A 72,089-nucleotide genomic window follows, 5' to 3' on the forward strand; every position below is an offset into this window, starting at 1 on the left:
CCAGAGACACTCAGAAGCAATGATATGAGTAATTATTCTGAACTGTCTGGGTGTGTCTTCTTCCAATACCGACACTGATTTTATTTGCTTGGCATTGCAAAGCTACCAGGAAGATGGGGAGGGGAAAGCACACTTTTCTTGCTTGGCCACGCTGGTAATCCTAGGCAGAAGCCAACATGCTCACTGAACCAAGGACATGTGGCTCTTTCACAAAGAACGGACATCCTTCTTGCCTTTGAGTGAGAGCAGAACTCACTTACTGGAGGAACAGATGCTCCTTTGCCTTTCCCTTTTGTGTGGAAACCCAGCACACACTCCTTCTGTCCCTTCTCAATGCCTGTGTTGGACTAGGACTGAGAATAAATCCAAGTGGCATAATGAGCAAACCGACTATGGGTTAAGGCGCTCATGTCTCCCCCTACAGCAAAAGCACTTGAAAGGGGCTGCATGTGATTCAGAAATCCAGAGAGGCTGGAAAGAAGCACTTTTGGAAGAAGAGTACAGTTTTCTTTGGCAACAGTTCTCCACAGCCAGGAATGGCAGGCAACAGCTGCCCATGGTATTGGATCCAAGGACCTAAGCCATGGGTGGCTGCCAGCAGACCCAAATATGCTATGCTCCCATTTATTCTGCAAATCATGAAAACTGCCTCACTAAGAGCAGTTCAAAGTGGGTTGGGAGAAAAAGAAAGGAGAGGGAGTGAACAAAAAGTTTATTTTTTTTTCCAGTTAGGAATATATTCGAGACGTCAGACTTTTGGGGACACTTTGACCTCATCTTTACTTTTGTAAATATCCTACCTCATTTTTTTCTCCTGATGTGTCCCACCTGTTAACATAGGCAAACTCTTTTGCTTAGACAAAGAATAGGAAGAAATGAAACTTCAGTCAAATTTTGTTTGGTTTTCATAATCCTTTTAAATTTGAAAAGATTTTCATGTGTACCATTAGTCAACGAAAGTTACAAATTACTATGAGATTTCAGCCTTGCTCCTGGCCACATTCTACTCACAGAAATGGCTTTTGTCTAGACATGATACTGAGTTTAGTAATTCTTCTTCAAGTATCCAGGGAATGATGGCTTAAGGCATGGTGCCCCCATCTCAGCACCTCTAACACGCGGGGCTGAACAAGCCTTTGTGTGTTGTGCTGCCTGGTGCACTGTTTGGTAACTATCCCCAGCTATTGCCAAATGTACCTTGGAGACAGGCAGGACTGTCTCCTCTCACACTCCCTTTCATAGCTCACGCTACCCCAAATCCACACTAATGTTGTTGAGCAACACTGATCTCGGGCTTTGAGAAAACCATGAATATATAAAAAGGAGATAATGAAGAAGATACCAATTTGAAAGCTCAAATTCTTTTCCTAGTATCTCAATCCTTGAAGAACATTTTAGTAGACACCCTTCATTGCCTATTTAATTGCTATTCCCTAATCCTGTTCTAATTACACAGTGGGCTGACCCACTGAGTGCTCACATGGTTGATTCCTCTCTCAAGCCCAGGAGAGATTGTCAGCCAGGATAATCCCATTTCTTTTTGCTAGTGGCTGCTTAGGGGATGGAAATCTTGTTGCCCCGTTCTGGACAAAGAGATACAAAATGACAAAAATAAAAATTAAAAATAATAAAGCAAGAGTTCCTTTCAAAAAAAATCCACTGTGATTTTGAACTTTGAATGTGATTGTATTGCTTGTAGGTTCAGCAGTCATATTATAATCACAGGAATAACTCAAAGAATGAGATGCTAACAACTAAGCAATGGGAAAGCAGACAGAATCACAGAGTTTCAGTTCTTGATGATGTTCTTTAAAAAAAAAATTTTTTTTTAAGGCAGATTTACAGACAGAAGGAGAGACAAAGATCCTCCATCCACTAGTTTGCACCTCCCAAGTGGTTACAGATGAATCTGAGCTGATCCAAAGCAAGGAGCCAGGAACCTCTTCTGGGCCTCCCATTTGAGCGCAGGGTCCTAAGGCTTTAGGTCATCCTCTACTGCTTTCCCAGGCCACAATCAGGGAGCTGGATGGGAAATGAAGCAGCCAGGACACGAACCAGCACCCACATGGGATCCTGGCACATACAAGGTGAGGATTTAGCCACTGAGCCATTGTGCTGGGCCCCTTGATGATGTTAATAAACTGATAAGCCAGTCATAAGATGCCCTCCTCTAGAACACCCATTAATTGAGATAATTAAACACTTTTGCTGCCTAAATCATTGATTAGCCAATTATGGTTTATGGGCCAAATCTACGAGCTAAGAAGTTTTTACATGTTAAAAAAAAAAAGTCGTTAGAAAAGATTATACAACACAGACTATAGCAGGGTCCTTCAGAAGAGTCACAGAAAATGGAATTTAAAAATAAGCTAATTTTGGTTAAAATTTTTAAAGTCCTTATCTAGTTTTTCATAATACATAGTTTCATGAAATGTTTGGATATCCCTCATGTGCACAGACCTCAAAATGTTCTGCAACAAAGTAATAAACTTATCTTTTAATTCCATTTTCACAAACTTTTGAAGTTGCCTCACAGGTGATCCATGAAACTTAAAAATATTTTCTCTGTGACTGGCTAATGTCCATTCTATCCGAATGCAAGTGCTAGGAGCTCCTTTTTATAGCTATAGAAACTGGAGCTTCAGTGGACCAATGGTGGGCTCAGATATTTCAAATGCAAATTTGTCATTTTATCAATTCATTGTAAAGTTAATTCCATGGTGCTATAATAATTTTACCTTTATTCATGTTGTTGGGTTTGTTTTATGGTTTCTCATTTAAGGGAATGAATAGTAACTATGTAGTAGAGATCATCATATCCAGATGTGAAGATATGATGCAGTATGCATCTCTGCTTCCAAATCCTAGATGGACTCCCAGGGAAACTGTTGGATATATCTTGACAATAGCATACTGGTCCATCTGCCATTGTCTGTACCCAAAATGTCAGGATACACTTAAATAACAGAATGATGGACTTATGCCTGTTTATGAAGGACTATACTACTATAATAATATGAGGAAAGAAGTTGGGGGGAAGGAACCTGGGGAGAGGGTAAGGGAAATCCCAGAGCCTATGGAACTGTACCGTAAAATTAAAAAATAAAATAGAGGGGAAAAAATGTTAAACCAAATTGAGACATCTAAAAGCATTTAACAAATTATATTTCTATTTCTAATACTTATAACATTTCTAGACTTGAGTTTACATATCAAAATAAACAAAAACTCTTCATGAGATATAATGTAGACAGAAGTTGTTGCACAGCAGTGTAAAACCACCACCTGCAATGCCAGTTCTGATTTGTGTCCTGGCTGCCCCACTTCTGATCCAGCTCCCTACGAATGGCCTTGGAAGGTACCTGAATGTGGCCCAACTGCTTGGGCCCCTATGACCCACATGGGAGACCTGGAAGAAGTTTTAGGGTCAGTCTTGGTCATTGCAGCCTTCTGGGAAATGAACTGATGGATCTCTCTTCTCTCTCCCTCTCTCTCTTTTTCCCTCTCTTTCTGCAATTCTAACTTTCAAATAAATAAATATTAAGAAAAAAAAAAACATAGTCAGTGTACACCTTCAGAGGGGGCCAGACTGTTCCACTATCGGGAACATCTTGACATTTCCGGCATTCGGAAATTAAGTTTGGACACTGTAAAGAGGAAAACATCACAGAAAAACATGACATAAACAAAATCACTGATTTGATAAATCACCTCCCCTACAAGCTGAAATAGCTCTTGCATTTCCTGCTGACTCACTGGGAGAGAATAAATCCTCAACAAAAAATATTCAAAGCCTTCCTCTTCCAACTTTATGTCTCCAGTTAATGCCGCTGCTTTCAGAGGGGCCAACATGAGCTGTAGCACCTTGGTAAAGGATTTAAATACTGACAAGAGCTGATGCATTACTGAGAAAGTCAGGTCCAGAAGGGGACACACAGAACCCACCATGGAGGTCTCATGAGTGGTATACAGAAGTCATAATAAACCACCAGTTGACCAAGGGACTATGACTAAGCACTGAATGATCAACAAGGCCAGGCTTTTCTTGGTTGAGTCAACCAACATTTCTTTGTTATTATATCGCAATGCCCATCTTTGTACCTTGTACACAGAGTTGGTCAATAAGTAACAAGAATCCACAGCCTAGACCCAATACTGGTTATGTTTCAGTGCTGGGTTGGTTTGTTGGCAGAGTTTGACCATGTCTGGGTTCAAGTTTAGCCATGTCTGTCAAGAAGCACATTTTTCCACTGGCTCAGTCATTGCAGAAGGCATTTGCACACAGTAGGGGGCTCTAAACACACTGGCTGGAGGACTGCTGGAGCTTTTTAGAAGGGGAGTCACTGTAACAGTGGGGACAGTGCTGCTCCTTTCTGAACTATGCCTTGGAGTTGTGAGTTCCCCCCTGGGCTGGGGTGGGATAAGGGGTTTTGCCTTGTCTGTCTTCTGGACAAGTAGCCAGACACACAAGGCTAACACAGTCACGGTCAGCAGGAAGAATACCAAGGGTATGATGACCATCAGAGGGTAACTACTCTCTCTTGGCTGAGTGGATGTTCCATGGCTGCCTCTGGTGGCAGCTGGTGGCCAACCGACCCTGGTGGGAGAAGCCTTGCCATGTGCATGGAGCTCTTCATCACTCTGTTGATCCCCAGGCTCTGTTGATCCCCGGCCATCTAGTGTGAGTTGGCTTCTCCAGAGAGTCTTTCTGTGCCATTGGACCTAAGGAAATCATGGAGTTTCCCTGGGAAAGAACTGAGGTCACAAGGCTATCTTCAGTGACTATTAAAGGAACATCAGGTGTAAAAGTTTGCAAGAGTAAGGGGTCAGGTGGCACAATGGTGAATGGGAAATAACCCATTGCTGGCTGTACATGGTCTGCCCTAAGTAAGAAAGTAAAGGAATCATTCAGCATAGTGACATCTGTTAGATTAGCATGTGGATCAAGAACCAAAAGCCCTTGGTCAATGTCCCTCTGAGTGAATAGAGTAGCATCTTCCATTACAGCACTGTGAGCCACCCTCCATACCAGTCTTCCATGGGCAGGGGACTCTGTCACTTCAAATCTTGGAACACTGTTCATCATGTTAGCGAGCCGCTGGCATCAAGGTCCTTTCTTCTCAGTTGATGAGCCATTTTGTTGGCAGTTGTCAGGTGGGATGTCGCCTGCGGTAAAGGCTGCACTTTGATGCCCAATGTTTGTCCAGTGAAGTTGCTTTCTAATGTAAACAGTGAAAACTTCAGCTGGTCCTTGGTGGCAGTGAGATTTGTCATATGGTAAGACAGTTTTCCTGAATCCAAATCCTCCTGTCCAAAGCTGGTGACTATCTGGTTTTCAATCAGCAAGTGCCCATATTGGAGTTGGAGGGGCTGTGTTATCCTATAAGTCATCTGGGTGCTTCTTCCATTGGTCATTGCTGACAAGTGAGTATTGGTAATGGGGACACTTGTGTGACCTTGTGGGAGAAATAGATCAGTGAGGTTGATAAGGATGTTGGAAATGGAAATGACATCCAAGTGGAAAAACTTACAAAGAGTACGATGTTCACCATCAGTTACACTGAAGTAGAATACTCCGGAGGATGGGCTTCCATCTTGGATGAACCACACCTGAGAGTTATTGATATCAGCTTGTGTAAAGTGGTAAACAGGTGAATCTGGGTGGTGAGCCACAGCCAAAAAGCAATTGGAAGGATTACGGATGACTGTATCTGATCTCATCTGGAGAATTGTCAAGATCTTTCAATTTCAGGTGTTCAGGGCCCATACCCAACGTACTGCCCTGCAGACCTTTCAGCTGAAGCCCTTTTGTCTTTAATTCTGGTCATTCACAGGAGAGATTGTGACGTTAAACAGCTCTTCAATAAAGTCGACCTCTGGCTTCGTAGTGGACTTGTTCTTTTGGTTTGGCCAAACAGCAAAGGTGAAATCATCAACCAGAGATTCAGAGTCATTGTGAAGGTATGTGATTCCAAATGTGTTCACTATATGTTGGGTTTTTCTTGGGTAAATGTTTCTTTCTCCAATCACAATGGTTTCATGGTGTGGAAGCGATGTAATCTGGAACCAGATTTAATAGGAAGAATGCTGAGGTTTGGACAATTTAAACAAAAGGTTGGAAGCATCTAACTTGGACTGGTCATGAAGATTTTACCTCTCTCCTTCACAGTAGTTCCTGTTAAAACACAAAGAACAAAGTGGCATTTCCTTAGGATTTTCTCTCATCTCTGTTTGTCTAGATAGTTTGTTCTAAACAATTTGATTGCTCTCGTACTTGAATTAGCTATGCCACTCAAGTCATAAAAAATGAAGTAAAGTTTAAATGCAAACACACCATTAAGTCACCATTTCAGAGAAGTGATTGAAATTTTAGATTTGCTTATAAACCATTCATTTCAAGGGTGGGCAATTGACCCAGTGGTTAAGATATCCACTAGGACAGCTGTATCCCACATTACAATGCCTGGATTTGAGTTCCAGGTTCTGCCCCTGATTCCAGCTTCTTCTAAATGTGCATCCTGAGGGGCAGTGGGTCATGGTGGTGGAGCTCCTATGATCCACATAGGAGGCCTCTTCACCTGGCCCAGTTCTGCTTTTGCAGACATTTGGGAGATAAACCCAAGAATGGAAGCTTGATCAACCTCATGTTCTCACTCTCTCCTTCTTCCCCTCCCCCATAAGTTAAATAAATAAATAATTTAACTTATGGTAATTTCTTAACTCATCTGCCATTGGAGTATTTTGCCATGGAAACAAGTGTAGTGTTCGATATCCCTTTCCTTTCAAGAACTTGTCATCCTTGCCATTTTCTTTTTCTGTCAAGCGTTTTCAAGCAAGGACTCCATGAAACCCCTACCAAAAAGCATAAACAAAATTCTTCAAGCAGAGTCGCCACCCAACACAACTATGAAACTTGTCAAAGGAAATGGAAGTCCAGAAAAAGAAGAAATGCAATGAGATGTTTTCTATAATTGTGCGTATTTCATGGCAAAAGTTCATATCAAGGCACTGACAATCAAATAAGAAAATATTTATTTATAAAGGGTCCCTACATTCTGGATAAGTCACTGGCAATGTCATGGAAGCACTACCTGTATTTGCAAGCAGATGGCTCTGCCGACTGGGCTCATTAATTTCATATGAAATGGTAACACGGAACTCCTCTGGGCCTAGCACTGCTGGTACAGAGGACACTGTGAATGTAAAAGAGTCTTGTGCATTCCAGGCTGTGTCCTCACGATCCACATGCTGATACAACATCTGCCCTTTGTTGACCTGCCAGACGAGAAGAAACATTAGCCCCTAGGATGATATGAGGAGGAACGTATTTCCCACCTGGAGGATATACCCATCTTTGCAGGGTTTACTCTACTTGTTGCTGCTCATATCTGCCTCTCTGGGAACTTCTTTTTTAAACCTCTGAGAGTCTACCACAAAGATGAGCTAGTCAGTAGCAATAGAAAAGCACATTAGTTTTGAGATGATGAATGCCCTAAGGTATTTAGATTAGAAAAAGTTTATGAGAAATTTTTGCTTACTAGTCAGTTTCAACTGTTATCAACTTACAACCAGTCTCATTTCATATGTACTCCTACTCACTGCTTAGATTATTTTGAATCAAATCACAGACTGAAACTTATCATTTCAACTGAAATTTATTCAATATGTACTGGTAAAAGATGATTTTTGTGAAAATATAATCATAATACTGCTATCACAGCTAAACATTTTAAGTAATTAGTTAAAATTAGCAAATACATATCTATTCAAATTTCTGTCATGATACACTACATGTCTCCCTCCCCTTTTTTTAAGCAATTGCTTTGTTGAGTCAAGATCCTGGAAAGTCTACATACCTCATTTCTTCTTCTCATAGGTGTCCCTTCATCTATGACATGTCCTTCTCTAGGTTTAATCTTGTGATTTATTTGTTGAAAAAATCGGGTTGCTTGTCTTATAGACTTTCCTACATTCTATGTTTGGCTGATTTGAATACTTCCAGTGTTTTTAAAGATTTATTTTATTTTTATTGTAAAGTCAGATATACAGAGAGGAGGAGAGACAGGAAGATCTTCTACCTGCTGATTCACTCCCCAAGTGGCCACAACAGATAGATGGAACTTTGCCAATCCGAAGCTAGCAGACAGGAGATTCTTACGAGTCTCCCACACAGGTGCAGGGTCCCATTGGGCCATCCTTGACTGCTTCCCCAGGCCACAAGCAGGGAGCTGGACTAGAAGCAGTGTTGCTGGGATTAGAACCAGCGCCAATATGGGATCCTGGTGGCACGTGCAAGGCAAAAACTTTAGCCACAAGGTTACTAAACCAGGCCATGGGGTAAGAATATTTCACAGGCTATATTATGTATTTCTTCTTGAATCTGATTGCAAACCAAATAATATTGGATGGCTTCTCTTCAGAGGCAAGGACCTAAGGAAGAGCAACAACACCGCTTTGCACTGCAGGAGCTTTGAGGAGTGCGGGTCTGTTAGAGGGTCAATTCTACAAAGAAATGGAGTGTAAGTACATGATTGACTAATCTGATATTGGAGAGTGTGAGAGAATTTCACCAGATGAATCTTGAATACCTACATTGTAAGACTAGGCAGCAGTTTGCTAAAAGTGCTCAGCTCGAAGTAAAGCACTGCAAAGAGGCCTATGAAAGACCAGTTATGCCTTGAAAGCAGACATCAGTGAATGGAGTCTTTTGTGCATGCAAGATGGGGTTAGCCTCTCCAGCTAAAGGTCCAAGATTGGGATCTGGCACCGTGGCGTAGCAGCATTGGCCCCCAATGTGGGTGTTAGCTCCTCCATTTACAATCCAGCTCTTTGCTTATAGACTGGGAGGGCAGCAGAGGATGGTTCAAAGCCTTGGACCTCTGCAGCCACGTAGGAGAGAGACCTGAAGGAGGCCTCTGTCTTTGGATTGGCTTAGCTCTGGCCATTGTGATCATCTGCAGAGTGAACCAGCAAATAGAACATTTCTCTCTATATTAAAAAAAAAATGTAGGACCTGGACCTATCTGGCTGTTTCAAGAAAGCACCAAGTCCTCATTGACCAGTTTTTTCCTGGGTATAGCTATGGATTTTGGTGCAGTTTCTTCTTCTTCTTCTTTTTTTTTCTTTTTATCCCAGAGTGAATCATGACATGAAAATACTAAGTAATAAGAAACATGTCTAATAAAATAAATATTTTCCCACAAAAATGGAGAGATTTGTAGGCTGGAATTTTGGTATATATTACAGAAGCTTATTTCTAATTCTTTGGTAAATAAATATTTCTTCACCACTCTATACTAGATATTTCAACAAATATTTGCTTAAAGAACAAATAAATTACTTTAAATTGCCTTTTAAAATTTAATTAAAATATGTATACATAAAGTCATGAGGCAATAACAATAAGGCAATTCAGGGTATTTCTTACCATTTATTTAATAAAAGTCCATAAACAGCACCTAACTTCTACTGATCCCTAAATATAAATTCCTGGCAAGACACTTTCTATAACTCACTTTATTTCATTATCTCATGGTCAGCGGCGAAAAGGGAGAGGGAGAGAGAGAGATGGAAATTTGGAATCCACTTGCCTTGTTCTCCTTGACAGAATGTCTTTGCCCAGGCTTCAAGTCTGTGGACAGGAAGGAGGTTAGCCAGCATAGAAAGGGAAAGCAAACTGACAACAAATACCTCTATGCTGAGTAGATACTCGTGTGGAAAGGAAACGACAAAAACCCAGACAATCTGAAAAAGTAAAACCTTAATCATAATTTAAAAAAAAAATCCTGAAACTGAACATGCAGAGGTACCAAGGACCTGCCCTCCAGAAAGATGAGCTCCAAGGAACGCTGCTCTCTCTGTGTCCTCCCTCCTTCCCTCCAGGACAGGTACCACCATGGCTGCAGAGAGCAGATGTGCAGAAGAAGCAAGATTGTCTAAAGAGATCTGAGGACCCTAGGGTGCCAAGGCTTGGAGAGAGTGCCCAGGTTCCAAGTGAAACAAAGTAGGGCTGGGTTCAATCTCAGGAATGAATCTCCTTAATAACATATGGAAAGGGCATTTTAGGAAACCTAAGTTCCTAATTAGGGAAATGGACAATTGAAAATCTGGTCCCAATAATTATCCAAGAGTTATTGGTTAATTATCCAATGTTTTATCTTCTACAGGTAGCTTGCTTTCAGATGAAACTGGGCCCATTCCTGATTTTCAAAATCAGAAGCAACATTCAGAGGACCATGTTAGCCCATTGGAGTAGACTGTACTATTGCTCCACATATTGTATGCCTCCTCCCTGGAAGATTATACCTCCCCACCCCCATTGGCATCATTGAACTCACTTGTAAAAGTTTCTTTGGTCAATGAAATGTGAGCACACATGCTGCATGGTACTGCTGAACACGAGCCTTAAGAGTCATCCTATGATTCTGCAAGAATCATATGCACATTTGCATATATATATATATATATATATAGATATGATATGATAAGCTGCAAGAAGTAAAACCACAGCCAAACTACAGCTTAGGTACAACTCCAGTAACAAATGGCAACTTCAAGTCCCTGAGGTTGGGAGTTTGTTACCATAACTTGATGAATCCTGGCAACTCTATCCACCAAAGTTCACTGAGACCATTTTGATCTAAGTCACTGGTAAGGAATGTCCACTGGCTGCCCACACAAGGCCCCGCAAAATCATCTGGTCCAGCCCTGCCAGGGCAACTACAAGCAGAGACTTGAAATTCAGTGCAGGGATAGCAGGCTAGGTTTTAAGTTGATAATTTTGTACAGCCAGTGAATGATGTTATAAATATCCAGATGGCCCTTGGCAGAAAGGAAGGCTACTTCCCCTTGATTTAAAGCTATTATATATTTGCAATCAAAAATAATGTAAAGAAAAAAGAACTTAGAGTTGGAGCTAAGGAATCTGTGTGACATCTCTGTGTGATACCACTCTAGTCAGTATTCAGCCTGACTCTGGGTATGTTTTGAGCCCGGTGGGTACATCTCAACTCCCCACACAATGTAGTTTTCATGTGAATCCCCCCTTTTTTTCCTTTTGGCTGGAGTCATCTGTGAACTACAGAATCTGTACTTCCTCTCTTCAGTTTTCTGGCCGCATGACCGTTCCCTGAAATGCAGCCCAAAGACGATTGTTAAGCAAAAGCCAAATTCAATCCTGCCACATCACACTGCAGAGAAATGGCTCAAAGGTTAATGGCAGACACACAATTTACTCTCGTGATTTCCTCTGAACTTGACTTCAGATTTTTTTAAATTTCTGAGCCATCTAAGGCCACAGCCAAGTCAACTTTCAGATCCACATACACAGCTTCAGACTTGAAAAAAGAAGTTGAATGGAAAACAAGAGAAATGGTTATATTCACGTAGTCTATTTGGAAACAGACTTCTAGAAAATGAAATCACGTGAAAAGAACACGTCTCGTCAGTCAGATTCCTGGCTAGAATGCCAAAAATAAATGTTAATGCATCTAAATAAGCTATGTAAAGATGGTGGTGGCAAAACACCACTGAAGACTGAAACAGATGTCTCTGGTTGCAGACTGAATGTACATGTACATTTACATATATACAGGTACATATAACTATACTATATTAATTAGCTAATATAGTTTCACGTGCTGATTATGAATGCATACACAGCCAGACCCTGCAGCACTGACTCCCACAATTATGCTTGAGATTTCTTTGTCATTCTTTAGTTTGCATCTTTTAGACACAGAGCTCACATCTGCTCAGTGTTTTCTGACAATCACATCTCATCTCATCTTGTGTGCCCTGCCATGTGCTGGTTGTAGGCCCCACACAACAGAAATGAGTGATGGCCTGGGCAAAGGGGCATGTCCACTCTGGCTAACAGCAGGAAGACAAATGAGAGGCCTGCCCTGCTCAGTAGCATGACCCTGAGACTCACCAGATGCTGCGTAAAAATGGAAGCATCCTCCATGAGGTTATCGGAGTTCATTCTCAGCAGCCTCCTGTGTGTAGGTAAACTGATGACCGTAAAAGTCACAGTTCTGTTTCCTGCACTATCTGCATCGTTGGTCACAGCTCTCAGATCTTGAAAAGAAAGGGGCTTGGTGGATCCTACGGGAAGATGAAAATGTTCATCTTAGGTCTAAAGCACCAGAAAACATTCAAATGAAATACTCTTGATCGAGCCCTCTGGGAATGCTTTGGGAACACCTGGTGATAAATGGGGAATGGTTGGTAGCTCTACCATGAAAGCAGATTTGGAGGATCTAAGGATCCCTGGGATGTCTATTCATGGGTCTGCTGCTTTACTGTGGCCCCATAGAAACCAGTTTTTGACCATACCCCTCAATCCCAGCCCTGGCCTAGGTGCTTTATGGTCCTTAGAGAAAGAAGGAGATTGTAGGGTGTGAATGGCCCCTGCCTTGGTTTGTTGGATGTGAAAATGTGGGAAGATTGTACAGCACTGAGGACACAGCAGGTGTAATCTGTCCCTAATGCCATGGAGCTATCCCGGCCTGATGGTCCCTGCTGATCCTCAGTGGAATGTCCATCAGATGATACCTGAGGTGGGCAGGGTGACGTTTCAGCAAATGTGACACATCTTTTCAGAATCCTCAGAGGAACATTGTAGAGAATGAAGGTCCATGCAAGTCCACAGGGAAGAACCTGTGACATGGGCTGGCTGAGGTGACCTCATTTGTGATCTAGGGCTAAAGAGGCTTATGGACAGCTGGAGGAAAGCAGTGCTTCTTAAATGCTCTGTGATAAAGTGTTCCTCCCTTCTCTACTGTAGACCAATAATTTTATAAAATGTAATAACCATGTCAGAGATGTCAAGTTGCTATAAAAATTTCTAACTTTCTAAACACTCCTTCTTGCTTTCCTTTCTTATCAGCTTATGGACTAGAAGGCCCATAGACCATACTGGAGGAGTCCAAGGTCAGAGGACACACCCATTTTCTGTTCACTGATTTGGGCAGCACACCCAACCTTGTAGGATGGCAAGTGTAACATAAGTACATAAGTGCATCATTCACCTGGCCCAGATTCTGAGTTCATCTCTCCAGTTGAAGTCTTTGCTAAACAGTGTTAAGCATTAGACTCTCCTGGAACCTTTGAGCAGGTACTTGATAAATTGTTCATAAACTTGAGTCAACCAACCAAGCTTTCTAGATAACATTCTTTTTCATTGTGTTTACATTGCTAAAATTTATCAAAATCAGAATTTTAATTATTTGATAGAAAAGACAACATGAGCAAAGAATACTGTCTTCATGATTTTCCAACCAAATCCATATTTTAAATGAAGGAGCTTTAGTCACTCAGTCAAGAAGGTCTTGTACATAGTTAAGCATCTATTATGAATAGAAAAACACAAAAAAACCCAAATAAGTTATAACTGATGCCTTCAAGAATATTAAACCCACATGGGCAAGTAGTAATGTGGATACAAATAATTGCAACAGAGTTAGAAAAGCATAAGAGTATTTGAAAGAGCTCTAGAAATCCAAAGTATGGAGCAAACAGAAAATTCTAAGAGACTATAATTCAGCATGGTCTCAGAGCTACACACTAGAAATGAAACTACTCCATGTCAAGAAAATAGCCAACACAAAGGCCTAGGTACTTGAACTACATGGCCCATGGGGAGACCGCCATAACTGGGTGTAGTGGGTAAGACACTGGTTGGGATGTTTACAGTTCTTATACAAGTGCCTGGGTTAAAGTCTCAGCTCTGCTCTGTTTCAGGCTTCCTGCTATTAGCATCCACTCTTATGCTGTGAGGTCCCCTCCACTCTTCCACATCATCGACTGCTTAACATGTGAAAGAAAAAACCTCCACAAATAGCAGGAAATGCGTACCCTAAAATGACACAGACACAGTCCCTGCCTGTGCTTTCAGATATCACAACACTAAGAAATATGCGTTTCCTTCCCCACCACTAAGAACAGATACTGAAGCTCAGAGAGGTTAAGAAATTTTCCTGATGGTCAAATGTAAGTCACACTGACTCAGAAGTATTTTTAAACCTAACACTGTATCACCGATGTCATCCTACTTTGAGCTTAAAGGGTAAAAGATGTTCAAGTAAAGAAATAATGTGATTAACCATTCAATAAATTACTCCTCACCTTCCAAACACAACCCTCTTTCGTGGCCTTCACTTCCATGGCCACACTGCCCTTCCTGGTAGCCTCACCCCTCCTCATCGCCATCCCCCCTGCCCAAATACAGACCATTTTTACTGGCATAGCTCAAGGTCTGTTCCGGCCAATAAACTCTCTCCAGCCATTCCAGTCTCAGGGAGGCTCCCCTCCTCTGAAACTCAAACAGCTGTGCTGTTTGCCCAGGCTATCGCCCTCACACTTAACCTAACATGTTTTGGACAGTGGCTGTGTTCTGGAGATCAAATCTCTTATTGCCTTCATTGAGAAGTGAACCAAGTATACAGCTGCCATGGTGGCCATGTTCTCATGATCAACTTGTGCTTTATATTAAAATAGAGAGAGCCAGCCCTGGAACACTGACTACCAATAAGGGAGGGTTGCAGCTTGATGCGAGCACAGGATTAGGAACAGAGTGCTCACCATACTGAGGCATACCAGAAAGTACCATAATCAACGGGACCAGGGGACCCAACAGATCCATCCCAACTCTAAAAGCATGTCCTAGCTGCTCCACTTCCCATCCAGTTCCCTGCTAATGCACCTGGGAAAGCCACAGAAGATGGCCCAAGTGCTTGCGCCCCATTCCTATGTGTGAGTCCTGGAGGGAGTTCCAGGCTCCTGGCATCAGACTGGCCCAGCCCAGCCCAGCCTTCTGGGGGAGTAAACCAGTAGATGGAAAATATCCCACATCCCTCTTTCTCTCCAATTCTGGCTTTCAAGTAAATAAATAAGTGACAAAATTAAGAAAATAAAATGGGAAATCATTGCATAGTATGGTTCTCCTTGTTTCTTCAAGGAGTCTAAGGAGATAGTAGGGAAAAAACACACCTGGGTCACAAAAGGCAGCACCAGAGACTCCTGCTGGCTGTCCCTGGCCAGCACACGCTATATTGAAGTAGAGGGGAGGGAAATTAGAGGCAGGCTGAGGAAAGTCCCAGCCTCACTGCAGAGAAAAAAATTCTTTGGGTACTTCTGCAATGCTGTTGGAATCATTACACTGTGAAAGATGCTCCTTGGTAGCAGTAAGAAAGAATTTTCTTGATAAACAGGAAAACACTGAAATGCAAGCCCTTGCTTGAGTTAGAACCTTACCTGGGAAGACACGCAGTCCTCTGTTGCCAAGTTCAAACCATCGGTAACTTGAAAACTGAAGCTTCCTGGCATTGCTCCTTCAAAAGAAATTATGTTCCGGTCAATTTAGTTCTGCAAAAGCGATCCATTTTTACCCTCTTTCTCACCTGCACCCTCTCAGCTTGAGTATGTGCTAAATGATGGGGCTTAAAATGTTTGTAGACAAATGGAATTAAATGTGAATGCCATTTTTTTCCGTGAGCATATTGAGGTCCACTCACATAGTCACAGAGCTCATCAATTCAGTTATTGCCAAAGACACAAAGCTAGAACAGCATCCACGAAGGTCCCAAATGCAGGTCTTCCCCATCCTGTGGCACAATAAAACAAAGCCAAGATGTAATCTCCAGGAAAAGTTAAGAGGATTTTCAAATAGAATCATGACTTGTGTTTCATTATTTTGTAACCAATTATACCAGTAAAATAATGCATGACTGTAATGCATACAGACATACACGTGATGTAATGACTTCTGAAATACTGGTAATGGTGATTTGATAATACTGAGAACCAAAAGTGGGAGGAAGGGTCTTATGAGATGGCTCAGCTGACCAAACCTCCCCGTTTAAGCACCAGAATCCCATATGGGTGCTAGTTCGTGTCCTGGCTGTTCCACTTCTCATCCAGCTCCTTGCTTATGGGTTGGGAGAGTAGACAAGGATGGCCCAAGTCCTATGGACCCTGCACCCATGTGGGAGACCCAGAGAAGCTCCTGGCTCCTAATTTTGGACAAGCTCAACTCCAGCCATTGAGGTCATTTGGAGAGTAAACTAGCAGATGGGAGACCTTTCTCTCTGTCATTTCTTCCAAATAAATAAGTAAAAAAATATTCAGTAAAAGTGTGGGAGGAAGTTTATAATACCTGGTCCCCAAATAGGTACCTGAATTTGTCATTATTCATTCTTCTTAAGCTGACTGAATTTTACAAAGCTGGAAAGATCACATTTGTTCTTGTTAAATTTCTGCAATGACGGAATTCTGCTCCCACACCTCTGTCCAGGGACTAGGGATATCAGTGAGGGTTTAAATTAACTTACTGCAGAGCTGCAATTGACACATAGCCCTGATGGATCCAATCCCTGGAGGACTTTACCAATCTGACTGTCCAAACCCTGAGCAGGATTGGCAAACTGAGTGCCAGGATTCACATGCCCAGTACGCTTTGAAAATGCCCATCCAAGTGGTAAATGCAGAGCCCCCCAGCTCTTTGCATCACACAAGCGGTAGAAGTGCATCTTGGTTACCTTCAGGGACATTGCTAAGGAACAAAAGAGGCATAGTCAGACCCTGCAATTATGCGCGTGTATCCCCTCAATAGCAGGATCTAATAAAGGGTAGGTTGATGGTGTAATAGTGCCTCATGTCCTTATTATCTAAGCAAAATTTTTGATTCCTTCCTCACAAAAACAAACAAAAGAAAAAAAAACCACAGTTTACAGACTGTCAAACATCTCCTGCTATACTCCAAAGCCATCATTAGAGAGAGAGAGAGAGAAATCCGAGTCCTCTTAATTCAGAACAGTGCTCCAAAAGCAAATGTTACTTTTCATTTGCTTGTTTTTCTAGAAGGAACGCTTTGAACATCGTATTTAATGAAACATGAAATTAAGGAGAGAATGTAGTCTGTCATTAGGCACTTGCAATATTTTATGAATCCGGAAACAAAATGGAAATGTAATCAAAAGGAATTAAAACAAATAAAGAATATCATAATGGGTGTGCCCTGACAAATTATTACCAAAGATAAAGGTGGAAACACAAAAACAGGCTTGACCTATGTTTTTCCATTGTATAATCTCCAGTGTTTCCTGGCAGCACTTTCAGAAGTGGTGACCTTAAATAAATCACTTGGCCTCACACATCTTGATCTTCCCAATCTTCATAGGTTGTTATGTGGAATAGCGAATTACACTAATGGCAGAGCACTTTGAAAATATAAAATACTAAAAGAGCCTCATTAGAACTGAGGCTTTGTGGCCAATGATCGACAGATGCATCAAGGGAGAACCAGCTGGTTTCGGCCACTAGTTCATCTGCAGCTGGGCTCCAGCCACAAGGAGGGTTATTAGCTTACCTCCATGTCCATTTAGAAAATGAAAAGGCATGCTGAGCTTGCCTTTAGCTCCACTTCCTGCTTCCCTGGGACAAATTATTTTCTCTCACTCGCCAAGAGCAAATATTGACCTGGGAGTTGATAAATAAATCAGCTCAGAGAGCTAACTTCTGATTTAATCCTTTATGGCAAACAGTACCTCCAGTTCCTCAACCTGCTCTGCCTGTCCACAATGGCAGCTGATGGGGACAGCTCAGCCTAGGGGTCAAGTTGACTCCATTTCTCAGAGCCTCGGCTTCTACATGTCAAAAACCTGGGGTCGTTCCTCCTGGTGGCTCCCAGGATTTCTGAGGGTGAAGAGAAATGCATGAGGTGACTGTACCTCCTGGAATATCATGAGTGGTCAGCCACTGATTCCCTGGCATGGTTGATGGTATAAGTTTAGATATTTGGAAAATATGAACATTCTTTTGTAAAAACAAACAAGAAAAATTTCCAGGTCTCCACTTGGATTTTTACTTTCTACTATTGAAACTCACATATAATTGGCCCAAACACCCTTTCAACTCAGTATCTTGAAAGGAGTGCTATTTTATTAATTAGCACATCTGCACACACTTTAAAAATGCAAATGCACATAAGTAGGCTATACCGTGCAGGCTAGTAATAAGGTTCTGATACATACGGGGGTGAGATTTAGGACCTGTTCTAATCAAACCAGGGGTCAGAGCTGCAGCAGAGAACACTGGAGGAAAACATCCACAAAGCAAATGATCTTCAGATTCGCTGCAGTCACTGTACAATCAGGTCACTCCTGCTTCAGAAGGGAGAGGATGTTCCCCTTTCATTTTCTGCATATTCTCTACTATGATTTCAAAGAAGGCATTTAAAAATAACTGAAAAAAATATGACGCTTAGCTTCCTGATCATGCCCTCCCAGGCCGGGTTCCCTCCCAATCCCACTGCAGGCTGGGAGAGGCCTGCTTCCCCTTTGTGTGCTGACATAGCAGCCTGGAAACAAAGCCAAGCCACCGACTGCAGATTTCCAGGGACTGTTGGGCTCTACTGATTTACTGATGGACAGGAGAAAGAAAAAAAATGCCTCCCAGTGCAGGATCTCGCAGAACTATACTGTTGTCATTTATCCATTTGTGTATTCAGACTCTGACAAAAGTTTGTTCAGTAATATGTCCCCCAACATCTGAAACATGACCTGGTATGTTACAGCTACTCAATACTATTTCATTGTGTCAACATATTTTTATTTATTAAGCATTTACTAAGTCCTAGACAGGTTCCAGACACAAGGGTGAACCAAATAAATTCTGTCCTTCTAAGGTGCTTTTTCCCAAGCAGGGAAGACAGGTCACAGGAAAGTCAGCCTATACTAAGTTGGGTCGTAAAGTGACAGAAGGAGAATGACAGAGAAGCGATGTTAGCGGGTGGTAGGGAAAATGCTCTTGGGGAAGTTTTTTGGGGGAAGCAAACCTTTCATGAAAACATAACAAAACCACCAAAGACTTGGCAGTTAGTTAGTCACTACTACTAACCTGAGACACAACACTTGTGTTAAAAAACTACCAAGTTTGGGAAGTTGGTAGATGGCCTAGGGTTTTCTGTTGGTTGTATCAGGCATGACTACCACATGAACCGCTGGTTGACACGTGTTTTTAGCTCTATGGTTTTTTTCTCTGTGACATACCAGTGTGAACAAACACCAATTGGCCAGCATTGATTTAAGCCTGGGTAAAGTTCTGGATGCTTTGGTCGGGAAAAAACTTGAGAGCCAAATGCCCGTTGCTGGGTGGAGTAGCCCAATAGGTCAGGTCTTGCGGCCAGGAGTCCCCATCTTCTGCACGAAGGTCCCCACTGGTAATCTCAGTGACAGAATTGGCCCACACCTTAAAAAGAGCAGCCCCGTAAGGTTTTAAGGATCTATTCCAGCCGGGTACATGGAGAGCTGTGGCATCTCAGTCCCTTGCACCAAGATTTAAAAACTAAACCAACTCAGCAGTTTCTAAAGCATGAAATGTCTTAATCCAAAAGACATACAACATTAAATGCCAGACAAAATATAAGGCATGTTACAGAACTCGCTTAATTTATAGGTTTATGAAGTTTTCATTTTTTTAAATAATAATTATGATTACTTACCCAAAATAATAGTTTAAAGGGCATATGCATTCAGATGAAGTGTAGCAATAAGAATTGATAGCTACTAAGCATCTTTTGTGTGTCAGGTGTGTGCTAAATACTCCCGATGAAACCTCAGATAACACAGAACCTACTCAGGAGGAATGATTCAAGGGTTTCTGTCCATGGCTATGGGGAGCAAGTGATTTCATCAGCTTTTAAGTAGTTAAGGGGAGCGGGGAACCCTACTTTTTGTTATTGTTATTTCCCCCTATATCTTGAAGGCAATCAATTTGGGGCTCCTATGGCCTTTACTATTTTGATGCTTTCGTAGCTTTCATCTATAATTGTATCTGGATAACATTCCGTTTTTGCAATTGCATTTAAAATCTGCTTACACTGGGGCCAGTGCAGTGGCTCAACAGGCTAATCCTCCCCCTTGCAATGCCAAGCACTAGCTTGTGTCCTGACTGCTCCACTTCCCTTTAAAACAAGTCTTTGGGCCCTTGGACGAAGCTCCTGGCTTCAGATCAGCTTAGCTTAGCTTCAGCCATTGAGGCCATTTGGGGAGTAAATCAGTGAATGGAAAGACCTCTCTTCATCGCTCTTCCTCTCTGTAAATCTGCCTTTCAAATAAAACTAGATAAATCTTTAAAAAATCATAAGCTTTGATTACATTGCCTAAACACCTTCATTTGACAGTTCATCACCAGTTCGTCCCATCAAAGAACCAATTTCTTTTGCAGCCTACATTCCAGTAGGAAAGAACAGACACAAAGAAGAAAAAACAGGCGTATTAAAGAAATAAGTCACATAGCAGTGTAGCAAAGTCACAGCATGGTGGGGAAAAAAATGTCAAAAGTAAAGCAAGATGAGGAAGATCCAGAATAGGAGAAAGCTGAATAGAAGACTTGTTGGCAGAAAGGCTGAACGACGATAAAGGAGAAACCTGTGCACGTGTGACTGTCTAGAAAATATGTAAGTGTCTAGCAGTAACTCCAGGCAGAGGAGACAGCCCTAAGGTGAGAGAACAAGTAAGATGAAGAGTTAAAGAGTCAACCCTAGATGTGCAGCTCACCTCAGCCTGGGACACCATGGCAAGAACTGGGGCGGGCTTTTCCTTGAGTGCAGGGGGAAATCAAAGTGGACCTTTGCCGGAGGTGTGACCTGGTCTGGCTCAGTTCTGTGTCATAGCCAGAATGTGGGATGTGGGAAACCCTGAGTGGGAACAGTGGAAATTACCACATTCCTGGAGACAAATAAGAGTGGCTGAAAATCAGCCAGGTGGTGGGAAATGGGTCATCCTCTGTGTCCACTGAATGTCAGGCCAACAGTGTCTATGAACTTGATGTGGTGAGATGTGGAAGAAGGAAGGGTGGAAGGGATGGTGCCATGCTTTGATCTTTAGCCACCAGAAGGATGGGTTCCCACCCATTCAGATAAGCAAAGTAGGAGCTGCTTTTGTGGCACAAGTGGGTTAAGTCACTTCCTATGATACTGGCATCCTGTATGAGTTCAAGTCCCATCTGCTCCACTTCCAATCCAGTTGCTGCTAAAATATACCAGGGAAGGCAGGAGAAGATAGCCTGCTACCAATGAGGCATACCTGGATGGACTTCCAGGATCCTGGCTTTGGCATGGCCCCGTCCTGGTCATTGTGATGAACCAACGATGCAAGATGCTGTTCTCTGGCTCTCCCTCTGTAACTCTGCTTTTCAAATCAACAATTAAAACTTTAAAACAAAAAAAGTAAGGAAAGCAGCAGGTGGAGAAGTTTGGGGGAGTAAGATCAGAGGTTCCGTTTTGAACATGCTAGAGATTAAAATGCTTATTTGGACTCTGACTCATATTTGAGGGAATTAAACTGTTCTGGGTTTCTATAATCATGCAGTCACATGATTTCTCTTGCACTAAAAATAAGTGGTTTTATCACTAACTCAATTTTCACATTTCTGTCTACATTTATATCTTTTTCACTTACCCACAGAAACGCTACGTGCACATTCCTGGGTCATTCTATGCTCTTTGACTACAACTTCATCCTCTTCTAAAGCTTTTACCAACTTGTTTAAAGATTCAACCCTAAGCAAGTTAGATAAGTTCTCCAGTGAAAGGGAACAAGGGATGGACCGACATCCCATACTGGAGGGCCTCGGTTTGATTGCCAAATCTGACTCTAGTTTCCAGCTTCCCGCCTTCACAGATCCTGGGAGCCAAGTGGTTGAGTTTTTGCCACTCAGTGCGAGACCTGGATCACATTTCTGGCTCCTGGATCCTGCCTTGGCCAATGTGGCCATTTGGTGAGTAAAGCAGCAAATGACTCTTTCGCTCATTCTCTCTTTCATCCTTTCCTCTGCTCCCTCTCAAATAAACAACAACAACAATAATAGATAAAATAAGTTGAGCTGGTCTCAACTAAAACGGGGGTCGGGGAGCATTTCCCTCCATAGAATAGGACCCTTATGAAATCACTTAACCCATGATTGCTCACCATCTAATCACTATTTATAGTTTAACACAGGGAGACCAGGAAGTGTATATATCAGGCATCATGGGACCAGAAGATAAAGATCCATCCTGAGAGCCCAGCACAATAGCCTAGTGGCTAAATCCTTGCCCTGTGTATGCCAGGATCCCACATGGATGCCAGTTCGTATTCTGGCTGCTCCACTTCTCTTCCAGATCCCTGTCTGTGGCCTAGAAAAGCATTAGAGGACAGCCCAAAACCTTGGAGTCTGTACCCATGTGGGAGACTGAGAAGCTCCTGGCTCCTGGCTTCAGATCAGCTCAGCTCCGGTCATTGCTGCTACTTGGGAAATGAACCAGCAGATGGATGATCTTTGTCTCCTCTTCTCTGTAAATCTGATTTCCTAATAAAAATAAGTAAATCTTTAAACACACACACGCACCCTTAATTCTTTCAGTTTCCTGCTTAACTAGGAGGTGTCAAAGAACACTTAAAATCCCAAGATCCTTCCTCACACCTTTGGTGTCGCTCTCTCTTTTCAAGAAGCATCCCATTTCCTGGCTCTCTCTTGGGAGGTGCTTTCCCTCCCCCTCTTCTTTCTACGATCACCCAATCACTTTGCAAAATAAAGCTTCCCTGTCCGTCACTGATTCCTGACTTTTTTATTTCTACATTAAGCTGAGGAAAGAACTCACCCGAGCTTTTCTGGTAACATTTCCCCCCTTGGCTTCCCTGGTGACATTCCCCATTGGTGGGCTCTTAACCAGTTAGGAAATGTCTAGGCAATTCTTAAAGTTGTTGCCAAGATATTTTTTTAAAGATTTATTTTTTATTTTTATTGGAAAGGCGAATATACAGAGAGGAGAGACAGAGAGGAAGATCTTTCGTCCGATGATTCACTCCCCAAGTGAGCGCAACGGCCGATGCTATGCTGATCTGAAGCCAGGAGCCTCTTCCGGGTCTCCCACACGGGTGCAGGGTCCCAAAGCTTTGGGCCGTCCTTGACTGCTCTCCCGGGCCACAAGCAGGGAGCTGGAAGGGAAGTAGGACTGCCAGGATTAGAACCAGCGCCCATATGGGATCCTGGGCATGCAAAGCCTTAACCACTGCGCCACCGTGCCAGCCCCTGTTGCCAAGATTTTAGCAGACTTGGATGGTCTATGTCTTCAAGGCGACTACCTTGAAGAACACGGGGCGATAACAATATTGCTGATCAAAGTACAGCTTTTGAAATTATTTTCAATTGTTCCATTCCATTTAATTTTGGATTTGTCCAATTAAGACTACCTGGATTCAAACCATCGCTTTGAGCATGAGCACATTTCTTAACTTCTCTGAGTTTTAATGATAGTCTTATTGCCTCTCCCGGGTGACTTAATATATGTATAGTACTTAGAACAGTTCCTCACGGCACACAGTAAACCTTCAGTAAATATTAGCTTTCTGTTATTCATCTTCACCAGATGTGGCTCTGAAGATGCATATTTTTTAAAGGTTTATTTATTATCTATTTGAAAGGCAGGGTTACAGAAAGAGAGACAGAGAAAAAGAGATGGTATTCATCTACTAATTCATTCCCCAGAAAGCAGCAATGGCCAGGACTGGGACAAGCCAAAATCGGGAATGAGGGTCTCCAGCCTGGACTCCCACGTGGGTGGCCAGGGCTCACACACTTGGGCCATCTTCTGCTGCTTTCCTAGGCCATTAGCAGGGAACTGAATTGAAAGCGGACCAGGCTTGGGCCTGGCGCCATGGCCTAGCAGCTAAAGTTCTGGCCTTGAACGTGCCAGGATTCCCATATAGGCGCCGGTTCTAATCCCAGCAGCTCCACTTCCCATCCAGCTCCCTGCTTGTGGCCTCGGAAAGCAGTCGAGGACGGCCCAGAACATTGGGACCCTGCACCCATGTGGGAGACCCAGAAAAAAGTTCCTGCCTCCTGGCTTTGGAGTGGCACAGCACCAGCTATTACAGCCACTTGGGAAGTGAGCCATTGGACAGAAGATTTTCCTCTCTGTTTCTCATCATCTATGTATATCTGCCTTTCCAATAAAAATAAATAAATCTTAAAAAAAAAAAAAACAAAAAAGAAAGAAAGGGAACCAGGCTGGACAGGAACCCACACTCATAGGAGATGCTAGTGTCATGAGCAGCAGTTTCATAAGTTACACCACAATACCAGCTTCTGGATATGGCTTTTAGATATTGACTTTAAGTCATTCAGAATGCATCCATTTCCACTTTTGAGGCTACTTTATAAAACAAACTTCTGATTTTGTTTAATCCTACAACATTGCTCTAGAATATGAGGTGAGTAATTTATCTGTTTAATAATATGTTGTCCATGAATACCCCCTTTATCTTGCCATTTAGAATATGCTCATTGAAGATTTTCCAACACTAAGCTTTAAAAACATCAACCTTTCAATACATATCAGTAATGTTAACTAAGCTCAGGTTCAAATCCAAGGGAAGGCTGCAGTTTCTGTAAAATATATACAGTTTCCAGTTTAACAAAACGCCAAGCCATTCAAGCTTTTCACATTTTACATTTTAAAATCCACCCATATGTCTTATTCACATCTCTTCAGGAACTGAAACAGATTTGGCAACACGCTGCCATCTCTGTTCTCATAACTTGTCCACATTCATTTTTCCCAACACTACATACACAAAAGCCAGATGAAGTCTTTTTTCCACTGCAGTTACTCTACAATGGAACACTGCCTTTCTCCTTCTTGCCTTTGGAATATGCCATTTTCCAAAACCCACAGAAATCCTGCCACTCGAAACAAAAGCTGTTAACCCCAGGTCCTCATTGCCACTCAACGTAAGTGTGTAGTTCAATTAACAGCCCCATTGTTTTGGGCAGTGTCCAGTGACTGGTAAGAGCTACTCCAGATAGGTGAAAAAAAAAAAAAAAACATGATGACTTCAAACTAGAATTCTGATTTTAAAGGAATCCAAAGTCCAAGAAACAAGGGTCCAAAGAATTAATATCTGAGGGCCCAGCACGGTAGCCTAGTGGCTAAGGTCTTGCCTTACATCCACCAGGATTCCATATGGACGCCAGCTCATATCCTGGCTGCTCCACCTATCTTCCAGCACCCTGCTAGTGGCCTGGAAAAGCAGCACAGAATGACCCAAAGCCTTGGGACCCTGAACCCACTTGGGAGATTCAGAAGAAGCTCCTGTCTCCTGGCTTCAGACCAGCTCAGCTCTGGTCATTGCAATCATTTGTGGAGTGAACCAACAGACAAGAGAACTTTCTGTCTCTCCTTCTCTCTGTAAATCTGACTTTGCAATAAAAAGAAATAAATATTTTTTAAAAATAAGAATTGATATCTGAAAAAAACCAACTTTTGATCTGGAATATTATACTTTTTATCTTTTAAGATTAATTTTATTTATTTGGAAGGCAGAGTGACAGAGAAAGAGAGAAATCTTTCTATTGGTTTGCTTCCCAAATGGCCACATGGTCAGGACTGGGACAGTCTGAAACCAGGAACTCAGAACTCTGTGTGAATATTCCACATGGGTGGCAGTGATCAAATTATTTGAACAATCTTCTACAGCTTTCTCAGGCACTACACAGAAACTGGATCAGAAGTGGAGCAGCTAGAACTCAAACTGGAATCTTGATATGGGATGCTGGCATCACAAAGTGATGGCTTGATGCTGACCCCTATTTGTTGGTCTTTACTTTTTTTTTTAACTATTTTTATTTTAAAAGCAGAGCTACAAAAGAGGCAGAGACACAGAGAGATATCTTCCATCTACCAGCTCACACTCAAATGGCTACAACAGTCAACACCTGGCCAGGCCAATGTCAGGAGCCAGGATCTTCATCCAGGTCTCCCACATGGTTTTATAGGCCCAAACACTTGGACTATCTTCTGCTGATTTCCTAGGAACATTGACAATAAGCTGGATTGTCAGTGGAGCAGCAAAGACTCGAACCAGTTACTATAATGGGATGCTGGCAATACAGGTAGCAGCTGTACACACTATGTTACAATTCCAGCCTCTGTTTTCCACTTATAATTTTTCTGTTGTTGTTCATTTGAGAAAGAAAGAGACAGGGAGAGATAACTCTTATACTGGTTTATTTTACAGTCCAGGGTGAAAGAAGCTTGGAACTTATCCAAGTCTCCCATGTGAATAGCAAGAACCCAACTACTTGAGCCATTACTGCTGCTTCCCAGTGCCCACCTTGGCAGATCCTGGAATCAGGAGCTGGATCTGATACTGCACAGAAAAATCCCAACCACTAAGTTAAATAATCACTCTCAGAATTACATACACACACACACACACACTCACTCTTATCTTCAAGAGGTCACTGGGATTATAAAAATAATGTGATCCAATTTAATCCAATTTGGGGTTCTTACATGTAAAAACACACATCATTGTTTTGACGTGTTTCACAAAGGATGTGAAGAGCTCATGGAATCACTGTGTCACTGCATGACCCACCCTAGTCCTTACATTTTACCCTTTACCGCCCTGACTCCTCTATTGTCCCTAGATCTCAAAGCTCTTTGTAGTGATGACAAGCACTTATCAAAAACAAAGGATTCCATCTCCAGTATAAAAAAACAACAGAATACACAGATTCAATCAAAGAGAAACTTGAAAACAAAGAATGGGAAAATGAAGCCCCCTTGTGGACACAGGCATATTGTTACAGACTGAATAGGATTTGGTTCCTCAAAATCATGCATTTAACCTTCAGAGTGATAGGTTAACAGTTAATGGATTGATGCCACTGAGCGATGGGTTAGGGTGGAGGTTTGATCTAATTATGGCATCTGAAGATGGATGGGAAGTGAATGGATTGGATTAGGTTGCTGGGCTGGGGGCTCCATGATCTAATCATGGTGGCTCCCTGATTTACCATGGGATCACTTCTCCATGAACACTCTGCCAGTGCCAGCCCCCACCAGATGCTAAACTACTGATGCTGCCCAGTCTTCAACTGTGACCCTTCCAAAAGGTTCCTCTTATGTCTTTTAGTTTAAAGTAACAAAATCTCATGAATACATCAGTATGATAGAAATCACTCAGCATGCTTGGAAACAAATGTACTCAGTGGCATGTATTTCATAAAATACAAAAAAAAAAAAAATCACCCAGGATGGTCTAAATTCCTAAACCCAGTTTGTGAGAACACAAATGATCTCCCCTACCACCGATTAACCTTAGGTATCAGGAGTGCATACCGTGATTTAAGAAACACATACACAATTAAAACAGGGCAGAGAAGTTAACATTCAGGCTGCTGGCTTTGAATGCCCATGCAGAGTCTAAGAAGCCACTAAGGGCTGCATCCCTCACACTCCCACCTTTCTTCCAAGTAGAATGCAAAGAGACACTATTGCTGCTTTCTCCTGGTCCTGATGACAAGTTCTGTAGTGGTCGTGAATGACATTTCATACCCAGAGTGCCAGTCAATAGTCCTGGCTGCTCTGCTTCTGCTCCAGCTTCCTGTTAATGAACCTGGGAAGGCAGCAAAATAATGGCCCAGGGACTTTGACTTCTGTTACCATGTGGGAGATCCAGATGGAATAGTGGTTGTTAATTTTGGCCTGACCCAAACCTAACTATTGCAGTCATTTGAGAGTGAACCAGAGGATGGAGGAATTCATTGCTCGCTCTTTCTCTCTCTCTCTCTCTCTCTCTCTCTCTATCTCTACCTCTATCTCTGTCATTCTACCTTTCAAATTAATAAACATTAAAAATCAGAAAAAAGTTAAAAGAATCGATGTACAATAGTGTTCAATAATGCTAAAGGTAATCAATCTATGAGAACACCCTGGGATATAACCAATATGCAGTTTTTCAGGAAGTCTGTCCATTTGTCACTGTTATTATAGTAGAAAAGATAAAGACATTACAATCTAATAATAAAAAAGTTAGGGGCAGAAAGTACCAGCAGAGCTGATTTATCATAAACAACCTACACAGCCTTCAAAATTAGCAAGACCAATTTTTGCCTCTTTGGCCCTTTTTCATTAAGTCCAAATGAGGATGAGACTAATAATAGACATCAAGATTGAATCACAAACTTACAGTGCACAGGATTCCATTATTTTGAAATCCTTAAAGCAGTTCCATCACATTATACTGTATATAATAGGAAAAAAATTTTTTGACTACATGACTTCATCTGCCTCCTCTTTTCCTGGAATATTTACATTTTTGTAACTTGCTATTTTTTTCCTCCATCGTCACGATTCTGTGCCACAAACACAGTACATAAAAGGGAACATACAGGTCTTCAGGCAATGTTCCTGAGCTTTCTATCCCCATCCCCTTTCCTGCTGAAAGGAACAATGCCACTGGGCAGGGTCACGGGCAGGCAAGGCTCTGATGATGAGCAGCTACAGGATGGGCTTCCAAACCGAGCACAGCCACATGACTCTGCTGCAAACACAGAGATCCCAACGCATCCTGCCAAAGGGCCTTCACGGGTTGTGAGTGGCTGTGTTACATCTCTACAATACTGATGTGGGGGAATAGGCAGGACGATTAGGTAGGAAGAGTTGAGCTGGAAAACGTCCCGCAATTTCTGTGTATCCCTGAACTGTAACTCAACCCTTTTCCTGTCAATCCAACATGTTGATTTTCCCATGATGCACTTGTATCTCATGCGGGAGGTATTGTGATGGCCACACGGAAGTCAAGTTCCACGTGGAGGCGCCATGGAACTCCCAGACAGCCCATACACACTGAACTCCACTGTATTTGTGTGTTCAGTGAAGGCACCACCTGCTACCTCCCAAAGATGTTGGATGCTTGCGGGCCTGCCCCTTAAAGCCTTGTTTAAAGCTTTTTCCGCTCTCCCGACAAGCAACTTTCAGGCCCACTCATGACAGGTATCTCTCCATATGGGGTTTTCTACATTCCCAGGGATGTACACTCACTCTTTTTGAAATAAATGCTGCTCTCACTGTGTACTGCATTGGTGGCTTCATTTTGAAGGCCTTCTCTCTGAGGTGGGCAAGAACTTGGAATAAAAATGGAGACACTTAAGCCCACACCTATGACCTGGGGAAAAGAACTTCCAACTTAAGAACTCCTGATACTGACTCAGTCTATGACAGTATAAACTTCTCTGAAACAGGAGCAGCAATGGAAAAACCTTAGTGGCTTGTTACCATAAATGTGTCTAACTTTTCTATGCCTCAAGCTTATTACAATTTTCATTTCAAGGAAGAGAGTTAAATGAAAAACCATGTAATCATTTATGGGGTACTTTAAAACAGAGCCTGACTCATAGCAGGTGCTCAACAAATGCTGGCTGCTTCCCTAGCATTATTATTGGAAAGTCAATGGAACAAAATGCCTGATGCTGGGAGGTTCTTATGCCCAGAAATCAATTCTCACCATGGTACCCAATATTCATCACTCTCCTCCTTTCATCTGCTGAAGCCAATCAGAGCTTTCAAGCTGCTAGCTACAACACCCTAATTCATTTCACTCTTGATTATTTGTTCTTGGCAATACTCCTTCAATATTTATTTGAATGAATCACTGAGTCACCTCATCAACCCTCATCCTAACGTTTACTCAGAAAAGAGTTGACAGTGCTGGCTTAAGACTGCCTGTCTTGGAAAGGCCTGCTGGCAAGGCTGGCCCTCAGCAAGAACATAACTGTGAGGCAGCTTTTACACATACTTAGAACCTGCCTAAATGGTAAGGGAGGCTTGCTGTGTCTAATCTATTGGTACACACGAGATGGTTTACACTGGCTATCTGCTTTTCTTATAGGAGTCTGAGATTTTGCACCTGCCAGAGTGAGGGAGCCTGTGTTGCCAATCCCCAACAAAAATCCAGAGCACTCGTTGCCTAATGAGTTGCTCTGGCAGACAGCACTTTGCATGTGTTGTCACAACTCGTAGCTGGAGGAATTAAGGATGTCCTGTGTGACTTCACTGAGAAAGAACTCTTAGAGCCTGACCTAGTTTCCTCTGGATCTTATCCCATGAGCCTTTTTCCTTTGCTGCTTTCGTTTCACTTCTTTACCACAGTGCATCTTAGCCATGGCTGTGCTGAGTCCTAGGAGTCCTTGGAAACTACGAAGGTCGTGGCAACCCCTGACAATAAGACTCCTTGTAGATGACCCTTCCACGGAGAAACTTTCCACCATCACTTCCTCTGCAGTGTCAACATCCTCTAATGTTAATCATTCTCTATCCTCTGATGACCTTTGCAGAAAAGCACAGCAAGTCGTCGCTCTGCCTATTGGGTCATTGTATAGTTCTCCCTTCCAAGCCTAACCCTCATGCGTCCTTTAGCTACTCAATACTGATGAAGTGCTATAATGTGCTAGATACTCTGTCAGGTGTGGAAGACCACACATGGAAAAGAGAAGTAACCCCCCTTCTGAATGGAGCTTGCATTTCTGGGAGGAAGCACACAAAAGATTCTTTGATTTGTTTACTATCAGAGAGACAAAAAAAAAGATGGGAGAGGACTGGACAGTACTAATTCTTGTGGGCGTGGTCAATGAGAACATCATATTTAGAAAGCAAGGCAGGCATAGTCCAGTAGATCTCCCAGAGGAGTTGTCTTCACACACATGCTCACTCAAAGCTAATCCTCTAAGTAATTCTGTCCCATATGACTGGAAATCGTTAAAATCCTCAGAGGCATCAGTCATACTGATCATCATTTGAGCAAAGGTTAAAATAATAATAATAATAATAAGCTGGGCAAATGAGCCTAAACACCCTGGCTTTGCATTTGACTAATGCATCGTGATGCACCATTGCCTACAAATGAAGAAACAGATTCTGGGATTCCTGCCCTTTTAAAATACCAAGTACTACCAAAATGATTTGTACATCTTTACATAATTAGTTGGCATGTGTCACAGCAGTATCTACTTAGCCTCAGTGTTTAGACAGACTGATTTGAAAGCCAAAACTACGTATGCTTCTCCATCAAAAGAAGACAAATAGTTCACTCTTTAAAAAAAATTTCAGCTCGTCTAGACTGGACTAAATCTATCCAAGACAAAACACAGCTCTACAGCCTTTCTGTTCAAGTCCAGCTTCAACCAGGGAGGACGAAGCCAGTTCTATAAGCCATAAACCATGAGGCATTAGATCAGGGAGGGACTGAGAGACAGCCAAATAAAAGAACTCCCCTCCTGATGGTTTTGCTGTTAAGAAGCATGAAGCCCAGAGTAACTCTGCTGAAATTCATGGAGGAAGTCTGCAAGTCTCACTCTGCTCTCCTCATTTTAACCCAAAGCCTTCAAGTAGACAAAGTGATTATCAGATAAACATGAATAAGCCAAGAAAGAACCAGTATCAAGTGACACACCCAAACATCAAAACCTCCTAAAGGTTCCATCACCCTCAACACTGTAGTGCCAGCATCCTGTATGAGTGCCAGTTCATGTCCCAGCTTCTTTAATTCCTATCTAGATCCCTGATAGTCACGTTGGAGAACAGCAGAGGATGCCCCCAAGGGCTTGGGCCCCTATACTTAGGTGCAGTCCTGGAGGAAGCTCCTGGCTTTGGATCAGCCCAACTTTTACTATTACTGTCACTGGAGAGTGAACCAACAGATGGAGTATCCCTCTGTGACTCCCCCTCTCTCTGTGGTTCTACCATTCAATTTTTTTTGAAATAAAATATCCTTCAATTTAAAAGATATTTAAAAGGAGACATAAAAAATACTCTTCAAGATCTATTGAGTCAGGGCAGGCTTTTGGAATAGCAATTAAAAAGCTATTTTTAATAACTATGTCCCATTTCAGAGTACTTGGTTTGAGTCCCAGCTACCCCACCTCTGATCTGGTTTCCTGCTAATGCATCCCTAGGGAGGCAGCAGAGAGTAACTCAAATACTTGGGTCCATGCCACCCATGTGAGACACTCAGGTTGAATTCTGGGCTACTGGCTTTGGTCTAGTCTAATCCTGGTTGGTGTGGGCATTGGGAAATGAATCACAGAATGGAAGAACTCTCCTCTCTCTCTCTCTCTCTCTCTCTCTCTCTCTCTCTCTCTCTCTCTCTCTCCCTCTCTCTGCCTTTCAATAAAATGAAGATAAATGAAGAAAGAAAGAAACTATTGGGTTAGAAAGCACCAAAATGTTACCTGTAACCATCACTTTGTTCATTAAAATGGTTTGCTGTCAAATTCCTCCCTCTTTCCCCGCCCCCCCCCCAAAACTTGAGGAAGAAATCTGGGTTGAAAAATAGTCAGAACAGACATGAAGAGGCCCCATAGTCTACCAGTTACAGACCTTAGGCCCACATCGCAGGCTTTAATTCCCTCTTCTACAAGACAAGATTCAAGATATAATTTGATCCTATTTTAAATTTTGATATTACATATAATAATCATGTTTGTATGCACACCTACTTGTAGGCATACATATGTAAGCCTACAGACCACAAAAAAAATGCAATATACAAAATGGATTTTGAATCAGTTGATGAACACTAATTGTTTATGAGACAACATTACCAATGCTCAGGAAAAACTGGTATGAGGTAGTTAATCATTAAATTCAGCCAAGGAGTCAATCAGAACCTATTTCCTAGATTCCTTATTTATTAGTCATGAATACAATGAACCTCAGAGATTGAGGGAGGCAATTTTTTAATTGGAAAGGTAGATTTACATAAAGGAGATACAGAAAGAAAGGTCTTCCATCCACTGGGTCATTCCCTAAGTAGCTGCAATGGTCAGAGCTGAGCTGATCTGAAACCAGGAGACAGGTGCTTCTTCTAGGTTTCGCATGGGGGTGCTGGGTCCCAAGGCTTTGGGCCATTCTCCACTGCTTTCCCAGGCCCAAAACAGGGAGCTAGATGGTACGTGGAGCAGCCGCAATATAAGCTGGCACCCATATGGGATCCCGGAGCATTCAAGGTAAGGATTTAGCCACTAGGTTATCGCACTGGGCCCAGTATATATTACTCATCCCTTCAACAACCATTTCCTATTTTTCTGGTGTCAAGCATACTGGAGCTGTGAAAAGACATCAGGCTCCCAGCCACCATTCTATCCTGAGTCTGTCACATGGCTGTCACACAGCTCCTTCATTTGCCCAGTGAGAAAGTGGCAGCACATAGCTTAGTGGCCTGGAGCCCTTAGGACAGTACCTGGAAAAGTATTACATCCCTCAAGCACTTACTAGGGATTGTTACAATTCTTCTCCAAACCAGCCTTGTAGATTCACTCTCAAATCCTCAGAAACACACACACACAACACACAAATATGTAAGTCAAAATTAGCAAAATCTACACCATGACAGCTTTAGGCGCCAACAAGCAGGAGAGCTGCATGGCAGAGATGGTACCGTCCGAGCCAGGAATTTCCCTGCATAAAATCACCTTTGTGGTGGCAGCAGAAACTTCAAGTGCAGACACCACCTCCAGGTTCCAGATCAGCAGACAAGCCAAATGAATGTCATAGGAAGATTAATGTGCTAAAGTATCACATGACTGTGCAGTGGCTTATTTTACCATAAAACTGGTGCATCCTTAGAGTTTTTGGTGATTGAGCCGTGGCTGAGTGATTGAGCCAGTGATTGAGTCCCAACCATATGCAAGGAATGGCGTAAGGATTTTACATCATATCATCTTTTAAAACGAGTTTTAAGTTTATTCGACAGGCAATCAGACATATAAAGAGAGCTTTTATTCTCTGGGATTACTCTCCAAATGCTCCTAACAGTGAGGGCTGGGTCGGGTCCAGGGCCAAAGCAGGGAGCCAGGAATTCAGGCTAGGTCTCCCATAGGTGGCAGAAATCTGTTTACATAAGCCATCACATGGACTCCCACAGTCTACATTAAGCAGGAAGTTTGAATCTAAGTTGGAGTCAGGAATCAAATCCAGGCACCCTGGTGTGGAACCTGGGTATCTAAACTGGCATTCGGCACAGACACAAATGCCTGCCTCCTGTTTTGATCACATAATCCTCACAATTTTGTCTCAAGAATTAATGCATATGCTTAATGGCTTGCCTGAAGTGATGCGACTCCTGGTGCAGACCTGTGACTTTTACATGGCTCCGTCCACTACAGAACTCATTCTTTTGGACAGAGTGGCCCACATGCATAGACCTTCCTAACCTTACTGACAGGTCCATACCTCAACAAATACAGTGTGAGGAATTCTTGCTCAAGAAATGTAATGTGAAGGTAATTTGTTGTGATTCTCTATTGTCTCCCAACAGTACCCAGCAGAACCAATGTATGTGCACAGCCCCATGTCTTAGTATTTATCAAGAGAAGAAATACACATGAAAATAAAAGTGGTAGCCTGAAGTTCTTCTAGCAACAAAACTCACATGGCACTTACCTGGAGGCTTTTATTGGCTGTTATTATGGGAAATTCATCATTTACGGACTCAACCGTCACAAGAACAGTTCGAGGCAGACTCTGCTTTCCAAGCTCTGAGTTATTTGGTGAAATTGTCAAGAAGCTCCTCACTGTCATCATGAACATAATAAATCAATTCATTTTCTACCTCTAAGGAACAACAGCAAAAATCACCAACTGTTGAAAAGTGACTTACATTATGAATAAATGGCCAGGAGAGAAATATTAAGCTTTTAAAAATCTCTCATCCTATGATGCTTGAGTCTTGACAATGCAAGTGCAAATGTTGGTCAATGGTGGTGTTCCTCTGAAATTATGCTGCACCTTACAAACAAGGCTAAAAGGAGAGACACACCAATGCAGTAATGTGCTGCAAGAGAATGCTGACCTAGTCATCAGAAGATCTGAGTTCAAATGCTATTTCTAAAACCAAAATGTCTGCCAAATGACATATTTCAGACTCTTCCAATGAAATAATATCCAATAAAATTCAAGTTCCATTTGTTTACTTAGAGATTTCAAGTTTTCACGTGGCTGGTTGCTTATGTTGTGCAATTCAAACTGTCAGACTCTAAAATTTCTACCCATTGGTTGGATTTCCTTTGTGGGCAATTCAACCAATTCAAACTGAAATTTCGATGTAAGATTTGAATTTCTCCTTTTTGAAGACACACACACACAGGCAACTGTTAAATTCTAGCAGATGTCTCTTTTCTCTCCTTCAGAATACAATAGATTTTTTTTTCTTTTTTTGGAATTCTTAAGGGATGTTACTCATAGCTAACACCTATCTCCAATGGAAAGACAATCATGAAAAACAGTAGAATCAAATTATTGTATCATAGCAGATAGATCCCCTCCCTGTAAGAATCCGTATGTGAATGTTTATTTTCTATCCCAGTTAGTTTATTTTTTTTTTCATTTTAATTCTAAAATAACCGTTCAATAAGTTAGAAATTCTCTTTGGACCTGTCATAACCACAAATTTGACCAGAAAATCTCACATCTTTCGGATTCTGACAGGAATTCTAATGACATTGTGAACCAAATCAGAGACCAGGGAAGTTTATAAAAATTGGCAGGGAACTCAGCTTCAGTGAGTCTATGACCCAAATGTACAATGGTAGAGAATTTGCAAACCCTAAAAGCAGTCGCTGAACTTCTAAAAAAAGTCTCTGGGGTTGTGTTTGTTTTCATAAAATACAGCCAAAAATTCTAACAGTTCAACTTCGCCCATTCCTGTGGCGCACTTCCTCTGAGCAAAGTCTTTGATCTCTCAGAGGTGCTTCTGACAAGAGTTGAAAAGTTCAGGAAGGGGTCTCAGGGGAGAGCTGTGGCCACTCCACACAGGTGTTCCAGGGACAGAAGGAGTCCTGGTCATAGGCCTGGACACGTGTTCTTGGAACATGCTGTGTTAAGCTGTTTGGAAATAGGGAAGATGGCGTTGATCAGAATACAAAGACAGTTCTAACTGCACACAGTTTGGGAGTGAGACTTTCAGCAACAGTTGCCTCTGGAGAATTTTTCCTAAAAAAATACATTTTCCCTCACCGGAGTGGTACTTTCCGAAATCACTGACACTTAAAGGTGTGCATCTGAAGGACTAGACAGAGTATGGGGAGGGTCTGCCTCTCCCTACACTTTCAAAACTACAAAAAGATCTGCTTAGCTAACATCCAAGCCAACAAACTTTGAGAAAAGCTTGATAGAAAGTATTTGGTCACTGTTTCCAATAGTGCTCTGCGACGTTTGCTGTTGCCCCTCTCTGATCACTTCCTCTAATTCCCCACCGCTCTCCATCTTAACTCCTGACCCTGTGACAAAGGCGAAGTCCTCCCTTACCTGACTTAACTTCCTCTGCTCCTCCCCCCGCCACGTGGGAGCACCTCACCACAGTCCAATGCGCTGCTGCTCCGACACACCCGGTGTGCTCCCCATGTGGAGCTGCTGCCTTGCCCCTTCTCCTGCCGGGATGCTCTTTCCCAATTGCACTCCTGTCATCATTCATCCATCACCTCTGACAGGTGTCTGCTCATCTTCCTGAGAGCCTTTCTGACCTTTCTATTAGACAACACACACACACACGCCCCAACACTTCCTGCGTCTTTTTATTTTTCTCCATAGCACTATTCTTCCTTCAACACGCCACTTATTTCACACATTTCCATTACTTGCTGCCTCTCTCACACACCACCACCACAAAAGCTCCAAAGCAAAGAGATGATTTCTCGTTTAGTTCACTGATTTCCTCTCTGGTTTCCTCTGCCAAGACTGGCATTTGTGACACATTACACATACTCCAAAACTACTGCTAAAGGGATGAAGGGTAAGTGTGACCAGGGATTCTCCTTCTCCAAGTCACTCAAGACTACGGCCTCTAAATGTTCAGCGTAACTATCAGGGAGAGTGGCCATGTACCCAAACCTGGAGACCTCAGGAGTCACAGAGAAAGAGGCTCCCGGGAAAAATAATAGTCAACAACATTGGAGTAACTTCTAAGGCATGCACCAGGCATGATTCACAGCAGCAAAATATCCAGCACTTAGAAAATGGAAGTGAAAGAAATTAAATGGTAAAAGGAAAAGAAAAGATGGTAGAAGAAGCAGCATTAGGATTAGTAAAAGGGCAAGTTCTCAGAAAAGGGTTTTTTCCTCTCCAATTTCAACTAGCTCAGCATTTTCCATACATACTTACTTTATGGATTCCACTTTAGGGTTATTGAACTGTACACGCCCCCTGGTGGTGAAAATTAAACTATAAACTCTAAGCTCTTGAAGCAACTGAAAAAAAGCTGGTGTGCTCCATATGCCTCCAATCAGAACTCACTGTTGAGTAAACACTCTCTAGTGAACTCTTTTCCAGTGGATTTTATTGGTTGCATTTAGCAAACAAGCAAAATTCTTTGAAGTCCTGACAGTAGATTCAGAATGGTCTGCATTTGTGGCCAGTTCTCAAAAATGAGAGGTTGCACACCCCATATCCTGGAGAATCACCTCTGCTAGTTCTAATTGCAGGGTGGTGACTGCTGGCAGGAACCCTGGGAAACCAGGTAGCTCAGGCTCATCTCTGACATTCTATTCGTTCTATCCATCAAGTTCAAACAAAGCCATAATCAGAACTTGGGGAGTAAACTGTATAATATCATACCCTTTGCTGTTTCAGAAATCATTTTTTGGTTTGTTAAATTATTCTGAATATTGGTACCCTGCCTCATTACATTATGAATGCAACTCAAATAATATACGGGCATTGTTGCTATGAGTATTAAATACAAGTAATGACCTGTTAATTTACCATAGGAGTTATTTCCAAAAAAATTCATAGAGGACAGAGTTAAAAGGTAACATCTGTATTTTTCCATAAACATTCTGAAGACACCTTGCATATACCTCTCTTTCTCATTCCCATTTCCTACCACAACATAAGCACAAAAACATACATCCACAAACAGCTTTATATAAGGCTGAGCACCTGCTTAGATCCCATTCACAACTGTAAGAAAACTGGTGGTGTCAAAATCATTATCTTCCCGACGGCATCTACATATATATATTATAGTTATAAAACATATAATATTACATATTATAAAATGCTAATTTTATGATATAGAAAAACCATTAAAAATCTATTTGTATGTATATTTTATATATAACATATAAATGCTTTCAAGAAGATCATGGTTTTATATAAATACATAAAAATAGATACATATATTTAAAGTAACTCTTGCCATCAACAGTGTAACAATATTCTCTCAATAGTTTTCAAAAGGACACCCATAGCTTATCAGCACCTGACAGTTCTGGGAGACAGAGCACGTAGCACTCAGGACAAATACCCACCTGGAGTCGTCTTCTGCTCAACTTCACTGGTTTTCCTTTCTCAACTACAACTGAGCAGATTCTGGATGTGACGCTGGTGGTCTTCTAAGCACACTTGAACATGGACTCCCACTTCTAAGTGTGCATCTTTAACTTTCACTGCCAGATTGAATACATCTGAATCACCACTGCTGTCAAGCCTATACACCGCATAGCCTTGTTTCAAGTCATGCTGGGAAAATGAATGGGACACAGTCTTGTTGACCAGGAGTCTGCCATGCTTTGGAGGCCACACAATGCGGAATTCAGTCTCAAGATCCGTTCTGACATCCTGGTTGGTGATGACACTCAGGTTGGCTGCTGTGATCCTACCCTCATGTCCTCTCCGCAGGCGCAGCCCTGTGTTGTTGACAATCATGACATAAGGCTTTGTTGCACTGACCTCGAGAAGGGACGAGGTATGATGGACACGATCTGTCACAAAGAGCACAAAGCGGGCTGAGTCTGGCCCCTGTTGTCTGAAGAGCACGTATCCTTCCCTCAAGTCCTCTTGCCTGAACTGATAGAGTATCTGAGAGGGGTCACTGGCTCGCACCAAGTCCCCATTTGGGATGCCCCATCATCATCATCAAGCTGATGATCATCAAAGTTTAAGTCAGGGTCATGATGACAGAGATCTGCCAGGGTCGACAAGCGCTGGCCATTCTGTACAACATGGAAAACTTTATCCACAACACACTGGCTTCTCATCATTCTTTAACTCAACAGAGATGATGATTCGGATTTCTCTTTGTGTAGACAAAGGCTCTGAGTCAAAATCCCAGACCCCTTTCTCTTGGTCTGGACCTTTACTGGATGCCACAATGAAGAATTCATCCCTCTGTGTCTCAGAGTCATCATGAACATACACCAGCCATTCATCCATGATGTCTTGATCAGTGAACTCAGTAATGTTGTTGCTCGTTCCCAGAAAATCTGAAAAGCTAATTCGCTTCAACTTCCCATGTTGAGGACTCTTGGTGACTCTATATTGGAAGATTTGATGGTCAGAGGTTTGAACAAATAATTCCAATTTTGCAATGACTTTCCCGTCTCCTTCTTTTACAAGTAATCCTCTGTTGGTTACAATAATGTGCATCTTATCTGCTTTAAAGTTTATCCTGAAAGTATAATCTGTTGATTCTATGTGTTTTACAACCATCAAAAACCTAAATATGTCTTGTGAGTTTTCCTTCAGCGTCTCCCAAGGTTGATCACTTAGCTTAGAGTCTGTAATATTTCTTTGGCTGAAGAGCGAGTTTGTTTTTAGAGCTTTATTGCCAAGTAACAATTTCCCTTTTGTAGGTGGGGTCAGTCATTTAAAATGTAGTTGCCCCTTTGCTACTTCCACACCCTCTGTGGCAGCCTGAAAATGACCAGAACTCAACACTTGCTTATTTGTTTAACTGATCTCTAGAGGAATATTTTTCAGAAGCATAAACTTCAACCAAGGAATGGTGACAGGAAATACCAGCTCTTCGCATTTAAAGTGATCAGTAACATTTTCAAGCTGCAGTTCTTTGGCTGTACTATAGTACCGGACCCGATTCTGATCAATGGCATGCTGAGAAAAGGTACGAACATGTTTCCATTCCCCGCTTGACCCCTGCCTGCCTCTGAATCTGGCCCACCTGAGGTGGGTGTGTGATCTCACAGCGGGTCTGTATCTCAGGCGGTTGACCATTAACTGTCACAGACAAGTTGGGTAATCAAGACAGTGCCACCCTGTTGGACAACCACTCCAGTTTTGTTGACCATTTCAAAGTCCCAAGGCACAGCCATCACCTGCAACACAACTGTATTGCTAACCAGCTCTCCATCACTTGCTCTCAGAACAAGCTGGGAGTTCCGATGACCTCTGTGCACATAGAAAGTGTTGCCATCTCTTAAATCCTTCTGTGTAAAGCCATTAATGGCTTTTCCACGATCCCTGGCATTTTCTAAAAACCCAACATTTGAATTCAAGTTGCCAAGAACCAAAAAACTAAGATTCAAAGAGTCTGTGTCAGGGTCTGACACCTGTATTATATGAGGGGTCATTCTTTTCTTATAATTTTCAAACAGGAGAAGCAAGTTGCCTTCTAGGAGCTTAAGGTATGGGGGATCATTTACTGGAGTGACAGTAATATGAAATACATGTGGAGCATGATCTTGGAGAGATATAATGGCATTTCCTTCTTGCTTTTAGAGGAAACTGAAAATGTGAAAAAATTGGTAGATTCTTCTGAGCCATCATGGACATACCTAATTTTTCCCTGCTGCAAATCTGACATAGTAAAAGCCTGCTGCATTTTCTGTTCAGGCAAAACATCTAATTGAAGGATCCCATGAATAGGCATTTTCTCTATCTTAAAGAGTATTTGCGAATGATGGACACCCAAATCCTTAAACTCCACTTTCAACTTGATATGTTTTTGTTCCATTAAGGCGTTCCCGCCTTCCTGGACCTCCAAGTTATTCAAAACCAAGAAATGGCTTCTTTCATCTATCTCGAAGGAAAGTTTTGTTTTTTTTTTTTTAAAAAAAAAGATTTTTTTTTTTATTGGAAAGGCTGATATACAGAGAGGAGAGACAGAGAGGAAGATCTTCCGTCCGATGATTCACTCCCCAAGTGAGCGCAACGGCCAATGCTATGCCCATCCGAAGCCAGGAGCCTCTTCCAGCTCTCCCACATGGGTGCAGGGTCCCAAAGCTTTGGCCATCCTCGACTGCTTTCCCGGGCCACAGGCAGGGAGCTGGATGGGAAGCAGGGCTGCCGGGATAGAACCAGCGCCCATATGGGATCTCAGGTGCGCAAGGCGAGGACCTTAACCACTTGCGCCATCGCGTTGGGCCCGAAGGAAAGGTTTTGATGGCCACAGGGATGACAGTTGAAAGGGAAACTCCTGATTGTGGTGGGTTTTTCTTTGTTGTTATTAAAGGTTCTATGCTATTTTTACACCCAGCCAAAATATCTTTGGAAACAAAGGCATCCCTAATGCTCCCTTTTCTGAGTTGGCTTAGAAGCCTCTTAAACACCCTTTGAATGAGATTCCTCCAGCAGGTTTCCTAGGCACAGAGGGAATTTCTAACTTCTTTACTTCCTCCCACATTTAGTCATCAAGACCTCCCACGAAGAGAGGGCCTTCAGATATAAACGGCTTGCTTTGCGAAGGCAGCAAAGTCCTTGCCCCTTGTTCATCTACCTTTAGGTCTAGATACTTTCCCATAAATGTGAGTTGAGTAACATGCCACTTGCTGTCATTAACAATGTGAAAAGAAGAAAGCTGTGCTTTACTTTTACCCATTCCTACATGAGTCTTCAGTAGGCCTTCATGTATTTCTAAATCAACAAACTCCCCTCCCCACCTGATTGAAACAAAAGCAAGGCTTGCTGAGCTCGAGTTTGCAAAGCAAATTCCAACAGTCCTTCCCTTTGCACTTTCCATTCTGAAAAAGTGACATAGGATCTGGAGCTAAAGAAACTGATGGGGTCCGGCGCAATGGCACAGTGGTTAAGGTCCTCGCCTTGTGCGCCCGGGATCCCATATGGGCACCGGTTCTAATCCCGGCAGCCCCGCTTCCCTTTCAGCTCCCTGCCTGTGGCCCGGGAAAGCAGTAGAGCACTGCCCAGAGCTTTGGGACCCTGCACCCATGTGGGAGAGCTGGAAGAGGCTCCTGGCTTCGGATCGGCATAGTATCGGCCCATTGCGCTCACTTGGGGAGTGAATCATCGGACGGAAGATCTTCCTCTCTGTCTCTCCTCTCTGTATATCTGCCTTTCCAATAAAAAAATAATAAAAATAAATCTTTAAAAAAAGAAACTGATGGCTTCATTCTCCCTGCAAAAAATTCATCGCTGCATCCCAGGGACACCTCATAGACCTTCTTATGGCCAGGATAGGACAGAAGGGATTGAAGTACCTCCCTCTGGTTAAATATCACATCCTCCATACAGCCACGGAAAATGGGGGAACCCTCCATCAAGGTAGGGCACATTATGTCCCCGGTGGCCTCCTATGCAGATTCCATGTTGAAAGCTCAGTCTGGGCGTTGCACCAGCGGTTTGGTCAGTTGTCTTATAATGTTTGTCAATGACCAAGAAAATATTATCCTTAATGTAGTGCAGTTCCACCATATGAACGAGGATTTAGCCACAAGGCCATCACGCTGGGCCCAGAACACTATATCTTTAAATCAAAGAATTTTTCACTATGCTGTGTCTTCAGGAGGTATATGGTTCTGAGAACCAAGACATCACTATGCATCACGCTCAGTGACCCATTTAAGCACTTGCACTCCTTTTTCCATAAATCTAGGTTATTGTATCAAGGCTCTTTGTTTAATCTTATCACTAGGGATGAGAAAGAATTCCTCTATTAAAAAAAAAAAAAAAAAGAAGTTCTTCCTGGGCTTTTGTTCTTCTTGTATTAAGCAATTTGCAGGCAAAGAGGACTGCCCCTAAGTTGTCAGGATAACTGAATCATCAGGTGTTGAAACTATGTTAGGCAATGAGAATGCAAGGAATGTGCTAGGTTCCCAAGTCCTCCCCTCAGATCCCTCCAATAGCTTCCTATGCAGTAAATAACCAAGCACAGTCCCCTTGGCCTCAGATGGGCATGTTGACAAAGGCTCACACCACTCATGAAGCAAAGTTAAAGTGGCAACACCAGGAAGCCGTGGAGAGTGGCAGAGATACCAGTAGAGGTCAAGAGGATCTTCAAGGATCAGAAGCCACAGGACGGTCATTCCCCAGGCACTGCTGCCAGAAGTTACACAAAAGGTAGCTCTGGAGGACAAGAGGGAGACCCTGGTTGATTCTGTAACACTGACAAACCATTCCACTCCTCCTTTAGGAATGTACCATGGCTGCTCTGGGTGGTGCTAGAAGACAGCCCCCTCATCTTCAAGACTCGCCCCAGGTCCAACTGCTTCCATTGACACCACAGTACCGCTTCTGGGGAGAAGCAATCACTTCATCCATTGTTAGTGGGACTCACACCTTTCTCATTGCAACTGAGACCTGACCTAACTGCCTATTTGCCCATCTAGCTCCTCCCACTGTGAGAAGGGCAGCATCTTGGGGTGTCGGGAGCTGTGATGTCTCAGCTTTGTCTCATTCAGCCCCATCAAATACACACGTACGGGCCTCCCCACCATCAACGTCACCCTCCTAAGTTCTCCACTTTTTCCTAAGCTTGATATCCACATGAAAACGAATGGAGCTCTGGGCCAGACCAGACCCTTGGTTCATCAACTCTGGTGATTCTGCAGCAGGAGTTCTCCCCTTGACACCAACTGAAGGAAGGGTGAGCTTCAGGCACAGGTGCCTTCCCTCTGATGGGGTCCGGGCAGCTTCTTCCTCTTTGGCCATGCCTACTGTTTCTGGCAGCAGAGTCCTCCTGTCTTGGCCAGCTTTCTCAGGGTCAGCTCTTGGGGGAATTGCCATCTTTCATTGTGTCCTCCTCCCCCGCTCCGTCCCTAGTGCAGAATAACCTCTTTTAATGTTGAGAGCTATTCACTTGCTCCCTCTGCCTTTTGGCTGCTTGGATCTTTGTCTGACAGAGGAGAATGCAGACCAAGTCTCCGAATGATTGTAGCTTTTGTGCTCCAAGTACCCAAGCCCTCATGGGAAGGGGATTCATCCGCAGTAGAGATAACCATCTGTTGGGATGGTAAATGAAAGGGCTCTCACAAAGAGAGCAACTGCAAACTAGTGTCTCAAGGCATTATTTCAGGCCCTTCTGGACTCAGAACAATACTGCAGAGAAAGCTGACTGGCCCCTCCTCTCTTCGTTCTTCGAATCCTGAGCTAAAACATACACATCTATTTATTTTTTAAAAGGATTTTATTTTTACTTGAAAGGCAGCTTTACAGAGTAAAGCAGAAACACAGAGAGAATAGATCTTCTATCCTCTGGTTTACTTCCCAAATAACAGCTGGAGTTGAACCAATCTGGAGCCAGAACCCAGGAATCTCTTCCAGGTTTCCCATGCAGGTACAGGGGCTCAAAGACTTGGACCATTCTTTGCTGTTTTCTCAGACCATAAGTAGAGAGCTATATTGGAAGTAGACTAGCTGGGACATGAACCAACAGGAACCATAAGGGAAGTGGGCACTTGTGGGTGGAGGATTAGCTTGCTGTGCCACTGTGCCAGTCCAAAGCATGCACATTTAGAAAAACCCTGAACTTTGCTTTCTGCCTCTCCAGGGACTGGTCTTGGGACCTATACTTAGCAGTCGAAGGCAGGAGGAGAAACCTGGAAGGAGCAGAGCCTGGGATGTTAAAGAGAAGACTGTTCCTAGATGATCTGGGGGCAGAACCTAGTGCGGTGGCCTCCGATAACACCTGGAGGGCATCACTCATGTGGCAATGGGTTGATAAGAGAGTGGAGAGGTCCAGGTGCCAGTGGCATGTTACACATTTGAGAAATTTAACTTTTAGCATCCTTCGTGTTTCGCCTGGTGATCCCTTCAATATCTAAGGAATGAAAGGCATTTTGATTTCAGATGACTTGATGCAAGGGTGGCGTCAAACTACCATGTGTATTTTGAGAGTTTTATTCAGGAAAATGCCAAGCCTGGGCTAGTGGGCCTCTAAGCTCCAGGGTGGTGCCTTGTTACCCAGGGACCATGGGCAGTGAACTTGCCCTGAGCCCTCCCTTTCTAGAAGGCAAAGCACACAAGGAGGGCTTTTGTCCCACGGCCTTCCCACAGCTGGCGAAGGCTCCGCTCCGACTGCCCCGGCTCACGCTTAGCTTTGTTCAAAACCGAGTCTCCAACAAGCCCCAGACTGTGATGTGAAGCCACCCACTGAGTGACAAGAAAGTCCACACAGCCAGCTCTGTGTGGCTAGATGCTCCCCCAAACCCACCAGTGAGGTCTGTACAGAGTTAGGATCCACAGAGATGTCCTCTGCTGAGTCCCAGAGCACCAGGGTCATTTATGGCCATTGAAATGTGAACTTGACAGTAATTAGGACAGCCACGCTTTCCCATGGTGCAGCCCCCAGGGCTCAAACATAAACCCAACAGGCACCAGGCTTCATCGGGGAAAGAGCTATTTCTGCTGATCTTGCACATCTAGCACAGAGCTGCTTTCTGGCCACCCTGGTTAAGGCATAGCAGAAGCCGCACAAAACTATTTTTGGTGATCTTAGCACTAGAAAATTGATTTAAAATTGTTGAACTCTGTTTTCCAAAGAACCATTTACTGCTATTTGCCAACTCCCTCGTCCCTATGCACTTTACACATATGACTCAGCCCCTACCTTCACCCCACAATTGCGTGAGACTTGAAAAGAAATGGGTGCACAAAAGATCCAGCGGTCCTAAGGCTGCTCAGGATCAAAGTCAGAAAGAAAGCACACAGCCCTTCTCTACCCACCTGCATAGGCTCTCACGTCTTTCTAGTGCCATCTGCAGGAAGCAGAAATAGCACATGTTCTATCTTTTTGTAGGAAAATTATCAGCAGTGATGAGTAGTGGTGAAAACGACAGATGTGTTACCTCAAAGTGGCACTTGGAGAACTGGGAAGACTGGTTCCACAAAGGATGAGGAGGTCAAAGGTGGTGGCTAGGAATATTTGGCAATGCTTAAGGACTCCAGAGAAGTCAAACAAAAAAGCCCCAACTTGTCCTGTGGCTTTGACCATTTGGAGGCTAGAACTAACTTTGATAATGGCAGCTTAACTGGCTCAGCAGGAGAAAGAAATTTTATTGCTCAGAATGATAGGATGCAAAGAAGTGGAGACATTGCCCAGATGTTGCTTCAAGGAGCTTGGAATATATGAATAAGGGTTGAGTTGGGCTAGACAGTGAGGGGATCATACACTCAGAAAAGGATTTCTGGATTAGTACTTGCTTATAGCTTGGGAAAAAGTAGAAAAGGAAAGATTGAAGGTGACAGGAGAGACAAGGTGCTAGCCAGTGGGTCCTCAGACTAGTGAGAGGACCAAGGGTTTGGATGGAAATGGAAGTTTGCCCTGAACAGGCGAGGAGGGGGAAATGAGTCAGGCATTTGGCAACCCAGAAACCCCATAGGGATAGTAGGGGCCCAAGGACTTGAGGCATCACCTACTGTCTCCTAGGATACACTTTCAAAGAACGCCAAATTCTAAACGGAGGATCTGGGATTTGAACCAGGCACCCTAATAGGATGTAAACATCTCAAGTGGCCTCTTCACTCTTGCACCACAAGTTGCCTCCCTACAGATTTTCCTTTATATACGCATCCTATCTGAGACACCTCCCTCCTCCACTGCCTGAGTACAGCCTTCTTCTGTGTCAAGCAGGATGCAGGAATTTTGTAATGCACAGGTGGAGGTGGAGAGGAGTGTGGTAGTCAGGAAAGGAGGAAGAGAGAAACTGCCAGAGGATGGGGAATATTGTCATCCTAGATTAGCATCACATAGGAGTGACTTTTGCTAGTCAAACATTATCAACCTGTCATTCTCCTAAAGGTTGATTCTTCTAACTACTGTGAGAATGGAAGCTTTGAGCAACAATACAATGATGAGCGCATGGGGGCAGAGGGCAGAGTAGTGAGAGTCAGCTCTGCACAAGACAATGACCACCATACATTCTCTCTACACTGGCCCTTGCCTACCAGACCCCCCCTGACACACACACACACACACACACACACACACTCCTGTGGCTCCTTCTTTTCTGCCCTCGGGTCTCTGTTGACATCACTCCTACTGGTCAGCAACCTGTAGAAATCAGCTCCTTTCTCCAGCTTCACCTACACGGAATGCTATCACCACCTGACAGACCTGCCACTTACTTATTGTCGGCCTGCTTGCACTGCAAAAAGAATTCCAGATGGCAGGCACTTGAATTGATCACTGTAGGAATCCCAGTGCCTGAGCTCGAAGGGGTTTTTAAGTACTAGTTGTTGGATGAGTGAGTGAGTGAGAATACTAATTCTGTATCTGCTCTTGTGGAATGTTGATGAGTCTTCATGATCAAACAGGGAGATATTCTACAAGCATAACTATATCCTGATTTTTTTAAAAAAATAAATTTACTTATGTGAAAGGCAGAGCAAAAGGTAGGGATCAATGTGTGTGCACGTGTGTGTGTACACACACACACACACACACACACACACACTGGGGTGGGGGCAGGATAGATCATTCCTCTGTTGGTTCATTTCCCAAGTGCCCACAATAGCCTGCGGCCAGGAAACAGCAACTTCATCTGGATCCCATACATGATTGGCAGGAATCCAAATACTTGGGCCGTCATCTGCTGTCTTCCAGACCCATCAGCAGGAAATCAAACCAGAAACAGGGGAGCCCAGACTCCATCAGGCACTCACTCTGCATCAGGGATGCAGGCCCGTTAAACAGCAGCCGACTCAGCAGGCCACAATGCCCTCCATGCCCACACCCTCTTCACTCTTGACAATATTACTAAGATAAGCTGCCTTCTCCACCTCAAGAAAGCCTACTGGGAAGATAAGGTTCATTTGATTCTCGGAGATCAAGGGCATTAAAGAAATGTTAGCACACTATTTATTTATTTGAGATGCAGAGACAGACAACAGATGCGGGGGGTGGGGGGAGAGACAAGAGTCCCTATCTCTACCAGATCACTCCTGAAAATCCACAACAACCAGGATTAAGCTCGCAAGCTGGGAATTCCACTCAGGTCTCCCTCATGGGTGACAGGAGTTCAGCTGCCTGTGTTGTCACCACTTCCTGTGGTCTGTATTCTTAGCAAGAAGCTGGAACCAGAGTTGGGCATCGAATCCAGGCACTCTAAGCTGAGACACGGATGTCTTCATCATCACCTTAACCATTAGGTAACGTCCACTCCACAAATGCTTACATCTTTTTTGTTTGTTTGTTTAAAGTTTATTTATTTATTTGAAGCATTACACAGAAAGCGGGAAAGAGGGAGAGGTTTTCCATTCTTTGGTTCACTCCCCAAATAGCCACAAATGCTGGGATCAGAAGCTTCATCTGGGTCTCCCACACAGATTCAGGGGGTTAAGCACTTGCATTAGCTCCATGGAGAAGCAGACACATTAGCAGGGAGCTAAATTGGAAGTGAAGTAATAGACTCGAACCAGCGCCTACAGTGTATGCCAGCCTCACAGGCAGCAGCTTGACACACTGTGCTACAACACCAGCCCCAATGTTCATTAAAGTACGGCACGTCCTGTTGAACACACCCCATCACATACTCAGGCCCATACGACGACATCCCTTCTGCTAAACAATGAGCACTCTCTAGCTTTGTCTTTCAGTAAGTGCAAAGAAATTCATTTTTGAGGTTTGGACATGTTTAAGATTCTTCACAAATGATTAATAATTCCACAAACTTCAAAGATTATTAAGTTGGAGTTAACTTGCACATTAAAATCATATAGTTTATATAGATTATGGGTTGGGATGTTTAAGACTTTATGTATTTAAGATGTATATGATATTTTTTACTCTTATTTTGAGAGAGATACACACATAATGAAGCAATTATAATTAAATGAGTTAATGTAACAGCATCAGCTATAGTTACCTTTCATTTTTGGGTCGGGGGGTAAGTATTAAGAGTACCTGAAGTCTACTGTCTCATATAAATTCCACAGATAACACAAATACCATTTACTCTCAAGGCTAGACCCCATCTTTAATATAAACTAATTCTCTCTCCCTCTCTCTCTCTCTCCCTCCCTCTCTCTCTCTCTCTCTTTCTCTCTCTCTCTCTCTCTCTCTCACACACACACACACACACACACAGATTTTCAATGCACTCATCTGGTTAAATTGGAATGGACTGAGAAATTAGGCAACAGCTGTGCACTTCCCAGAAGGCTCCTGCTTCCGTGGCTTCAGCAAACTTGGGGTTTAGTTCATCTGCTGTCAGTGGAGCATTTCTCAGAAACCACGCAGGACATGAATGCAGGAAGCGTGACTGGGCGACTCAGCAAGTGTGCCACTGTGGCTGTAGCAGCTTGTGGTTTTAGAACCCTGCAGATGGCACAGGGGAAATTGACACCTCTGCCTCACTGAGCCTGGGCTCTGTAATTGAGGGGCAGCTGCTTCCTGGTAATGCAGCAAAACCCAAGGGTCCCAGAGAAAGGCTCAGAATACACGGCCCCCACCCCTCCACTGCCCAGTGCCCTCCCACCACACTGCTGTGACGTCCTCCTTGCCCTCCTGTGCACCCCAGCCTTGCCTCCCCTAACCTTCCTTTCTTCCCCTCTTTCCCTCCCCTCACCTCCTCTCCTCTCCTCTTTCCATCTCTGCCCTTCCTTCCCTCCTCTCCTGCCCTCCTCTGCCCTCTCCTCTCTGCACACCCTGCTGGGCGTCCCGGTGATTTGAATGTCTACATTTTGTTGATGATCAATTCATGCCTAATGATGTATGGGTAGTCTGGTGGCACCTTGAATAATATAGATGCTTAGAAAACATTGGTTCCATTTTACTCACTCAATGATGTTGGAATATTCAAAGGGGTGGATTTCAGGGTGACTTGTTGCGGTGGCACCGAGCTCTGCTCAGCAGGTGCATTTCCTTCAGGTCTCTGGACATGGAAAGCTCTAGGGGAAATTGCTTCAGATCTATAAAGCTGTCCTACTTCTTCCCAAATATGATTCTTAGACAAGGAAAAATAATAGTTGTAAGGGTAACAAGAACAGGATTGTAGCACTTCAAGAGTGTTTGTTCTTTTCCAGGCCCTGTTGTAAGTGCCTGACTGTAAGTACAATTACTCATTGTACCCACATACTAACTTTAAGATGTAAGCACCATGATCACCGCCCGCCGCCCCTCCTCCCCGCCTCAATTCCACAAACTTCCTAGTGCCAGAGTTCTGCTCTTAGAGATTCATTCAAGAGGCTTGCACAGCATGCTACTTCAGGACAGTCTCTGCTATTAAACATGCGTCCCCAGCACAATGATGCACTGCAGTAGTCCAGGTAACAAATAAACCTGATACATTTTATCAGACCAGCTTGATCAAAGCCACTTCAACCAGGGCTCTGGATCTCAGATCTTACTACAAAGTAACTGCAGTCCACTGGCCAGAGGGACTCTGGTATTTTGTTAGTATAATTACCCTGGGCTTTACAAGAATCCTTATTAGTTGCTGGCTTTTTTTTTAAAGATCTATTTATTTTTACTGGAAAAGCAGATTTACAGAAAGAAAGATCTTTTCTCTGCTTCACTCCATAAGTAGCCAAACAGCCAGAGCTTAGCCAATCCGAAACCAGAAGCCAGGAGCTTCTTCCAGGTCTCTCACATAGCTGCAGGGTTCCAAGGCTTTGGACCATCTTCCACTGCTTTCCCAGGCAATAGCAGGGAGCTAGAAGGGAAGTGGAGCAGCTGGGACATAAATCAGCACCTATGCGGAATCCCAGCACACACCATGCATGTGTTTAGCCAATGAGCTGTCACTCTGGGCCCTAAAAGAGTCTTTAGAGGCTTGGCATCTGACCGATAGAGTGATGGACTGACCAATGCTTTCATCCAACATGTGACATGCAATTCACAGCGCTTGTCAATTAAAAACGATTTTATTTTTCTCCCTTTGCTCAGAGGGCATTTAGCAATGTTGAGATATTTATGATTATTAGACTAATGGTTAGAGGCCAGATAATGCTGCTGAACACTCTCCACAGGGCAGTGCCCTGTACGCAAAGGTCATCTATCCTAAAAATATCCAGCCATGCTGCCAGGAAAGAGACCCTGCGATGCTGTCCTTGCAAAGTTCTGTCTGTCTGACTGGTGTTAGTCTGGGCTTCCAGGCAGCAATGTCTGCTTTCAGGGGCACTCCAGTGGCCGATGCGACTCTCCCGATCAGTTTCTCAGCCTGTATCCACACTATCTGCTCAGCATTCCAGGGAAAAGTTAGCGGAGGTGTCTTCACCAGGTGGTACCCTCTTCTTCCACTCCCAACACAACAATGAAAACCTGGAGCCTGCAGGGTGAATCCTTCCACCTTCTAGTTCGTTTCAACTCTATAAAGTCAAGATGCATAGCTCCATTCCCTGAGACAGGAATACAAAAACCGAGGAAGTCCTTCTCTCTAGTGCCTTTCTCTTAAGCACACATGATTTTGTACTTTCTCTCTTCCAAGTCGGTGAGGCTATTTGCATAGCTGCATCTTCATCACTCTCTTGGGAATATTGGTGAGCTTAAAACCACAGCAAAATCCTCCTGATTTCTGCCCAGGCAGTGCGTCTCTTTGCTTAGGCAGATGTCTCCATCACACCCCATTGAAATTCATCCCCTATTACTTAAATAATGAAGAGACATTTCATTAAAACTTTTCCTTCGCATTGTTTGGAGTTTTTAACATCTTTGGTTAAATGCTTTGATCTTCTGAGGAATCTGCTAAGATACCAGGATTAATGGAAAATGCCAGCAAGAGATCTATCCCTGCTTCCTCCCCTGACTGATACGATGTGAAGCCCACCCAGATTCCAGAAAGTGCCTGCATTTGCCAAGTTAGAGCATTGCACATGAAATTGAGACTCTTCAGCATCTTAGAAAGAGATGCTGGATCCTATCAGACCCTAGGTATCCATACTGTGCCTGCACTGCAAGTGCCTTTAACTAATCAGTTTACTCAGCAAAGCAGGGAGTTGTGCAGCCAACTCCATAGCATCCTGACAGAATTCAATATGTTACTTTGCCATCATCAAGATTCCCCAAAGCACGTGATATTGCTGACCAATTAAAGGAGACCCAGGAACACCGCACATCAACCAGACACTTACTTAACAGCTGAGCATGTGCCTTTCAACCTCAACTTCAATCTACAACATTTCCCACCCTTAACCCCCACCCCACAAAGACCCAACTCCTTGCTCAATACTTTGCAAGAAATACCCCCATTTCTCTGCCACCCCCATGTCATTGATTGACTTGCTATGCGTTGGGCTAACAGACCTAGGTTCAAAGGTTCTACCAACACTAGACTTCAATCAGATCACTCAGCCTAATTAAAGAAAGGAGTTGCAATGCCTCCTAGCCTTTTGGGAGAGCTGATTCTTCCGCAACTAAAACACCCATGCAACAGACTCTGGATTACCTAGCCACAGCCCTGGGCTGTCCCATCTCTCACTTCAGCCACTAACTACTGCTATACAAGGGAACAGAGGGGGTCTGGTAGCTGCTTTACCAGCCTGTGGGCAGCTCTGAATCCAACTACTTGGAATGCTTCAAGGATTTTGAAGCATTTGAAGTCAGCCTTGAAAAATAAAACCAAGATCCCTCCAATAACTTGACCTCTGATACTTCAGGAGCAACTAAAGAATTCCACACTGTTTACTACCTTGTTAAGTATAAATCCCTGTAGCCTGCTTGTAAAGTGCCTGTGTGGGAGGAGGAAGGCCAGACATGTTTAGTTTCAAAGTATTTCCCCACTTTCTCAGATCCCCTCCCTCGCTCAAACATCAACTCAGCAGGAGCCATTGACTCTATTCAAAAAACAAATTTCTCCCACTTCCAAGGAACCAAGTACCTGAAAGGACTGTCATGAAATTCAGACTTTCGCCACTTGAGGGCGCCATTACGTTTAAGAAAATAGCTTCCAGTTACTCTAACTTGGCACGTTTGGTCCCAGTCCTATGTCCAAGAAGCGCCAGGAAATAAAACCACGTAGAACACACTTCTAGGAAAAGGAAGGCAACGGGAATCTAGGCTCTTTAAGTTCAAGTGAGATTAACAAGATTCCGTTGACACAGCTGCCTTTCCCTAGCCAAATGAAATAAAAAGGGATATTGTGTGAAAAGATGCTCTGTGTGTTTTTGTAGAAGAGACAGTTGCTTAAGATCAACATTCCAGTGTGAAATGAGAAAAATAGTGGGAACAAATTGCATAATAGGAACCTTTCAACTTAAAACTGGAAATTTAAGCTGTCTGGGTCCTGTGGGGAAACTTTTGCTTTAGTTGGGTGTTTGAAAGTCCACAGCAAAAGAAAGGTTGAAATTCGACCTCAGTTTCTGTATCAGACTTTGGTTCAACACAACTTCTACTTTCAGCAAGGGAGAGCAGATAATGACAGGGAGGGCTGAAATCCCCAACTACTGCAGAGGGCTGCTGTGGAGCGGGTTTGTGGAGGCCCTAGAGTGAGTTTTGTAACTCTATGATTGAGGGAGGAAGCAAGGCCTTCCTGGGCAGTGATGCAAAATTTGCTGAATGAGCTGTTGAGCAGGGAAACAGTAGCAGAGTTTAAGGGAAGACTGACAGTGAGTTAGAGAACAGGATAGAGCACCAGGGATCCCAAAGAGAATTCCCTCTTCCAGCTTCCCCTGCATCTGTCGCTCCTCACTGCGAGGTTTGTGGTCCCCATTACACCTTTTTTGTTTTCCCAATGATCATTTCACTGTTTAGAGTTTCTCTTGTTATATTGCCTTATAATTTTATGTATGAGTCCTGCCTTCTCCATTCAACCATAAGACTTGCAATTTTATCTCCTGGTGCCCAGGCTAGGGACATTATCAGTACAATACAAAGACTTTACAAGTCTGTTTTATCTAAAGAGAGATAAGAAAGAAAATTCATCTCTCTCTCTCTCTCTCTCTCTGTTTTTTTTTTTTTTTTTGTCTTTAAAAAGCAAAAGATGATTTATATTAGTAAAAGACCTAACGATATTAAAATTTGTTTTTTTAACTGTATTAAAGTTTACTAATACATACACATTATATTCCTCATGCCAAAATGTAGTTTACTACGTTTGGGAGGGGGGTCTTGGAATGACCAGGGCTTTGACAAATTTGGAGTACTCTAAAAATCTATAGCTGAAACCCTTTGCTGGCCTCCCTTCTCACTGCCAGTGAAAGGCAACATCTCCAACAAAAGCTGTGGGGCCTTGCGTGGTGGACAGCAGCCCCACCTCTATGCCACCCTCATCTGCTGCCCTCCACCTGCCCACTCACCTCCAGTAACATCAGCCTCCCGGCTGTGCCTCTCCTTACCCCGCTTGTGTCCTCCGTCAAGGAGTCCCTCCCTCTCCACTCCTCCCTTTGTGACAACACTTAATGCTATTTTCTCCTTGGAGTTTTCTTTGATGTTGCTCTCTAAAATGACAGTGGGGGCTGGCGGTGTGGCCTTGTGGGTAAAGCCACAATCAGTGATGCTGGCATCCCAAATAGGTGAAGGTTTGAATCCTGGATGCACCACTTCCCATCCAGCTCCCTGTTAATGCACCTGGGAAAGCAGCAGAAGAAGCCCCAGGGGCTTGGGCTCCTGCACCCATGTGGGAGACCTGGAAGAAGTGCTTGGATCCTGATCTTGATTTCACACTGACCCACCCCTGGCCATTATTACCATTTGGCAAGTAAACCAACAGATGGAAGGTATTGCTTGCTCTGTGTCTCTCCCATGCCCCCATAGCTCTACTTTTCAAATACAGAAATAAATAAATATAAACAAACGAAAATAAAATCCTTTTTAAAAAAATGACAGTGACCTCAACCCTCATTGTCTTTCCTCTGATTTATTTTTCTTCCCACCCTTAGCACCATTTGACATGCTTCTTTCTTTTTTTTTTTTTAAATTGTATAGGGTCCATCTTCTGTCAACAGAAGCTGCATGAAGATAGGAGTGTTTGTGTACCTGTGTGTGTTTCAGAAAATATCACAAATGCTGCCTAGCACATTGTAGACAGTGAGCAAACACTTGCTGAATGCATTCTTGCACTTATGCAGACTAACAGCCATAGCTGCTAAATAGTCAAGGGCAAGAATGTAAACCGAAGAAAAATGGACCATGAACCCCACCTTAGACAGACAGCAACTGTGTGAGTATTTCACCCAGGGTCACATGGCTAAGTGAGGATAAAACCATCCTCTGAGTCTTCAGCCAGTGTTTGGTCAAGACATGAAATGGCCTCATCTGCCGGACCTGGGAGCCCAAGGATGGCGGTGGAGCCAGGAGAGAACAGCCTTAACCACCAGTGCACCCATGGGAGGCCCTTGATGGCTTTGAGAAAAAGTAGAGCGTGGTTTTTCAGTCTGCAGCAATGGACATTGCTAAAGAGATTGTTATTTCATCTCCATTGTAGCCCTGTTGTATTTCCTAAGCAAACAAAGACTACTTTAAAATAAGACAAGGATCAAACTGTTGTCCCCCTGTGAATTACAATCAGAACATTGGATAATTTATGGGAACATGCTAATAATTTATGAAGTTACATTTTGGCAGTAGAAAATCCGAGAATGCCTTCTCCCGAAAAGTCTGCTGTCATCAAGGATGTCTAGCAGACCACAAGTTGATATTGCTTGGTGATGCAGTGACTATCCTGTTTCACCTGGATTTTCCCTAAGACGCTTCTGGTTCTTTGCCTGGAAATTCGACTTTACACTCAAGGTGGCCATGTGTCTAGAGTCACGAAATGCGGTCCATTGTCTTCTGGCCAAACCCACAAGATTATTTCACAAGATATCAGCCTGTCATTGAGTTCCTGGAAATCCAGTTCATTGAAAGAGAGACCGGTGGTTAATGACCTATGATACTCTCCACACAGTGTTCAACCAGCCAGTGAGATTATCTGCTGATCAGCTCTGCAGTCAGGCAATCAATTGGAAAGTCACAGAGGACAGCCAGATCAGTGGAAAATAACTGCTCACTTTCAGGGAAGCCAGACCTCCTTAGAGCATCATTAGGAAAATTACCAAATCCTTGTGATCTTCAACAGCTGGTCTTGATGAAACAGAGACCCTTTGAAGACCATGCTCATCTTCACCACCTTCATCAGCATCTTCAGAAACAGAAAATGCTCCTTCACCTCCCACGGTATGGGTACCCACTGTCCCAAATGCTAAGCAGTAGCCCCTGTCATTAGATGTTCATTTGCTAAGTCAGAACCACTGGCTAAGCTTGAGGCTGGCACTCACAGAAACCAGCTTCCTTCTGATTCAGCTGTTGCTTTAAGCCTTTCAATATCGTGATTCACACTGCTGTCTGACACAGACTAGTCTGGAGCCTCTGACTAGAAAGAAAAATAAGCTTTGCATTTGAATAGTATTCTCCTGAGTGTCAACCAGTTTATTCCTTTATCCAGTTTATAAATGAATCTCAGATTAGATATATGACTTACAGATTCATCTTCTTGGGTATGTGATACAGTCTATATTTGATCACTCTGATCTCAAAGAGATTGAGCCTACTTATTATGGCAAACAGTCCAAACAAGGTCGTTCTTGGCTCTCACAGCAGTATTTTTCACAGTAATGTATTAATTATTTATTGAAATAGATTCCAGCCTATTTGTATATGCCATTTTAAGTATCTTATGATACTTCTCACCCTCTTCCATCCACCTTCCTTTCTTATTTTTCTTTTATCTTTTTGTGATAACATGCCTTCAATTGCCTTTATAAATCACCAGTTTCATCCATCACTAAGTGAAGAATTCGACAAGCAGTAGATAGAAAGACCATTGTCCCTTAAGAGTACAGGCAAGGGTTACTGCAATAATCCCAAGATACGAACTTCATTCATATACATTGTAATTTTTGTGCTCCATATATTTGCTACCACTAATCAGAGAAAATATATGATATTCCCTTCTGAGGATTGTTGTATGAATAATGGTCTCCAATCGTATGTCCATTTTGTTGGAAAAGACAGAATTTCTCTCTTTTTTATGTGTTAAGTGGTATTTCAGCTTGCATATATATCATATTTTCTTAATCCACTCAACAGTAAATGGATGTCTATACTGATTTCTTATTTTTGCTACTTCAAATTGAGTTGCTATAAACATGAGGATACAGATCAGATATCACTTCCATCTGATGATTTAATTTTCTTTGTACAAATTTCCAGCAATGGAATGGCTGAATCATATGGTAGATCAATTTTCAGATTTCTGAGGAATCTATACTGTCTTCCCTAATGGTTGCAGGAGTTTACAATCTCACCAACAAACCAGTGACCTTAATTGAACATCTCATCTCTACATAGCTCCATACTCTGCTTCTCATTTTCTAGATATTGAAAAGCTTGGCTGGTTTGCTACTGGGACATGTCACCTGGCATTTCCAGGTTTAGTTCTGATGTGTATTAGTTAAATAGAGGACAAGTGTGGATGAGAGAATCCAGAATGAAGACTCATAGTTCTCCACCATCCTATCAATGCACAGCAGATATCTAAAGCAGTGTCTTTAGTAAGGAAGAGTTAGCACCAGGCATTTCCTTTCTGTACAACTCCTCTGCAGCTCTTTCCTTGCTCTTAAGCTCAGCCAACCATTCTTTAGCCAGTGATTGCTAATAGTTATATGCAGTTGGGTATGAATATTACCTCCCACCTTTGGACTCTCATGAGACTCCAGCATGTCTGTTCTACAACCCGCTCATGTCAGTTATTTATGTAATGCATTAAGCTCCTAAAGGATCTTGCCATCCAGCTCTTTGTATGCCCTAACTCCTGCTCAACTGTGTATCTCATTGTCCTGCTAGTATATGATACAAATTATTTTTTGTTGTATATATATATATATATATATATAAAGCAAAATATATATATAGCAAATATATATATTTATATATATAATTTATATATATAAATTGAGAAGACCTCAATGGGATGTGGGGCAGACTGGATCAGTCCACTGCACATGCTGCAAGACACAGGAACCAGAGCTGAGAGCCAGTTCAGTGGGGGTTACTATGGGTCACTCTGACTGGGCTGCAGCATCCCCCCCCTATTATATGTGAGGGCCAACTGTGTGGTGGGCCGGGTTGGACTGGGCTGGGCTGGACCACAGCATCCATTCATTTGCAGAGGAGAAAAGGCAGAACAAATTGATCAACTGTACTAGTGAAGCTTGACACCAACTTGGAAGCAAATAGAGAATGGAGACTCTGAGGTGGACTATGTCACCAATTGACCAATTGACCTCAGAATGGTGATATCAACAGCATCTCAGAACTATCAAAACAATTTAAGAACACTCAGAACATGCTCCACAATAGGGATTCTGGAATGACATCAGATGGCCATTCCCCATCCCTAGGTACTGAGGTGGTTGGGAGGCTAGATGTGGTATCTTTCCTTGTATCCCCTTCTCCCCCAGACACAGGAAGAAGAAATAGTGTGTTTAAAAAAGGTGAGCTTCATCCATTTGACCCCCAGACCCACAGACCCACAACGATGTAGCAAAACAGCTCAGACTGGGGAGAGCTGGAAACCAAGCTCACCAATGAGGAGTGAGGAATCAAAAAGCCAAAACAAGCTGGCCAACCTGAGAACTGCATGCAAAGACTGCCTTTGTACAGAGTCTGACTCGTGGCTTGCAGACAGAATCCCCCAAATTCATAAATGTCATCGGGATCAGAGAAAGTTCTAGAGCAGCAGTGAAGCAGGTCCTCCAGCACTGTTCACTCTACCTGGCTCTCAGATGCAGGCTCCAAATATTAAACCTGCCACTCAGCAGGGAGCTCAAGGAACATCCTCCTAGCCTGTGCTCACTTTCCTCTTCTTTGTCTTCTCTCCTCACTCCAAATCAACTCTACTTAACACTTCTCTTGTTCTTCCACATTTTGTTTGCACACAACCACTGCTGAGGCCCCAACTCATATCCTTTTCAGCTCTACCTTGTTAACTTGAATCTATGATGAAACATTTTGCCAGTTAGGTGACCATTCAACACCCTCTCCGTGTATCCTCTGCCTGCAGCTTCCACATGTGACATATGAATTTGCTCAACCCATACATCCAGCATTCTAGAAAGTTTGGAAATTCAATAACTCCAGGGAAAAACCTCAACCAGTGAGAAATGGATGTACAAGCATAGTTTTTAAAGGCTATCCGGGTGTACATGTCTCACATTTGCTTAGAAGTTCAGCAAGAGGAGGGTCTGGTGGTCAACAGCAGAAATTTTCTTTCTCATAACTTTTCTTTCTTGCCTTTTCTCTTTTCACCGACTTTCTTTTCTCCCTATTCGCATCTTCCTGGAATCATTTCCCAAATAAACTATTGGCAACAGAGTACTTGTCTAAGTGTCTGCCTTTGGGGGAATGCATAAAGGATATGACTTATTCTGTCAACAAGTCATTGTGTTATTACATTTCCCTTTAAGGTTAGATCTGAATGCTTACAAATGCCCTTTCCATAGGCAAGTGGATCTTCTAACAGCAAAAAGCAACCACACAGTTGTGGTTTGGGACACCATTTTAGACCAATAGAGTAGATATTTTGTGACACACAGCACCTAGAAATAACCCTAAAACACACGCCACCTATAGTCATACCTATGGGTTTTTTGCTCTGTGTAAATTTTGGAAAATAGCCTACCATACTTAGACTAATGACCACAATGGAACAAGTTGAAATTGAGTTTCCATGCCTGGAAAGCTGTTTTGTTCATCAGGGGAAACACAAGATCAATTTGAACTCCAAGTGAGAATGCAGCAAAGGCTGGGGAAAATCAAAATTGGCAATACTAGATACATCCATTGATTGATGGTCTGCCGTGAATTAAATTAGTTAAGCAGTATTCAAAATGTGTCTATGAGCCTTGTAATTAAATTTAAGATGGAAAACTTTTAAAAGCCAAAACCATTTGAGTTTTCATTGCTCACATATAAAGAAGTGTCAAACTTAATGTGCAGATAAACCACACTGATAATTGAAATGCATTATTTCTAGAGTAGGTGAATCATTCGAGAAAGGGTCAGAATATTAGCAAGTACATTGTTTTTCTTTGCATGAATTTGTTTGTCTACATTTTCCATCAGTTATTCATCTATGGACTTCTTCTATTCCATCAGCCCTTTAATGTTTGTGTTGTGTTTATTTATTGAGCAGCTATCCCATAAAAGTCACAGTGCCAATCCCACTGAGAGCAGAGACAAATTGTGTAGGGTTTTATCTGTCTGGGAATCTATGATCTCATAGAACAGTGAGCTAATCATATAAAGACTACTTTTTCAAACCAAACTCAGATGGATTAGAGATCTTATTTAATATCAAGCTGTTGTAATGATTCCAGGATACAAACATGCAGGAAGCACAGAGCAGAAAAAAGTTTAGGACATCCTGCAAGACTCTTCATGTCCTTCTTGCTTTCCAGCCTGATGCAGTAGGGTTGGACAGGTGAGTGTCTCAGGCCACCTGCCAGTGGGAAGCACAGAAGTTAGGCTAGCTCCATGTCACAGGGCATTCTGCAGGCAACTGAGTTTCTCCAACCACAGATCTTAGGTGTGTTTCCTTATGCAAACAAATAGCTTTCTAGTAAAGGGGCACAAAAATTTACTCTCCTCCTAAGAAACATCATTGGTCTATTTCCAGATCTAGGCATCAGGTTGACATGGAAATTCAAGCTAGTACTCTGCCTTCTTCTCTTTTCCTTGGGAGGAGCCCCCAGGAACGTGGAGAGGAAAGGGGCCAGAGGCCAGCTTCTTCAGCTCCTTCTCCCAGGGAGTCAGGGCATACACCCAAACAAAGGGAAATCAATGATTGAGTCAGGGGTATCGGTGTGGGATTCAGGACATGGCTGAGCAAAGGAAACGGCACTGTTGTGGGAGTTCAACAAGCAGTGATTTTTTTTTCATTCTTTTCTTTTTTTTGTTTTGTTTTTAACATGTGTTTCTTGAATTCTATCCATGACAAGAACTGCCGGCCTGGTGCAGTGGCCTAGTCGCTAAAGTCCTCACTTTGCCCACACTGGGATCCTCCGCAGTCCTGCTTCCCATCCAGCTTCCTGACTGTGGCCTGGGAAAGCAATCTGAGAAAGCCCAAAGCCTTGGGACCTTGTACCACGTGGGAGATCCAGAAGAAGCTCCTGACTTCGGATTGACTCAGCTCCATTACAGCCACTTGGGGCGTGAATTGTTGAATGGAAGTCTTCCTCTCTGTATACCTGACTTTTCAATAAAAATAAATAAATATTAAAAAAAAAAGAACAGAACTTCTGGGGAAGCCCTAGAGACCAGTTGTGTCTATGATTAGAGACTCTGAACTGATCAAATGTAGATATGAAAGTCTAAATTGTTCAACAAAAAGAGGTAAGGGAGAGAAGTTATAAAAGTAGGAGATATGATTTGAAAGGAATGTATCATTACTTTGACATTCTTTTTTATTACTATTATTATTTTCATCTTATGATACAGTTCAATAGGCCCTTGGATTTCCCCTCCCACCTCCATAAGTCCCTTCTTCCCCCCTCACTGGGTTCCCCTATATTATTACTATAGTATTATTCTTCATAAACAATCATATGTTCATCATTGCGGGTATGAACAATGGCAGAGAGTCCAACATTCTATTGTCAAGATGTAGTTAACAGTCTCATTGGGAGTCCATCTTTGTCTGGAAAAAGAGATGCATCCTGCATTGTATCCTCACATCTGGATATGATAGTCTCCATTATGCAGTTACTATACATCACTTTAAATGAAAAGCCACAATACAAAATCAACAACAGGAAGAAAAATAGAAATTTACAATACCATGAAATTAAATAATATGCTACTGGATATGATGGTCTCTATTACACAGTTACTGTACATCCTTTTAAATGAAAAACCACAAAACAAAACCAATAACAGGAGGAAAAAAAGAAATTAAAAACATGACGTTAAATAACATGCTACTGAATGACTAATGTGTCACTGAAGAAATGAAAAAGAAAATCAAGAACCTTTTTGAAGAAAATGATGCTACTGTATGATCTATGAGTCAGTGAAGAATTTAATGAGAAAGGGTTTCGAAGAGATGAAGCTTTAAAAAATTCAAAATCCATAAGATATAGCTTCCATTGATCTTTGTTGGTAAGATATGTCTTCTGTAGGCAACAAATAGGTTTTGTTTTTCAATCCAGTTTACTAACCTATGATATTTGATTGATGAATTTAAGCCATTTACATTCAGGGTTAATATGAATGGGTGGTAATTTGGTCCTGTCATTTTAGCAATGGGTTGGTCATTGATTTAGTCTTCTGTTGTTATTTTACTGGGATGTTCTACATATTTGCCTTTGGTTTTGGTGGGGCTATTCCTCTTCTCTGTCAAGATAACATCTGTAAGTACCCTTTATACGGTAGGTTTGGAAGAGGCATATTCTTTTAACCTTTCTTTACTGTGGAAGAATTTTTATTTCATTAATAAAGACAAAGGAAAGCTTTATGTTATCCTGGGCTGACAACTTTTTGCTTTTAGAATCGGGAATATGCCACTCCATTCTCTTCTGGCCTGTAGAGTTCCTGTGAGAGGTCTCCTGTGAGTTTAATTGGCACTCCTTTATATGCCAATTGATTTTTTTCATGTGCACATTTAAGGATCTTTCCCTTATGTTCAATTGAAGAGAGCTTGATGATCACGTGTCGTGGTGAAGATCACTTTTGTTCATCCCTGTTGGGAGTTCTGTGCCGAGCCTGGATGTGTTTCCCAATTCTTTCTCTAGATTAGGGAAATTTTCCCTTATTATTTCATTGAATACACCTTGATTCCAGCTTCTCTTTCTGCACCTTCTGGAACTCCCATAACTCTTAAATTAGGCCTCTTAATAGTGTCTTTGAATTCTTGAGTACTTTTTTTAGCCTGATCCAGCTCTGCTTCCAGTTTTTTGTTTGTTTCCCCCTTGAAACAGGAAATACCTTCCAATTCTGAGATTCTTTCTTCTGCTTCATTCAATCTATTTTGGAGACTCTTCACTGTACTTTGCATTTGTTCCACTGTATTCTTCATTTCTGATATATCAGCTTTCATTTGATTCACTTACAGTGTGACATATTCTTTGAATTCCTTGGATGCCTGCTTCACGTGCTTCTTGTTGTTAATAAGTGTTTTGAATTCTGTAGCCCCATTTTCTTGATGTCTTCCTCAGTGAACTCTGAGGTTGACAAAGTCTTTTGCTCCTTTGCAGGGGTATCTTCAGTAATATTCATTGTGCCTTTATCTCTTCTTCTGCTCTTAGTCATTGTACTTCTGGTTACCAGAGTCTTCTCCTTGGGGCAGATTTCTAAGCTATGTCACCCACAGGTCTACAGTTCTATTTTACTTATTGCCATTGGTACACAGCTGTTTGTTTGCAGTCACTTGTGCCACTCCCTCCAGCAAGTTCCAGGTCTGGGTTCTTATGTTAGATTTCCATCATGGTCTCCATAGCCCCAGCTCCTGGCTCACCAGTCTCCACCTTCTGTAATACCGTGCTGAGGCTGTACAAACTTTCTCCCACATCTAGTTGGAGCAGTTCCCAGGATTAGGGAGACACCAGGTATCCAATATAGCTAGGTTGTTGGTGGTGCTGTTCATGTGGGAACCTGTTGGCCGTTATGTCTGAGGGCCACAGGTACCTCCTTTAGTATTATTACTATTTTTTTAATTATTTCATTTGATAATTCTTACATAGTTGATCAGGGCACAAAGGGTCAAGGGCTACAGGAAAGTGGGTAAGGCCATTGCTTCCACATTAATACTATTATTATTTTCTGTACCTGGGGTGAGGAGGGAGATAAAGGGAGAAGCCCCACCCGACCTCCCACCCCATCCCAGGTCCCCGGCATGGGGCATGCTCTGAGGGTCCTGCTGAAGTGGTTTCAATAGTTCAACAGTTCTGAATTGCTGCAGATCTTGTCATTCCAAGCACAATGAAAGCTCTCCAGAATCCACTGGCTGACATAGTCCACCTTAGAGTCTCCATTTGCCCAGATTTTCACTGCCTGCTCTTTGCTGGGATAGTTAATTGCTTTGTTCTGTCCTCTGTCCTATGTTGTGGTGTCAGGTGTCCTCTGCATGTTCCAATGGACTGCCATATCCTCCAGGTGCACCTGGATATGATATCCACTATTCCATTTGAGCCTCTTAGGAGGCTCAGCTTTGACACATGCACTCCACGGTCAGACCATGAAACCTGCAATTCTCTTCATGGCTGAGGTTCTGAGATTAGCAGTTCAGTTGGAGGGATCCCCAAATAAACTTCCTCTGAGGTGATCCCAGACCTGATTCTTCTGTGTGCATACCAGTACAGGATCCAACACAGACCATCGCTCCTATTGGCTTATGCATATGGAATTGTACCATAGAATTAAAAATAAGATGGAAGGAGAAAAAAAAAAAGATTCAACCACTGGCTTCATCACCTTCTAGTTGTGTTGCTTTGAGTCAAGTTCTTTAGCCTTTCTGGCCTTCAGGGCTTTCTTTTTTAAAGATTTATTTATTTTTATTAGAAAAGCAGGTTTACAGAGGGGAGGAAAAACAGAAAAGAAGATCTTCCATCTGTTGGTTCACTCCACAAATAGCCACAATGGCCAGAGCTGAACTAATTTAAATCAGGAGCATCTTCTGGGTGTTCCACACGAGTGCAGGATCCTAAAGCTTTGGGCTGTCCTCTGCTGCTTTCCCAGACCACAAGCAGGGAGCTGGATGGGAAGTGGAAAAGCTGGGACATGAACTGGCACTCATTGGACATCAGTTTTTGCATCAGTAAAATCTAAAATGCATCAATATGAAGTTAGTAATGGTACCCTTTCCCCATGGTAAATGAGACCATTAGATATGAAATATTCAACCTGTTGCTTATAGACAATGAAGAGAAGCAGTTATTATTCAAATAACTGGCAGAGCCAGAATTGGAACAGTTCACTCTGCGCTAAGTTCAAGTCTCTTGTTGCTGTAGTTTTCATTAGAAACAGGGCCAGCAGAAATACAGAAGCAGGGATTCCATCCTTCTCTTGATGACTACACAGGCTCAAGGGACCCTGGGGGTGTTTTTTGTACATCAATGCCTTGATCCCCAGATGCCATCCCTGCTGAATTCTGGGTGTAACTCAATGCTCCTTTTACATAAGTGTCAGTCTGTTGTTGCATGGCTTCCAGCTGGAAGAGTCATTCTTGGCTGCATGGGAGAAGTGAACACAAAAGGCTTTGTTTGCCAGGTTTCAAAAATCTGTTGCAAGGTGAAATGCCAAAGCAGTGAGACTACACTTTCAGATTGGCCCTGGCAATGGAGAAATGTTCCTTTCATTCACATTGGTCAAAGTCATAGTCTTTGATATTAAACAATGAAGACAGTGAGAAGTGGATTTAGTTCCCTAACTATGAGGTTCCCATGCCCAGCTGAACACAGCTGGCAGCTGCGTAAGCCACCAGCCCACTGCCTCCACCTCAGACTTATTAACTCTAAATCACTGGAGATGCAACCCTGGTCTCATAAACCCTTAGCCAGCACTACCATCCACCCTAATAGTCTAAAATTTAGGCTACAAAATTGACGAGTAATTTTATGGACCTGACCTTGCCATTTACACAAATGAACATTTTGAGTCTATATCAGGGAGCTTCCAAAATTTTGTGTAAAATAAAACTAAAAGAAGAGTTTATTTTGATGTAAAAAAAATTTTTGCTATGCATATGAGCACTTTGCCAAAAGTTTTTGGAAAATGCACATTATGCATGAATTTCTAATTTTCCTTGTACTAAAATAAACTTTTCTAATTCCATTTTCCACAAAGTTTTTGAATGTCTCTTGCATTACTTTCTCTTGCCACTATAACAGATTATTATAAATTTAGTCACTTAAAACAACACAGGTCGGGTCAGAGTTGCAGCATAGCATGCTGCTGGCATCCAGTATCAGAGCGCTGGTTTGAGGCTTGGCTGCGCTGCTTCCGGTGTAGTTCCCTATCAATGCATCTGGGAAAGCAGCAGCTGATGACGGCCCAGGCACTTGGATGCTCAACACTTACACAGGAGACTCGGATGGAGTTTTGGGCTTCTGGCTTCAGCCTATCCTAGTCCTGACCATTGGGGGCATTTGGGGAATAAACCAATGGATAAAAGATTATCTCCCTCCATCTCTCTCTTATTATTTGTTTTAGAATAAATCTTTAAGAACAACAACACATAGGGATCTTACAGTTCATTATATCATAGGTCTGAAATAGATTTTTCTAGGTTAACATCCTTCTTGGGACAAGGAAGAATTTGGTCACCTATATTTCTTGGCTCGAGGTTATCAAAGCCAGTAGCATAATAGCTTCACATCTTTTTTTTTTCTCTTTGCTTCCGTTGTCTTATTTCACTCTGAGACCTTCATCAGAATCTTTGCAATGACATTGGCCTACAATAAGCTAATTGCTCCTGCTGAAGTCCTTAATTTAATTGCCTCTGAAAAAAACCATTTGTCATGTAGGGTAACATGCACAGGCTGCCAGGATTAGGGTGGTTGCATATTGCAGGTCCACTGTTCATGGGATCTCTTCAGAACTAGGGAAATTGTGTGAAGAGCAATCCAAGACAGAGCATCTGCGGCTGCATTACTGGGGAAATTTCAACAGCAAATTGGACTGAGAGCTGGGCTTCCAGAGTTTCATCTCACCACTTGGAAAAATCAACAACCAAGATTTCTGATAAGAAGCCTGTGTTGGTGAGATTGACCTACATTCAGAAATGTACTAATAGCACCTGCTAGCATGGATGTGGGGACAAAGGTACCTTCCTTCACTGTTGGTGGAAGTGTAGGCTAGTACAACCACTATGGAAGTCATTATGGAGAATACTAAGAGAAGCGAAAAAGTGATCTTCTGTATGACCCAACTAGCCTACTTCTGGCAATACATCCAAAGAAAATAAAATCTGCATGTGAAAATGAGATCTATGGTCCTATATTCACAGCAGCACAATCTACAATAGCAAAGACATGGACACAACCCAGATACCCATCAAAAAAGGAGTGGATAAAGAAACTGTGGTATGTCTACTCCATGGAATACTACTCAGCCGTTAAAAAAAAAATCAAATTCTACTATTTGCAACCAAATGGTCCCAACTAGAAATCATGCTCAGTGAAATAAATCAATCTCAAAAGGACAAATATCATATGTTCTGTCTGATACAAGGCAATCTTCATGCAAAATACAAGTTCAAAAGCCCTTTCAGTACTGTTTTTGCTACATCTCAGGGCTTTTATTTTTTATTTTTATTTCTATTTCATTCAAAAGGTTTTTTCTTTGTATGAACTTCCTAACTGATTCATAAATCACACAGTAGCATTGTTTGCTTAAAGAAAGTTTTTGCTTTTCATTTTTCCAGCAACACATTGGTCAGTCAGTAGTATGTTATTTAACTTCACTTGAATAACATTTATTTAACTTGTTGTTAGTTTTCTGTTTTTCTTCCTGTTGTTGATTTTGTTTATGGCTTTTTATTTAAGGGGATGTATAGTTAAATGTGTAATAGAGACTATAATAGCCAGATGCGAAGATACAACACAGTATGCATCTCGACTCCCAGGGCAAAGATGGACTCCCAATGAGATTGTTAAATATATCTTGACAATAGGATGCTGGACTTTCTGCCATTGCCCATACCTACAATGTCATGATACACTTAAATAGCAGACTGGCAGACTCACAACTGATTATGAAGGACAATACTATTGTAATGATATAAGGAAAGTCAGTCTGTGGGGAGGGAAGGTAAGGGAAATCCCGGAGTCTATGGAACTGTATCATAAAATAATAAAATAATGAATTTAATGCTTAAAAGAAAGAAGCCCATGTTGACTCTCACTGACACTTCATTTCCCATCTCCAAACTCCCATCCGAGTTCCACACCTATAGAGTGTTAGCATTCCCTGCATCCTATATAACAAAGACCTTCATGCTCTTCACAGTAAGAGGGTTCTGGGGGAAAAAAATAGAAAGCCGTGGTTTCCCACCTGTATGCAAGAAAATCATTCATAACAAGAGGAAAGAAAAATCCTTAAATATGCTGAATCACAGCAATTTGTTTTTGAGTGGTGGTGGTGGCAGGGGCAGGGGGTGGGCGATTAGGCACAGAGTCCCAGGGCTGATACGGATCATCTTTCTGTTGGAAATCCCTTGAAAGAAGAAAGGAGAAACCTGTTCTTTTCATCGTCCACAGGAATAAAACTGTGTAAGCCAACAGGTGTTATGATGCAGAACCTTTTCAGATATGCTCCAGGATGAATATCCCATTTTCTCCACCACTGCTCATCACCCCGTGGCTGGAGGATTCTCTTCCTTCTGGGGTCACACCGCTGAAGTACTTGCAATGGCAAGGGAGACACGCTGATAGATTACAACTTGTTTTCGGTAGCTGACCTAGACATAACATCACCACTTCCTGATTATATTGATATGTGTTTCTATTATTTGCTTATTTGTGCCCCCAGAAACAATTCGTTTTTGTTGCTTTACTGTAAACAGCATTGCAAGGTCTCTGTATTAAATCATAATTATTTACCCAGGCAGTTCGTGCACCTTTGTCCCTAGGGAATCTGGTGACGTGAATTCACAGGCACATCGGGGTATTTCTCACCACCAGTTTCCTGTTAGTGATATGCTTTTGTTTAGTGGTGATCTTTTTTTTTTTTTTCACTCATTCAGTTTCTCAAGGGAAAAATACACAGGCGCGTGACAATGACCACAGTCATGAGATCTCATCAGGGGACCTCACAAACGTGTTTTCATCAGGACAGAGCCCGGTGGCAAGGACAAACCCTGCGGAATTGTATAGACAGACAATTGGTTATCACTCATGTGCTCACTGCATTTCCCCGCGTGTCTCCCATAGCTGTCACAGTGAATGTGTGTTGTAATGGGTGGGAGAAATTTCAGTCTCAAAAAACTTATCTCAAAATAGAAAAACAAATACAAAAGATTTGTCAACAAGACATGGCTTTTTTTTTTTTTTTTTAGCTTTGAGATACAGGATGTAAGAGTTGATTCCTTTTTCTGACAAATAACTATATTGATTAGAATGCTCATGAGCCTAATGCGTGCCAACTAAGGAAGAAAACTGTATTACTCAGTTACCAAATTGAGAGTTTACAAAATTTCTGAAGCTATGAAACGCCTCTAAGCTGTTCAGTTTTTATCATGACTCAATACACATTCATTGTGACTTTCAATATCTGCTTTTAACTGAAAAATAAAAAAACTTAAGCACAAAGACACTCTGGAAAATATAGCTGTTTTGGGCCCAGAGGCGTGGCCTAGCGGCTAAAGTCCTCGCCCTGAACGCCCAGGATCCCATATGGGCCCCGGTTCAAATCCCAGCAGCTCCACTTCCCATCCAGCTCCCTGCTTGTGGCCTGGGAAAGCAGTCGAGGATGACCCAAAGCCTTGGGACCCTGCACCCACGTGGGAGACCTGGAGGATGTTCCTGGCTCCCGACTTTGGATGGCACAGCACCGCAGCACCGGCTGTTGTGGTCACTTGGGGAATGAATCATCACATGGAAGTTCTTCCTCTCTATCTCTCCTCTCTATATATCCACCTTTCCAATAAAAGTAAATAAATCTTTTTTTTTTAATTTAGCTGTTTTTATAAATCTTCTCTTATTTATTTATTTGGAAAGGTAGATTTACAGAGAAAAAGAGATTCAGAAAAAGATCTCTCATCTGTTGGTTCACTCCCCAAATGACTGCAATGACTGGAGCTGAGCTGATCCGAAGCCAGGAGCCAGGAGCTTCTTCTGGGTCTGCCCTACAGGTGTAAGGTCCCAAAGCTTTAGATCATTCTCTACTGCTTTCCCAGGCTACAAACAGGGAGCTGGATGGGAAGTGGGGCTGCCAGAATGTCAAAAAGAATGTCAAATTTTTCTGTGAAGACAGAATGCATCTTACAGGCACAGTGCTCCGTGTGGCCATTTAATGATTCACTTGATGCTTATTCATTTTTCTTTGCCGTTTAAGATGTCAGACAAGAGCAGGATTAGGTGGACATCACAGCATGCAAGGATATGAGCAGTCAGTCGCTTGAAAACTCCCTGAATGGTGTTTTCCTTTGTCATCAGGCCCCTTCCTTCTGTATTTCTTACATTTTATTACCTTCCTTCCCGCAGGACTGGGAAACATTCCCCAGCACAGGTTGTGAGTTAGAAATCTGCCACTCACCACCAAACTACTTCACCTTTTTGAGCAATAAACTCTCCTACAAAACATATGAATATCTCCTTCTCAAGGTGAAGACCAAGGAGAGTGTTAGCTATCACTAAATGATGTAAGTTGTAGACCATGACACAAACACAGGTGGCTAACATCCCTCATTAACTTACTCTATGTTGGGTGCTACATACAGAGCTCTGATGGCCATTATATCAGGGAATCACATGGCTCAAGACAGTGGGTCACTGATCTTCACAATGTGTGAAAAACCCAATGAAAAAGAAACGTGTCGGTTTATCAACAACTCGTGGATGCTCTGTTAGCTCAGCAAGTGTTCAGTCAGTAGTTAAGATGTCCTTGTCTCACCTTAGTTATCTGGGTTTGATTCCCAGCTCCAGTTCCTGACTCCAGTATTCTGCCTACATATACCCTGGGAGGCAAGAAGGATGACCCTCCAAGCACTTGGATTCCTGCCACCACATGGAAGACCTGCATTGTGCCCCTGGTTCCAACTTTGCTCTAGCCAACCCCTGCTCACTGTGTGAAGCTGGGGAGTTATTTGGTAGATAGGAGTATTCTCTCCCTTCCTCTCCCTCTCTCTCACTCTTCCTTCTTCTCTTTCATGCTGTCTCCTTCCCTCTCCCTTTCAAACGAAAAAGAAAATACTTGTAGACGCCACACAAGGCCACTGAACACTGCATATTGAAGTTCCCTATTAAGAAACGAATGTAATCTAAGTCATCTGATCTGGGTATTGTTTTCAAAACTCTTTTCAGGAAGAAGCAATATAAATGTAAATATAACAGAGTAAACAAAATCAAGAAAGAATGGTAGGAACACATTTATCCACACGGACTATTTACAATTTGTAGACATTTGTTCTGTTTGCACTCAAGCCTCACTGAAGATTCTTTGCCAAGAAAAGAGAAAAATAACTTTCTCCTATCCCTTTTGCACCTCACTGCCTCCGATTTTGTTCCCTGCTAATGGAAGAATAATTGATTTTCATGTTTATGAAATGGGACTCTTGCCCAGACTCTACCACCAGGGAAGCACGCACAGCTTCCAGGAAGCCCCTTCGGTTCTTTTCCACCTTTTGGACGTTTATATGTCAAGATGATGTTTAAGCCCTGACACCTTTGCCCAGCCAAGGTCTCTGCTGAATGTCTAGTCATGGCAGTTTCTCTCTTGCAATCTAAATGTTATCATTTGGAGCTAATAACCTTGCTATTCCTGCTTTGTCACCTACAAACTGCCTTTCTTAAAAGGGACATTGTGAAGGCAACATACATGATCCATTTTGACATGCAGTCACAGTGTTTGGCATATGGTAGATATTCAATGAATACAGCAAGAGGCCTTCATCTCTCTCTTTATTTGCACAGTCAATTAGGTCTAACACACACTTATTCAATGTGCAATACTGAGCTAGTTCTGAGAGGACGATGATCATCTCTAAAAAGCCCTCTACTTTTGAGCTGTTATAGACACACAAATAGTTGCAAACCCAGAGAGAATGCAACAAGTGCCTCAGAGGATAACAAACCAAAGCTCAATGAAAGCACAGAGCAAAGGGGAAGTGCCCGGGGCTGGGGTGGTACCTGATGATTTCATGGAGAAGTTGGCATTAGCTTTGTTGTTGTTGCTGTTTGCAGATTTACTCATTTATTCAAAAGGTGGAGTTACTTAGAGGAAGAGACAGAGAGAGAGAGATCTTCCATTTGCCATTTCACTCCCCAAATGGCCGCAAAGACCAGGACTGGACCAGGCTGAAACCAGGAGCCAGAAGCTTCACCCGTCTCCTCTGTGGGTGGCAAGGGCCCAAACATTTGGACAATTTTCCACTGATTTTCCCAGATACATTACCAGGGAACTTGATCAGAAGTAGATCAGCCAGCATCCCAGGAGGTGGTTTTACCCACCATGCCATGACAATGATCCTGGTTCTATCATCTAATTAATCAATTTATTGAGTTTTTACTTAAGAGTAAAAACTCCCCAAAATATTCCCCAAAATACCCATCTTACTTGGTATCTTATTTCTTTTTCTTTTTTTTAAGATTTATATTTTTTTTATTGCAAAGTCAGATATGCAGAGATGAGGAGAGACAGTGAGGAAGATCTCCCATCCAATGATTCACT

At 42.6% G+C, this 72,089-nt stretch overlaps 1 pseudogene; it reads right to left on the reverse strand.

Annotated features, from left to right (window-relative positions):
- Nucleotides 1-4,143: 4,143 nt before the first annotated feature.
- LOC121154391 lies at nt 4,144-42,268 on the reverse strand (annotated as a pseudogene).
- Between the last annotated feature and the right edge of the window lie 29,821 nt (nt 42,269-72,089).

This window comes from Ochotona curzoniae, unplaced genomic scaffold, assembly GCF_017591425.1.
Source record: "Ochotona curzoniae isolate NIBS_2020 unplaced genomic scaffold, NIBS_Ocur_1.0 contig_2754, whole genome shotgun sequence".
NCBI lineage: Eukaryota > Metazoa > Chordata > Mammalia > Lagomorpha > Ochotonidae > Ochotona > Ochotona curzoniae.